This window comes from Lolium perenne, chromosome 3, assembly GCF_019359855.2.
Source record: "Lolium perenne isolate Kyuss_39 chromosome 3, Kyuss_2.0, whole genome shotgun sequence".
Classification (NCBI taxonomy): Eukaryota; Viridiplantae; Streptophyta; class Magnoliopsida; order Poales; family Poaceae; genus Lolium; species Lolium perenne.
In genome coordinates this window covers 250110454-250182542 of record NC_067246.2, presented here as the reverse complement: position 1 = coordinate 250182542, position 72089 = coordinate 250110454, and the positions used below count along the sequence as shown (strand labels likewise).

Genomic DNA, 72089 nt, shown 5'->3' with positions numbered 1-72089 from the left:
TAGATCTCTCTTACTTCAGACAAGACGGACATGCATAGCAACTCACATGAAATTCAACAATGAAAAGTTGATGGCGTCCCCAGTGAACATGGTTATCGCACAACAAGCAACTTAATAAGAGATAAAGTGCATAATTACATATTCAATACCACAATAGTTTTTAAGCTATTTGTCCCATGAGCTATATATTGCAAAGGTGAATGATGGAATTTTAAAGGTAGCACTCAAGCAATTTACTTTGGAATGGCGGAAAATACCATGTAGTAGGTAGGTATGGTGGACACAAATGGCATAGTGGTTGGCTCAAGTATTTGGATGCATGAGAAGAATTCCCTCTCGATACAAGGTTTAGGCTAGCAAGGCTTATTTGAAACAAACACAAGGATGAACCGGTGCAGCAAAACTCACATAAAAGACATATTGAAAACATTATAAGACTCTACACCGTCTTCCTTGTTGTTCAAACTCAAAACTAGAAATTATCTAGACCTTAGAGAAACCAAATATGCAAACCAAATTTTAGCATGCTCTATGTATTTCTTCATTAATGGGTGCAAAGCATATGATGCAAGAGCTTAATCATGAGCACAACAATTGCCAAGTATCACATTACCCAAGACATTAATAGCAATTACTACATGTATCATTTTCCAATTCCAACCATATAACAATTTAACGAAGGAGAAACTTCGCCATGAATACTATGAGTAGAAACCAAGGACATACTTGTCCATATGCTACAGCGGAGCGTGTCTCTCTCCCATAAAGTGAATGCTAGGATCCATTTTATTCAAACAAAACAAAAAACAAAAACAAACCGACGCTCCAAGAAAAAGCACATAAGATGTGATGGAATAAAAATATAGTTTCAGGGGAGGAACCTGATAATGTTGTCGATGAAGAAGGGGATGCCTTGGGCATCCCCAAGCTTAGACGCTTGAGTCTTCTTGATATATGCAGGGGTGAACCACCGGGTGCATCCCCAAGCTTAGAGCTTTCACTCTCCTTGATCATGTTGCATCATACTCCTCTCTTGATCCTTGAAAACTTCCTCCACACCAAACTCGAAACAACTCATTAGAGGGTTAGTGCACAATATAAATTGACATATTCAGAGGTGACACAATCATTCTTAACACTTCTGGACATTGCATAATGCTACTGGACATTAGTGGATCAAAGAAATTCATCCAACATAGCGAAAGAGGCAATGCGAAATAAAAGGCAGAATCTGTCAAAACAGAACAGTTCGTATTGACGAATTTTAAAATGGCACCAGACTTGCTCAAATGAAAATGCTCAAATTGAATTAAAGTTGCGTACATATCTGAGGATCATGCACGTAAATTGGCTTAATTTTCTGAGCTACCTACAGGGAGGTGGACTCAGATTCGTGACAGCAAAGAAATCTGGAACTGTGCAGTAATCCAAATCTAGTACTTACTTTTCTATCAACGGCTTAACTTGGCACAACAAAACACAAAACTAAGATAAGGAGAGGTTGCTACAGTAGTAAACAACTTCCAAGAGACAAAATAAAAACAAAGTACTGTAGGTAAAAACATGGGTTGTCTCCCATAAGCGCTTTTCTTTAACGCCTTTCAGCTAGGCGCAGAAAGTGTGTATCAAGTATTATCAAGAGACGAAGTGTCAACATCATAATTTGTTCTCATAATGGAATCAAAAGGTACCTTCATTCTCTTTCTAGGGAGGTGTTCTATACCTTTCTTGAGAGGAAATTGATATTTTATATTACCTTCCTTCATATCAATAACAGCACCAACAGTTCGAAGAAAATGTCTTCCCAATATAATGGGACAAGATGCATTGCATTCAATATCCAAGACAACAAAATCAACGGGAACAAGGTTATTGTTAACGGTAATGCGAACATTATCAACTTTACCCAAAGGTTTTTTGTAGAATGATCAGCAAGATTAACATCCAAATAACAATTTTTCAGCGGTGGCAAGTCAAGCATATTATAAATTTTCTTAGGCATAACAGAAATACTTGCACCAAGATCACATAAAGCATTACAATCAAAATCTTTAACCTTCATCTTAATGATGGGCTCCCAACCATCCTCTAGCTTTTTAGGAATAGAGGCTTCGCGCTCTAGTTTCTCTTCTCTAGCTTTTATAAGAGCATTTGTAATATGATGTGTAAAAGCCAAATTTATAGCACTAGCATTAGGACTTTTAGCAAGTTTTTGCAAGAACTTTATAACTTCAGAGATGTGGCAATCATCAAAATTCAAACCATTATAATCTAAAGCAATGGGATCATCATCCCCAATGTTGGAAAAAAATTCAGCAGCTTTATCAAAGGCAGTTTCAGCAGTTTTAAGCGCTTTCAGTGCGTTTTTCGCTTTGCATTAGAAGTGGAAACATTGCTAACACCAATTCTTTTATTAGTATGAGTAGGAGGTGCAGAAACATGTGTAGCATTAGCATTACTAGTGGTGGTAATAGTCCAAACTTTAGCTATATTTTTTTCTTTAGCTAGTTTTTCATTTTCTTCTCTATCCCACCTAGCACGCAGTTCAGCCATTAATCTTATATTCTCATTAATTCTAACTTGAATGGCATTTGCTGTAGTAACAATTTTATTATGATGATTCTCATTAGGCAAAACTTTTGATTTTAAAAGATCAACATCAGCAGCAAGACTATCGATTTTAGAAGCAAGTATATCAATTTTCCCAAGCTTTTCTTCAACAGATTTGTTAAAAGCAGTTTGTGTACTAATAAATTCTTTAAGCATGGCTTCAAGTCCAGGGGGTGAACTCCTATTATTGTTGTAAGAATTCCCATAAGAATTACCATAGCCGTTGCCATTATTATAAGGATATGGTCTATAGTTGTTACTAGAATTGTTCCGGTAAGCATTGTTGTTGAAATTATTATTTTTAATGAAGTTTACATCAACATGTTCTTCTTGTGCAACCAATGAAGCTAATGGAACATTATTAGGATCAATATTAGTCCGATCATTCACAAGCATAGACATAATAGCATCAATCTTACCACTCAAGGAAGAGGTTTCTTCGACAGAATTTACCTTCTTACCTTGTGGAGCTCTTTCTGTGTGCCATTCAGAGTAGTTGATCATCATATTATCAAGAAGCTTTGTTGCTTCACCAAGAGTGATGGACATAAAGGTACCTCCAGCAGCTGAATCCAATAAATTCCGTGAAGAAAAATTTAGTCCTGCATAGAAGGTTTGGATGATCATCCAAGTAGTCAGTCCATGGGTTGGGCAATTTTTAACCAAAGATTTCATTCTTTCCCAAGCTTGAGCAACATGTTCAGTATCTAATTGTTTAAAATTCATTATGCTACTCCTCAAAGATATAATTTTAGCAGGGGGATAATATCTACCAATAAAAGCATCCTTGCATTTAGTCCATGAATCAATACTATTCTTAGGCAGAGATAGCAACCAATCTTTAGCTCTTCCTCTTAATGAGAAAGGGAACAATTTTAGTTTAATAATATCACCATCTACATCTTTATATTTTTGCATTTCACATAATTCAACAAAATTATTAAGATGGGCAGCAGCATCATCAGAACTAACACCAGAAAATTGCTCTTGCATAACAAGATTCAGTAAAGCAGGTTTAATTTCAAAGAATTCTGCTGTAGTAGCAGGTGGAGCAATAGGTGTGCATAAGAAATCATTATTATTTGTGGTTGTGAAGTCACACAACTTAGTGTTTTCAGCGTTGGCCATTTTAGCAACAGTAAATAAAACAAACTAGATAAAGTAAATGCAAGTAAACTAATTTTTTTTGTGTGTTTTAGATATAGCAAACAAGATAGCAAATAAAGTAAAACTAGCAACTAATTTTTTTGTATTTTGATTTAGTGCAGCAAACAAAGTAGTAAATAAAACTAAGCAAGACAAAAACAAAGTAAAGAGATTGAGAAGTGGAGACTCCCCTTGCAGCGTGTCTTGATCTCCCCGGCAACGGCGCCAGAAATTTGCTTGATGCGTGTGGTTGGCACGTCCGTTGGGAACCCCAAGAGGAAGGTGTGATGCGCACAGCGGCAAGTTTCCCTCAGTAAGAAACCAAGGTTTAATCGGACCAGTAGGAGTCAAGAAGCACGTTGAAGGTTGATGGCGGCGGGATGTAGTGCGGCGCAACACCAGGGATTCTGGCGCCAACGTGGAACCTGCACAACACAACCAAAGTACTTTGCCCCAACGAAACAGTGAGGTTGTCAATCTCACCGGCTTGCTGTAACAAAGAGTTAACCGTATTGTGTGGAAGATGATTGTTTGCAGAAAACAGTAGAACAAGTATTGCAAGAGATTGTATTTCGAGTAAAGAGAATTGGACCTGGGTCCACAGTTCACTAGAGGTGTCTCTCCCATAAGACGAACAAAGATGTTGGGTGAACAAATTACAGCTTGGGCAATTGACAAATAAAGAGAGCATGACCATGCACATACATATCATGATGAGTATAGTGAGATTTAATTGGGCATTACGACAAAGTACATAGACCGTCATCCAACCGCATCTATGCCTAAAAAGTCCACCTTCAAAGTTATCATCCGAACCCTCCAGTATTAAGTTGCTAACAACAGACAATTGCATTAAGTATTGCGCGTAATGTAACTAGTGATTACATCCTTGAACATAGCACTAATGTTTTATCCCTAGTGGCAACAGCACATCCATAACCTTAGAGGTTCTTGTCACCCCTCCGCATTCACGGAGACATGAACCCACTATCGAGCATAAATACTCCCTCTTGGAGTTACTAGCATCAACTTGGCCAGTAGCATCTACTAATAACGGAGAGCATGCAAGATCATAAACAACACATAGATATAACTTTGATAATCAACATAACAAGTATTCTCTATTCATCGGATCCCAACAAACGCAACATATAGAATTACAGATAGATGATCTTGATCATGTTAGGCAGCTCACAAGATCCGACAATGATAGCACAATGGGGAGAAGACAACCATCTAGCTACTGCTATGGACCCATAGTCCAGGGGTAGACTACTCACACATCACACCGGAGGCGACCATGGTGGCGTAGAGTCCTCCGGGAGATGATTCCCCTCTCCGGCAGGGTGCCGGAGGCGATCTCCTGGATCCCCGAGATGGGATCGGCGGCGGCGTCTCCGGGAAGGTTTTCCGTATCGTGGCTCTCGGTGCGGGGGTTTCGTCACGGAGACTTTTTATAGGCGGAAGGGCAGGTCAAGAGGCGGCACGGGGCCCCACACTACAGGCCGGCGCGGCCAAGGGGGGGGGGGCCGCGCCGCCCTATGGTGTGGCCCCTCCGTGGCCCCTCTTCGTCTCTCCTTCGGACTTCTGGAAGCTTCGTGAGAAAATAGGCCCCTGGGCTTTGATTTCGTCCAATTCCGAGAATATTTCCTTACTAGGATTTCTGAAACCAAAAACAGCAGAAACAAAGAATCGGCACTTCGGCATCTTGTTAATAGGTTAGTTCCAGAAAATGCACGAATATGACATAAAGTGTGCATAAAACATGTAGATAACATCAATAATGTGGCATGGAACATAAGAAATTATCGATACGTCGAAGATGTATCAGGGAGCAGCAGCGGTGATGAAGATGGCGGTGGAGATGGCAGCGATGTCGATGGAGAAGCCTTCCGGGGGCACTTCCCCGTTCCGGTGGCGTGCCGGAACAGAGACTCCTGTCCCCCAGATCTTGGCCTCGCGATGGCGGCGGCTCTGGAAGGTTTCTGTGGTTTTCGTCGAACGTATCAGGGTTTTCGATCCAGGGGCTTTATATAGGCGAAGAGGCGGCGCAGGAGGGTCGAAGGGGCGACGACACCATAGGGCGGCGCGGCCAGGGCCTGGGCCGCGCCGGCCTATGGTCTGGGGGCCCAGTGCCCCCCTCTGGTCCTTCCCGGGTGTTCTGGATGCTTCCGGTGAAAATAGGAACTTGGGCGTTGATTTCGTCCGATTCCGAGAATATTTCGTTACTAGGATTTCTGAAACCAAAAACAGCAGAAAACAGGAACTGGCACTTCGGCATCTTGTTAATAGGTTAGTTCCAGAAAATGCACGAATATGACATAAAGTGTGCATAAAACATGTAGATAACATCAATAATGTGGCATGGAACATAAGAAATTATCGATACGTTGGAGACGTATCACCTACCAAACACACCTATAGTCAAGGAAAAAAATAGCGCGCTATAACAAAATAGCGTGGGTCTAAAAATACGCTATTAGCATGCTATAGCGTGCTATTAACGCGAATAGCGCGCTATAGCGCCGAAATAGCGTAGCGTCGGCTCTCCAGATATGCTATAGCGTGCTTTAGCGTTGGAATAGCGCGCTATTTTTTCCATGCCTATAGTGTCACATGTAGGATGGCTACCGTGTCGCGGAATAGCTAGCTAAGAGCATTGATACGTCCAAAACGTATCTACTTTCCCGAACACTTTTGCTATTGTTTTGCCTCTAATTTGTGTATTTTGGATACAACTAACACGGACTAACGCTGTTTTCAGCAGAACTGTTCTGGTGTCTCGTTTTTGTGCAGAAATCCAACTTTCAGGAAAATCCTCGGAATTTATGCAGAAGGTCCTATTTTCCCAGAATATTGGCGGAGCCAGAAGGGCAAGCCAGGTGGAGGACCGAGGGCCCCACACCATAGGCCGGCGCGGCCCAGGAGGGGCCCGCGCGGCCCTATGGTGTGGCGGCCTCGGTTGGCCTCCGACGCCCTCCTTCGGACTACTTATTGCCTTCGACCTAAAAACGCACGGAGAGAAGTCGAAGTCGCCAGAAAGCCTCCAGAACGCCGCCACATCGCGAAACTCCGTCTCGGGAGCCAGAAGTCTCCGTTCTGGCACTCCGCCGGGACGGGGAATTGGAGGAGATCATCGCCATCACAACCACCGACGCCTCTCCATCAACCAGCCATGTTTCCCCCATCCATGTGTGAGTAATTCCCCCGCTGTAGGCCGAAGGGGATGGTAGGGATTGGATGAGATTGGTCATGTAATAGCATAAGATTGTTAGGGCATAGTGCCTAGTGTCCGTAATTGGTACTTTGATGATATTGTTGCAACTTGTTATGCTTAATGCTTGTCACTAGGGCCCGAGTGCCATGATCTCAGATCTGAACATGTTATTGTTTCATCATGATATTCATTGTTTATGGTCTTACCTGCAAGTTGTATACACATGTCGCTGTCCGGAACCAACGGCCCCGAAGTGACAGAAATCGGGACAACCGGAGGGGATGGTAGTGATGTGAGGATCACATGTGTTCATGGAGTGTTAATGCTTTGCTCCGGTACTCTATTAAAAGGAGTACCTTAATATCCAGTAGATTCCCTTGAGGCCCGGCTGCCACCGGCTGGTAGGACAAAAGATGTTGTGCAAGTTTCTCATTGCGAGCACGTACGACTATAATTGGAACACATGCCTATTGATTGCTTTGTACTTGGACACCGTTTTATTATTATCTGCAAATGCCCTGCTATGATTGTTACATGAGTTTCTCTCATCCATGCAACGCCCGTTATCCGTCCCCGTGCCTACAGTATTTTAATCCTGCTGTTTACTATAATCACTACTGCTGTCTCTGTTACTCTGCTGCTACTGCTATAAAACTGTTACTACTGATAAACTCTTGCAAGCAAGTCTGTTTCCAGGTGCAGCTGAATTGGCAACTCCGCTGTTAAGGCTTCCAAGTGTTCTTTGTCTCCCCTTGTGTCGAATCAATAAATTGGGTTATACTACCCGCGAAGACTGCTGCGATCCCCTATACTTGTGGGTCATCAAGCATCTCCAGTCGCGTCCCCCAAACCCCGCGCCGGATTGAGCGTTTGGGGGACGTGTTTTGTTCGTGCCGCCTTTGGGGGACGTCGCTCCCCAGCCGCGTCCCCCAAACGCCGCCCCCAAATGAATATTGGTGCACGAAAATAAAGGTTTTCATTCAATTTTGATTATATATTGCAAAGTTTGAATGAAAATGGCTAGATTTCATCTAAACCTAGACTACTGACCGCCCGGCGGTGCGTTCGACGGCCCCGCCCCGTCGTCGCCTCCCCTACGCCGCAGCTCCTCCTGCGCGCGCCTCCTCTCCTTGCGTTCGGCGGTGGCCAGACGGTGCCGCTCCCGCCGTGCGTCCTCTTCCGCCCTCCCCTGCTGGGCCGCCTGGAGGGAGAGCTCGACGGCGCGACGAATCTGCGCCCATTCGCGGGCACGGGCGTCGTCCTGGAGCTTCTTCTCCGACTCGAAGGACTCGACGAGCGCGCGTTGCTGATCGGCCGTCTCGTCCGGGTGCGGCCCGTCGTCGTCGGACCACTCGAACTCGTCGTCGTCGTCGTCCTCCACCTCGGTCTCCTCCGCCTCGGCCTCCTCCTCCTCCATTGGCGCCTCCTCCTCCACATCTGTTGGCGCCTCCATCATCGCCGCCGCCAACACGGCGTCCTCCGCCGCCAACTGGTCCGCCCGCCTCCCCCATAACGCCCTCAGCGCCGCCTCCCGCTGATGACGCTCCTCCGCCGACTCCCTCCGCTGGCGCTCGATCGACTCCCGCCGTTCACGGTACAGCGCCTCCCGCTCACCGCGCTGGCGCTGGCGCTCGTCAGCCCACCGCTGCTCCATCTCCGCCCGGTACCGGCACCGTCGCGCCTCCTGTCTCGTCGAGGCGTCAGACGCCGCAACGGTGGTGTCCTGCTGCTCCTGCCACGCTGCTGCCGCCGCGGCCTCACCAGCAGCGGGGCCATGGGCGCCGAACGCCGCCAGATCCGCCGCTGCGCCGCCTCCCGCTGGCGGCGGGCTCGTCACTTGCATTGCCTCCCGCCGCTGCTGACGGTGTGCGCGCCACCGCTCTTCCCGGGCGGCGACGTCGATGCCGAACTGCGAGTCCGGGAGTGGAGGAGACAGCGGTGGAGGGGACTGGCCAGCGCCTGGGCGGTTCGCCATTGCCACTGGTGGTGGAGGAGACGGCGGTGGAGCGACGAGGGCTGTGTTTGTTGCCGGCGGGGTGTGGTGGCTACCGTTGAGCCGGGAGACCTTTTATAGACGCCGGCGTCGGGAAGAAAGCGCGGGAACAGGCGAGAAGAGGCGGGAAGATCGCGCGGGAATGGGCGGTGGCGTGCGAACGTCGGCGACGCGTGGAGGCTGCGCAGCACTGACGAGACGTCTCGCCTGCCCCTCCGTCGCCATTAAGGCAAAGATGCACTGCGCGCGAATAACTTCCGTCGCGAGGTAGGCGACGGTTAGGTTAAAATTAACTGTGCCGCTGACGGGTCGGTCCCGCCACTCGCCGCCTCGCTTTTCGTTGTGTCCGGCGTGCCCGGTGCGTCCCCTGTGGGACGGGGACGGGCTCGGGGCGCCGGACACCGTATGGGGGCGCGCCGGACAAAAATGGACTTTGGGGACGCGGCTGAAACGGTTTTTTTGTCCGGCGCGCCCAAATTCCTTTGGGGGACGCGGCTGGAGATGCTCTAAACAATGCCTACCTCCGTCTCGAAAAGTCCACCGTCTCTTAATCGAAAAGAGCACGGCATTTAGCGATCGAGGAAGGGCCGTCGGAATGGCTCGCGCGTCTCAACAACGAGGAGCTCGCGCAATACATCAGCAACGACGCGGACGACGACAACACAGCCTACCTTCAGGACGGCGCTCTCTCGCGGTAGTTTTCACGACGGCGCCGTTCTCTCCCTGGAGATTTGTGACGGCCCCGTTCTAACGCTGGAGCTTCGAGCCGTGTGGTTCACTCGCTGGAGCTTCGCGACGGCAGCGTGGAATACCTCATGGAATCCATATGTGGTAAGCGTGGGACACGTAGGATGAAGATACAGCATAGGATAATGTCAAAAGCTTTTGCTTCCAATCCAACCGTCTCTCCACGCGGACGGCAATGCGCTCGAGACGATGGGCGATCGGTAGATGACAACAGAAGTAGCCAGCGCTAGCTCCTAGCTGCGTGCGCAGGTGAATTCCTCGTGACGCGACTACGAACTGTTCCTGTTCGGCTCATGCATGGGCTAGCGCGTAGCCTGGATCCAGTCGTCTGACAGGACGGTGACCGGCGAGGTGGGGGCCGAGCAGCATGTCGACCGAGCATCGATCAGACGATCACCATCAGCCTCGCGTGGGTTGGTGTTCATCGTCTGCTGCTCCCGCTGGCTACTGTCGCGAGGCCGTTGGGCGACAGTAGCAGACATGTATGGGCCCGTGATCCGTGGAAGACCAGGACCGCAATGATGCTCGTCCCCGTTTTCGGTTCCTGGGATTACACATTACCATGCTCCAATGCAACGTTACGCTTTGCAGCACCGGGTGCTATCAGTTCAGCTGCGATCCTGCCAAATGGATGAACCGCACGGGCGAACGAGTGATGATGGCTGCTGCTTTAGCGAGGGAGAGTGTTGTGATGGGTGCGTTGAGGGAGGATCATTGTGCGCTTGATTTTGATCAGGGGAAGCCTGAGTGCAGCCTGGTAGGCTGGTAGTAATGATGAACCATGATACGCTGCCTACTCATGGATATGCTTCATGTGAAAGTCATGAAGGCATCCGGGCGGACCAAGTCATTGCAGGCAGCTAGCTGGATATAAGTGTTGGGCCCCTTACTTCATGTACATTCACGTAGATAGGCCCGCTCAAACTTACCTCGAGTTGGATTCAAAGTGGGCCGAAAAGCTTAGCCACTACAGACGGACTCAGGCCATCTCTAGCCCATTCCCATTCTAGAGCAGTATATGGGCTCTTTTCCTTCAACTCCCAAATTTGCTGCTCTAAAAATTAGTGGTTTCTAGCGGATTCTTTATACTTGACTCCTTCCACAAATTTTAAAAATAAAATTATGAAAATTTGATTCAAACTAATCCATCAAACCTGATTAAAACTACTAGCATAAACTAAATTTACATATCACTAACCCTAATCTAAACTAAAATTCCTTTGTCTCTAGGGAATGACCAACTCATCTAGCACATTATCCACTGACTCATTGGTGTCGGAGCCGAGCTCGATGACCGATGCATCGGATGAGCCTGCTTCCCAAGCTTGTAGATCTCATATTGTTGAGAGCCCCCCTCGACCATTTCGGATACCGGAAGCGAAGCTCCATTATGTACTCCTCATCGAAACGCTCCGCTCGAAGCCCTCACGGACCTCCCTCTAATCCCGCAAATCACATGTAGAGGCAACTTAAGGGTCGAAATAGGCAAAATATTGCATGTAAGAGCTTCCCAAGGGGAAGTTCAGCCGCACCGACGAGCCATGGAGGTGCACCAACTCGATGGCATACAAAAATGTCGTCTGCGCCGCAGGCGAGTGAAAGGTGTCGATCCAAATCCACTTGTGGGTTACGTGGTCGGTGATCTCCGCCAACCATGCCCCCCACGCCCGCTGCTGTAGCCGTGGTACTTCCTCTCTGTGGTGGTGTTATGTCGGGGAACCAGGAGGAGGATGCGCTGCCGGCTCGGGGGCTGAGGACTATTGCGCGCAGCGTGGCGATCTGCTCACTGGGTCAGTGGAAGGCACATACGATGGGAGGATCCAACCATCTAGGTTTCGGGGGGGGGGGGTAGTGGAGTGGATTTGGGGAGAGCGGTGGTGGTGGAAAGTTTTAAGCAGCCGGGAAGCCGATGACTAAAATCTTTGCTCCTCTAACGCCTTCGTGGATGGCTAGGAGCGGTTTATCATCCTAAAACAAAATTTTAACTCCTCTAACAACTTTTAAAGGATCGGTGATGACGCGTGAAGAACGCGTCTGTTGGTAACCCCAAGAGGAAGGTGTGATGCGTACAGCAGCAAGTTTTCCCTCAGTAAGAAACCAAGGTTATCGAACCAGTAGGAGATGAGGCCACGTGAAGGTTGTTGGTGAAGGAGTGTAGTTCGGCCCAACACCAGGGATTCCGGCGCCAACGTGGAACCTGCACAATACAATCACAATACTTTGCCCCAACTTAACAGTGAGGTTGTCAATCTCACCGGCTTGCTGTAAACAAAGGATTAAACGTATGGTGTGGAGAATGATGTTTGTTTGCAAAGAACAACAGAGAACAATGATTGCAGTAGGTTGTATTTCAGATGTAAAAGAATGGATCGAGGTCCACAGTTCACTAGTGGTGTCTCTCAAATAAGATAAATAGCATGTTGGGTGAACAAATTACAGTTGGGCAATTGACAAATAGAGAGGGCATAACAATACACATACATATCATGATGACTACTATGAGATTTACTTAGGGCATTACGACAAAGAACATAGACCGCTATCCAGCATGCATTTATGCCTAAAAAGTCCACCTTCGGGTTAGCATCCGCACCCCTTCCAGTATTTAGTTGCAAACAACAGACAATTGCATTAAGTACTGTGCGTAATGTAAACAATACAAATATCCTTAGACAAAGCATTGATGTTTTATCCCTAGTGGCAACAACACATCCACAACCTTAGAACTTTCTATCACTGTCCCAGATTCAATGGAGGCATGAACCCACTATCGAGCATAAATACTCCCTCTTGGAGTCACAAGTATCAACTTGGCCAGAGCCTCTACTAGCAACGAGAGCATGCAAGAACATAAATAACACATCTATGATAGATCAATAATCAACTTGACATAGTATTCCATATTCATCGGATCCCAACAAACGCAACATGTAGCATTACAAATAGATGATCTTGATCATGATAGGCAGCTCACAAGATCTAAACATGATAGCACAAGAGGAGAAGACAACCATCTAGCTACTGCTATGGACCCATAGTCCAAGGATGAACTACTCACGCATCAGTCCGGAGGCGAGCATGGTGATGTAGAGCCCTCCGGTGATGATTCCCCTCTCCGGCAGGGTGCCGGAGGCAATCTTCAGAACCCCCCGAGGTAGGGTTGACGGCGGTGGTGTCTCTGGAACTTTTCTCATATCGTGGCTCTCGGTACTAGGGTTTTCGCGATGGAAGGAATAAATAGGCGAAGGGCAGAGTCGGGGGGCGCCCGAGGAGCCCACCCCATATGGCGGCGCGGCCAGGGGTGGAGCCGCGCCCCCTATGGTGTGGCCGCCTCGCGTCCCCTCTTCGTCTCCTCTTCGGTGTTCTGGAAGGCTCCGTGGAAAATAAGACCGTGGGCTTTTGTTTCGTCCAATTCCGAGAATATTTCCTGTGTAGGATTTCTGAAACCAAAAACAGCAGAAAACAGGAACTGGCGCTTCGGCATCTTGTTAATAGGTTAGTACCGGAAAATGCATCAAATGATGTAAAGTGTATATAAAACATGTGAGTATTGTCATAAAACTAGCATGGAACATAAGAAATTATAGATACGTTTGAGACGTATCAATCGGCTAGTTGCGATTTAGCTTCCTAAGAGCATCTCTAGCAGACATCCCAAACCCCAAACTCCAAATACACGTATCCAGGCCACCCAAACGCGATTTGCAAGCTGAAAAATCATGGCGTAGCCCAGACGCGCCAAACGTGGCCCGCGTAACAGCAAACAAAAACCGAAAACACTAGGATTATGAAAATCATCCGATAATTTTCAAATCTAGCAACATAAATCATGCAAACGAATTGTTCAAAGTACTCAATCATACATGAAACACGATACCGAAAGAGCATCAAACATCACATCATCAAGGAGGAGCATGATCAACCATCACCGTCGGTTGTCGGTGCATCCACACGTCCGCCACCATTTCCGTAGCATCATCACCTCGGGCACCACTCATGGTAGCCATGGCAGCGGGTGTAGCTTCCCTCCTTCACGTCAAGATCTCCATCTTCACATGATTCCACCATCAAGATGGAACTCATCCATCTCAGCCGATTTCATCATCATAGTTGCATTATCTGCCGCGATGAGCTCCGCCATGGACCGATTCTCCTCGGCATGTGCTCTCCTCTCCTCGACGTCGGCCTTGCGCTTTGCATCCTCCTGGAGCATGCTCCATTTTGCTTCTTTCTCTTTGTTATTCTTCTCCATCATCTCCTTCTTTGCCTCCAAAGTCTTCATGATAGGGCAAAGGTGGCCGATCTTTCGATGAGACGAGGATAAGTCGATTAGTTGGTGGAGTTCGTGCTTGACGATCCAACTACACGTGCAAAGCTCGCACGTCAATGCAATCGCTAGGACAATCTCCAGGAGTTACTGATCTTGCAGATGCACGATCAGCCTGACCAGCGAGGGTCTTAATTCCTACCTGAAATCGAGAACAAGTAAGAACTAATAATGCAATCAGAATATTGCGGATATAGATGAAACCTTTATTCAATAAGGTGAGATTCTGAATAGTCGATCTTGTTCTAGACGTTGGCTTCAAAAGAAGTATGCGAGAGTTGCAGCAATGACTAATTTTTAATCTAATCAAAATCCGAGCCTAAATGTGACGACTATGGGGGTATTTAAAGGAGGTAAGATGGGGTTTTGGCCAGCCATATGTATGATGGCTGAACCAAACCCTAGAAGGCCTTTCCTCCTTCAATACGGACTCTAAAAAATGGCTGACTCAATTCCTGCGAAAATGACACGGGCCTTGCCCAAAACTAAAGGTGACGCAACACCATATTATGCTATGGATGAAATTATGAAGTGTAATCTTGTATATTCCGTCCAAGTCTTCAATCATCATTATGGTGGCTTCAAAGTTCTGAAATCTCCACTTGGGACATCCTCTTCAATCCTCACATGTTTGCTGTCATCTCCTCCATGTGTGATCATGCTCCAATGCTTGTCCTTCTCATCCATGATAAGTCCATCATTCCTAAGAGTAACAAACACATCTGATTTAGGCATCATCATATTCTCATGTATGTGATGAATAGTTCCAAGAAACGAAAGTACCTGATAGTTAACTTGTTTGGCACGAGCTCGAGTGATTGGTCCTTGTATTTGTGTGGCTGTAGGTACATCGGTTCTATCAACAGATGGGATGTCCACGCAAGGTCATATTCTTCACCAAAGTAAGGCTTCAAATCTGCAATATTAAATGTAGGACTAACTGGACCCAATTCTGCAGGAAGCTCAAGTTTATATGCATTATCATTTATTTTCTCTAACACCTTAAAAGGACCAGCTGCGCGTGTGATTAACTTAGATTTGCGTAATTAGGGAAAACGATCTTTGCGCAAATGCAACCGAACAAGATCACCAACATCAAACACAACATGCTTTCTTCCTCTATCCCCAGCAATTTTGTATTTAACATTCATGCATTCTATGTTATCTTTAGTAGTCTCATGCAATTTTAATATCAATTCAACACGTTCTATAGCATCCAAATTATTTTGCACCGAACATGGTAAAGGCAACAAATCAATAGGTGCACGTGGAACAAAACCATACACAATCTCAAAAGGGCACATCTTAGTGGTAGAATGCAGCGAACGATTGTAAGCAAATTCAATATTAGGTAAACATTCTTCCCACAATTTTAAGTTCTTCTTCAAAACAACCCGCATCATAGTAGACAATGTTCTATTTACTACTTCAGTTTGTCCATCAGTTTGGGATAACATGTAGTACTAAACAGCAATTTAGTCCCCAACTTAGCCCATAAACATCTCCAAACGTACAATAGTATTTGGCACACCATGTAAACGAATAATTTCACGAAAGAACAAATCAGCAACATGTGTAGCATCATCAATCTTGTGACATGGAATGAAGTGTGCCATCTTAGAAAACCGATCCACAACAACAAAAATACTATCCCTCCCCTTCTATGTACGAGGCAATCCCAAAACGAAATCCATAGAAATATCCTCCCAAGGTACACCAGGAACAGGAAGAGGCATATATAAACCATGTGGATTAAGTCGAGACTTAGCTTTTTGACATGTAGTGCAGCGTGCCACAAATCTCTCAACATCTCGACGCATACGTGGCCAAAAGAAGTGTGTAGCAAGTACATCCACCGTCTTCTTCACACCAAATCAATCCTCCTCCATGCGCCTCCTGCAACAACAAAAGACGAACATAACTATCTGGGATGCAGAGCTTGTTAGCACGGAACACAAATCCATCATTGAGGACGAATTTGTTCCATGTTCTATCATCTCTACAATTCAGCAACACATCTTTAAAATCAACATCATGCAAGTATTGTTCCTTTATAGTTTCTAATCTAAAAATCTTGAAGTCAAGTTACATGGCCAAAAGAAGTGTGTAGCAAGTACATCCTCCGTCTTCTTCACACCAAATCAATCCTCCTCCATGCGCCTCCTGCAACAACAAAGTACGAACATAACTATCTGGGATGCAGAGCTTGTTAGCACGGAACACAAATCCATCATTGAGGACGAATTTGTTCCAGGTTCTATCATCTCTACAATTCAGCAACACATCTTTAAAATCAACATCATGCAAGTATTGTTCCTTTATAGTTTCTAATCCAAAAATCTTGAAGTCAAGTTGAGATAGCATAGTATAACGGCGCGACAAAGCATCAACAATAACATTATATTTACCCTTTTTGTGTTTTATAACATAAGGAAAAGACTCAATAAATTCAACCCACTTTGCATGGCGGCAATTCAACTTAGCTTGACTACGAATATGCTTCAAAGGTTCATGATCAGAATGTATAACAAAATCTTTAGGCCATAAATAATGTTGTCAAGTTTCTAATGTGCGAACCAGCGCATATAATTCTTTATCACAAGTAGAATAGTTCAGACTAGGCCCACTCAGTTTCTCACTAAAATATGCAACAGGTTTGCCCTCTTGTAATAACACACCTCCCAAACCAATACAACTAGCATCACATTCAAGCTCAAAAGTCTTATTGAAATCAGGAAGTTGGAGTAATGGAGCATGTGTTAACTTATCTTTCAGTATCATGAAGGCTTCTTGTTGTGCATCACCCCACACAAAGGGCACATCCTTCTTTGTAAGCTTATTCAGCGGCGCAGCAATGGATCCAAAAATCTTTCACAAAGTGCCTATAGAAACCAGTGAGGCCAAGAAAACTCCTCAATTGTGTGACCGTCTTTGGCTGCGGCCAACTCTCAATTGCCTCAATCTTGGTTGGGTCAACTTCAATACCCTGCGCAGTAACAACATAGCCAAGAAACGCAACTCGATTGGTGCAAAAGGTGCACTTCTCAAGATTACCATACAAACGTGCATCACCTAAAGCATTGAAAGTAGCACATAAATGATCCAAATGCTCCTCCAAAGATTTGCTATAAATCAGAATATCATCAAAGTAGACGACCACAAAACGTCCAATAAAAGCACGTAAAACTTCGTTCATCAGTATCATGAAAGTACTAGGTGCATTAGTTAAACCAAAAGGCATTACTAACCACTCATATAAATCGAACTTAGTTTTAAACACTGTTTTCCATTCATCTCCTAATTGCATACGAATCTGGTGGTAACCACTACGCAAATCAACTTTAGAGAACATAATAGAACCACTCAATTCATCAAGCATATAATCTAAACAAGTTATAGGATGACGGTATCGAATGGTAATATTATTAATAGCTCTACAATCTGTACACATGCGTGAAGAACCATCTTTCTTAGGTACCAAGATAATAGGAACAACACATGGGCTAAGAACCTGAATTTGTCGCTGAATCTCTTTGGTCTCTTCAGGATTGGTACGATATGGCGCACGGTTGGGCAGCGAAGCTCCTGGAATCAAGTCAATCTGGTGTTCTATCCCACGAATAGGCGGTAATCCAGGTGGAACATCTTGTGGGAACACATCAATGAATTCCTGCAAAAGGTTAGCAACCGCAGGTGGCAAAGAAGGAGGCATATCCTCAAATGAAAACAGAACCTCTTCGCAAATAATAGCATAGCATTGAGTAGTGTTCACATCAAGTTCAGCAATATCAGATTTGCTAGCAAGCAAACAAGGATTTTTCAAACGAATTTCAGTAGCATGGTTCGAATCAGATTTTATATTAGTCTTATGTGGCACAAAATCTGCAGCAACAATCTGATTTTCACTCTTATGTTTCTCCTCGTTTTTTACTCTACTAGCTCTAGCAAGATCATCTTTTAATATTTCTTCAGGATTCATAGGTTTGAGACCAATTTTCTTTCCATCATGCATAAGAGAATAGTGATTAGTTTTACCATTATGAACAGATTTTTCTATCAAATTGCCAAGGTCTACCAAGTAACAAAGAACAAGCTTGCATTGGTACAACATCACAATCAACAAAATCAGAATATGTACCAATAGTAAAATGCACACGTGTAGTTCTTGTTACCTTGAGTTTCCGAGAACTCTCAAACCACTGAATGTAATATGGATGTGTGCGCTGTCTTGTAGAGAGAGAAAGCTTCTCCACCATGTCAACGCTAGCCAGATTATTACAGCTTCCTCCAACAATGATGATCCGTATAGCTCGCTCTTTTACAACACCTCTTGTTTGAAACATATTGTGGCGTTGATCATGCTCAGGTTTGCTCAATTGCACGCTCAACACACGATGTGCAACTAAGCTCTTGTACTGATCAGCAGTGTCACCTTCCATTACCTCCATCTCTCTCTCAGAATCAGAATTGGCGCCATCACGTGCAGCAATAAGGGCCAATGTATCTTCATCAAAGTCACTTGCAGAATCATATTCTCCGTCTTCACGACCAACATCACACGCTTTTTCTGCATTCTCTTTCTATGTGACCAAATCCCAAGCATTTGCGACATTGAATGTCACGCGTCTTCCCTGTGGAGGCCATGGAAGATGAACTCCAAGGAGGACCAGCAGATGGTGGTGGAGTAGCAGCAGGTGGTGCTCGTGATTCAGGTGCGGTGTACTTGGAGGTAGTAGGTGCTGGTGCAGCCCCACGAGATGGTGGCGCTGACTGTCACGGAGACCACGACGATGTACGACCTGCAGAAATATTAGCTCTTCTCCATGGTGGTTGACGATCCTGCACTTCACGTTCAGCTTTGCAAGCAAGATGAAACAAGCGAGTAATAGTGTTGTACTACTTGTAATCTAAAATATGTTGAATCTCTTTATTCAAACCACAAAATAAATGTGCAAGCATAGCCTCATTATCCTCTACAATACCACATCGAATCATGCTAGTTTGCAATTCTTGATAATAGTCTTCTACAGAATTTTTTCCTTGTTCTAAACGAGACAATTTCTTAAGCAAATCACGGTGATCATGTGGAGGAACAAAACGAGTACGCATAGCAAGTTTTAAACCAACCCAAGTAGTAGGAGTATTAGCATGATGTACTCTACAATGTTCAGACCACCAAATAGAAGCAAAATCTGTGAACTCACAAGTAGCAACATTAAGACGCAAATGATCAGGATAGCGTAAACATGCAAAGCGTTGCTCTACTTCCAATTCCCAAGTAAGATATGCATAAGGATTGTATCTATCCTCAAATGGCGGAATATTCAATTTAAGTTTTGCAACATGATCATCATCCAGTACCGGTCGTTGCGGTTCAATTGTCATGGACGAGCAGGTGCAGGTTGTTCGACCTCCTCTCCGTCCAACATGTTCTCATCAACCAACTCATCGTCTCCTCCATAATCATCGTATCCTTCATCAGAAGGAACGTTAGGTGCGGTTATTGCAGTAGGAGCGGTACCCGCAGGAACCTCCGCACGAGGAACGCGGCGTGCGCGACGTCGCACGTTGTCGTGAGGTTGCGGTAACCGAGTCAATATCTCCTGGAACTTGGTGTCAAGCTTGGCGTTGAAGGCTTCCTCGAGGCCATCGATCTTGTCCAGGGCGTTGATACGTCCCAAACGTATCTATAATTTTTGATGCTCCATGCTTGTTTTGTTACAATTCTTATATGTTTTATGTGCACTTTTCCACACTTTTTAGCATTTTCTGGGACTAACCTGTTAACGCAGTGCTGCAGTGCCAGTTCCTGTTTTCAGCTGTTTTTGTGTTTCAGAAAAGTTGTACATGAAAGTTTCTCGGAATTGGACGAAACAAAAGCCCAGAGTCTTATTTTTAGGGACGAAGATGGAGCCAGAAGGACACGCGCATGAGAGCTGCCACGTGGCAGTACATAGGGCATGCGTGGCCCCACCCTTGGCCGCGCCTGGCCCTTGTACTGGCGCCTCGTCGCCTCGTTTGCTCCGCCCTTCTGCCTATTTATTCCTCGTATCGGGAAAACCCCAGGGATGAGATCCTCCATCCACAAAAAGTTCTGACGCCACCGTCAACCAAAACCCTAGTTCGGGAGGGTTTTGCAGTCCATTCCGGCACCCTGCCGGAGAGGGAAATCACCGCCGTAGGCCTCTACATCGCCATGTCTTCATCCAAGGTGATGCGTGAGTAGTCCTCCACGGGACCATGGGTCCATATCAGTAGCTAGATGGTTGTCCTCTCCTTGTTGTGCTTCATGTATAGATCTTGTGAGATGCCTAACATGATCAAGATCATTTATTTGTAATTGCTACGTGTTGGTTTGATGTGGATCTGATTTATAGAGAGATTGCTTTGGTTGAGATTATGTATTATGTTATTATAATCTTGCATGCTCTCCGTTTCTAGTAGATGCTCTGGCCAAGTAGATGCTAGCGACTCCAAGAGGGAGTATTTATGCTCGATAGTGGGTTCATGCCTCTATTTAACCATGGGAAGTGACCTTGTTCTCTACGGTTGTAGATGTGCTATTGCTACTAGGGAGAAAACAGCGGTGTTCTATTCAAGGGTAGTTTCATCGTTTACTTTACACACATTGCTTAAAGCGATAGTCTGTTGCTTGAAACTTAATACTGGAGGGCGTCGTGGATGCAATCCTGAAGGTGGATTATTAGTCATAGATGCAGTTGGATTACGGTCTATGTACATTGTTCTAACAAGGTGATTTTTTTTATACCTTCTCTAAATGACCTCAAATTTCATACAGATGATCTTCTATACATAGATAGATAGGTTGTTTCGTTTTTACATTTTTTGAACTTTTTATTTTCCTTCATAATACCCAATTGATTTTTAGGTCAAAACATCGAAAAACAACATCATGTATGGCATCCCGACGGTGACCTCAAAAATCATACAGACGATCTTCTATACAAAGATAGGTAGATTGTTTCGTTTTTACATTTTTTGAACTTTTATTTCCCTTTATAATACCCATATGATTTTCAGGTCAAAACCTCGAAAGTTAACATAAGTAGATGGTGAACCCTCCCAAACTTCAGATACAGAGATAGATAGATTGTTGGGCCCTAGATTGTTTCGTTTATCATTTTTAACTTGAATAGTAATGGCTACAAGAAATCGGTGATTGTTTATCATTTTTTGCGTGAAAAGTAATGGCTACAACAAATCGGTGATGGTTTATCATTTTTTGCGTGAAATTAATGGCTACAACAAATCGGTGATGGTTTATCATTTTTTGCGTGAAAAGTAATGGGTACAACAAATCGGTGATGGTTTATCATTTTTTGCGTGAAAATTAATGGCTACAACAAATCGGTGATGGTGATGGTTTATCATTTTTTTGCGTGAAAAGTAATGGCTACAAGAAATCGGTGATGGTTTATCATTTTTGCGTGAAAAGTAATAGCTACAACAAATCGGTGATGGTTTATCATTTTTTGCGTGGAAATTAATGGCTACAACAAATCAGTGATGGTTTATCATTTTTTTGCGTGAAAAGTAATGGCTACAACAAATCGGTGATGGTTTATCATTTTTTGTGTGAAAAGTAATGCCTAAAAGAATTTATAATTTTTAGCGCGTGAAAAATAATACAGAAAACCGCCCTTTAGCATACTTAGAGGGTGGAAGCTAACCGCCGACAGAGAGAGAGAGGGTGGTGGCCCCGATCAGAGAGAGAGGGGTCATCCTGCCTGCTAGATCATACAATCAATGGTCGGCGGGCACGATCCGCGTGACATGGGCTAGACCAATCAGGGCAATGTTGCACGTCTGTGAGAATTTGTGAAGGGAGAGTGCAAAACTGAGTAGTATCAAGAAACCAAGGGCACCTGAGTAGTAAACAGACTAAGGGATTCAAATATGAGATTTAAAAAATGGAAAATGCGTGTTTTGTACAATGAAACCCATCTTGGCCTACCTCAAACTATTTGCAATACAAATATACATGAGTGTGAGAATTGTGGCTTCATTTAGACAAAGTATGTTTCGGGGAAAGCTGTTTTGGGAAGGGCTTATTGTGGAAAACCATGCACCTTCATAGCTACTAGGTGATTTGAGAAGTGGCAATTTATGGTAAAACTTGATTTATCTATGATTGTTATGGTTCCCAACGTGGCAGATCGCGTAAGAAGACTCCATGAGTAAGTGCCACTCTTTTTCGAAATTTTTTGCACATTAAATGACTCATTTAACTAGTTAATCCCATTTGTTGACTCTCTGTTGACCAGCCACTTGAGGGTAAAACTGAGTATATTGCACTAGCCAGTATTAGCACTCACTACAAGAAAAGTTCTGATAGACAACGTCTCAAAATCGTCCGCTAAGGGGTATTTTTCGTTGCCTATGGGCCTAACCCGACGATATGGGTTCTGTTGTCGAAACTGCGTCAGGCAAAGTCCTACGACGATTTTTTTGGTCCGTCGCGCTTGGGCGCCCTTCCGCCACGGAAAATCGGACCGTTGCCCAAGTGTTTCCGGGAGCCCGTTGACTGCTGACGTCATGCAAACTGACACATGGCAGACGCCGTTAATCGCGATTAACGGCGTTAACCGGCTGAAACCCCGTGGTAGATGGTAGGCCCACACGAGGCCTGCCACGTCTTAAGCGGGCCGGCCCATTAAGTTTGCGGGCCGGCCAGCTGACTTAGTTTGACCGGTCAACTATATAGCTGGGCTGGTCCATTAGTTACGTGGGCCGGGCCTAACCTCTAAGGTTGACTGGTCAAAACTTTAATGGGCCGGCCCACTAAGCATGTGGGCCGGGCCGAATGCACTCGTTTGACCGGTCAACAGGCAAATGTGCCGGCCCACAAGACAGGTGGGACTCACTTGCCTATTATCGGGCTGGCCCATTTAACAAGTGGGGTCCACCATAAAGCAAGCGGGCCGGCCCAAGAAGTTATTGGGCCGGCCCAATTAGCCTGTGGGTCCCACTTTCCTGCAACCGGGCCGGCCCATTTAGTACGTGGGGTCCACAATAGATCAAATGGGCTGGCCCAACAAGCCAGTGGTCCGGGCCAAAAGCACACGTGGGTCCCACTTTCCAGTTAAAGGGCCGGCCCATTTAGTATGTGGGGTCCACCATACAGCAAGTGGGCCGGCCCAACAAGATAGTGGGCCGGGCCAAAAACACAGGTGGGTCCCACTTTCCAGTTAAAGGGCCGGCCCATTTAGTATGTGGGGTCCACCATATAGCAAGTGGGCTGGCCCACCAAGATAGTGGGCCGGGCCAAAAACACAGGTGGGTCCCACTTTCTTGTTAATGGGCCGGCCCATTTAGTAAGTGGGGTCCACCATATACCAAGTGGGCCGGCCCAACAAGATAGTGGGCCAGGCCAAAAACACAGGTGGGACCCACTTTCCTGTTAAAGGGCCGGCCCATTTAGTATGTGGGGTCCACCATATAGCAAGTGGGCCGGCCCAACAAGATAGTGGGCCGGGCCAAAAACACAGGTGGGTCCCACTTTCCTCTTAAAGGGCCGGCCCATTTAGTGTGCGGGGTCCACCACAAAAGCAATTGGGCTGGCCCAACACGCTAGTGGGCCGACCCAATAAGCTTGCGGGGCCCACTTTTCTGTTACCGGGCCGGCCCAGTAGTGTGTGGGGTCCACCTTAAAGCAAGTGGGCCAGCCCAATTAGAGGGTGGGGTCCACAATAAATCAAGTGGGCTGGCCCAATAAGTAAGTGGGCCAGCCCATTTAGTTGCTGCTTATATGCCGGCATAATAGGCGCTTTAGGATTTTGCGGGCCGGCACATTTGTGATTTCGCTTAATTGGGCCGTTTAAGGGATGGGAATTTGTGATTTAGATACTGAGAATATTTACGAGGCAAATGATTTCTGTCGGATAGCCTCACTTACCACAAGCACCATAGAAAAAATGCGCGAAAGAACTATAAAAACTAACTAAATATTACATCAGCTGCAAGGCTTTGAAAAAATATTACAGAACCCAGAGAAATTGAATGGTAATTAAACCTAGCAATACAATGAAGCGATTCGACAATCTTTTAAGTTGTCCATGCACCACCTATATCTGAAACAAAGACATTACAAGTTAAGACAGCAACAATGGAAAGGCAAAGACACTACAATATTGTTTGCCAAAGAATTTGGAACTCATCATTTCGTCGTTATAAGAAGATCATTGTAATGCGCACAATAAGCAAACAAAGAGTGCATGCCGCATACTGATGACCCACAAGTATAGGGGGTGTATCGTAGTATTTTCGATAAGTAAGAATGTCGATCCCAACGAGGAGCAGAAGGTGTTGACAAGCAGTTTCGATGAAGGATTCCCTGTAAATGCTCACAGACAAGTATTCAGGGGGTTTTGATGTAACAGTTGAATAAAGTACGAGTAAGTAAAGTGCGAGAGTAACAATTGCAGCGAGTGGCCCAATCCTTTTTAGCGCAAAGGACAAGCCGGGTTGTTTACTTATAATGACCAAACGTTCTCGAGGACACACGGGGTTTTAGTCTAGTGCTTTCGCTACATACGGCTAAATAATCTTCATTGTTATGATAAGTGTTGTGTGGGTGAACCTATGCTAATGTACCGCCCTTCCTAGGACTAATACATACTTGTGATTATACCCCTTGCAAGCATCCGCAACTACAAGAAAGTAATTAAGAATAAATCTAACCACATCCTTAAACTCTGAGATCCTGCTATCCCTCCTGCATCGATATACCAACGGGGGTTTAGGTTTCTGTCACTCCGGCAACCCCGCAATTGGCAAACGAGTACAAGATGCATTCCCCTAGGCCCATAAACGGTGAAGTGTCGTGTAGTCGACGTTCACACGACACCACTAGAAGAATAACACCACAACTTAAATATCATAGCATTGAATATTACTCAACCATAGTTCACTACTAACAGTTAGACTTCACCCATGTCCTCAAGAACTAAATGAACTACTCACAAGACATCATATGGAACATGATCAGAGGTGATATGATGATGAATAACAATCTGAACATAAACTTGGTTCAATGGTTTCACTCAATAGCATCAACAACAAGTAGAAATCGAAACCGGGAGAGTTTCCCCTATCAAACAATCAAGATCAAACCCAAATTGCTACGGCGGTGACGAGGTGCTGCGGTGGAGATGGCGGTGATGATGGTGAAGATGATGGTGATGGTGATGGAGATGATGTCCAGCTCGATGGCGGTGACGATGGCGTCGATTTCCCCCTCCGGGAGGGAATTTCCCCGGCGGATTCCTGCCCGCCGGAGAGCTCTTTTCTCTCTGGTGTTCTCTGCCCCGCAGAGGCGGCTGTAACTCTTCGTGAGGTACCCTCTGTGGCTTAGGTTTTCGGGACGAAGGGTTTCGCGAAGAAAAGGAGGCGAAAGGGGCTGTGGGGCCCCCACACCACATGGTGGCGCGGCCAAGCCATGGGCCGCACCGGCCTGTGGTCTGGCCCCACCTTGGGCCTTCTCAGCTCCTCCTTCTGGCTTCCTTCGTCATCTTGAAAAATAGGATTTTTGGTATAATTTCCTTCCACAGTTGATCTTCCGAAATATTGCGTTCTGACGGTGCCTTTTCCAGCAGAATCCTGGCTCCGGTGCTTGATCCTCCAATAATGATGAAACATGCAAAATAGATGAAATAACATAAGTATTGTGTCCCAATATGAAATATATCAATGAATAACAGCAAATTATGATATAAAATAGTGATGCAAATTGGACGTATCAACTCCCCCCAAGCTTAGACTTCGCTTGTCCCCAAGCGAAACTGAACTCAGTAAACAGGACCACATGTTTATGGAGTGAAGAGTCGATAAATAAAATACGGACAAGAAGCATCATATTCATTCACACAAGACATTATAGTAAACAACTTCCTCATATAACTCAACTTGAAACAAGTATAAGGTAATCACAAATAAAGGTGCATAAGAAATCATAGTTGGTGATGGCAAACTTCGTTCTTGGTCAAAGAACAATTAACAGGTTATACTTATCTATCGAGCAATGCTCTCATATTAAAGTTTATATTGCACAACTTGCATACTCAATCATAATAGTCTCCTCATAATCATTGATAACTTGCAAAGCTATATTCATTCAGATAAAACTTGTACTAAACAAGGAAAAGTAAAAGACATGACGAAGTAAATCACAATATAATGGTTTGATCACAACTACTCAAATGCTTGCTTGAGATGGAGGGAAATAGGTTTACTGACCCAACATAAAGTAAAAGACAGGCCCTTCGCAGAGGGAAGCAGGGATTAAATCATGTGCTAGAGATTTTTTCAGTTTTGAACTCATATAAAGAGAATAAAAGTAACATTTTGAGAGGTGTTTGTTGTTGTCAACGACTGGTAGCGGGTACTCTAACCCCCTTGCCAGACAACCTTCAAAGATCGGCTCCCATATTATTTTCATTTTATGTGGCACTCCTTCCAACCTTTCTTTCACAAACCATGGCTAACCGAATCCTCGGGTGCCTGCCAACAATCTCATACCATGAAGGAGTGCCTTTTTATTTTAGTTTTATTATGATGATGACACTCCCCCCAACCTTTGCTTACACAAGCCATGGCTAACCGAATCCTTCGGGTGTCGTCCATCAATCACATACCATGGAGGAGTGTCTATTTAGTTTAATTAATTTGGGACTGGGAATCCCATTGCCAGCTCTTTTTGCAAAATTATTGAATAAGCGGATGAAGCCACTACTCCATTGGTGAAAGTTGCCCAACAAGATTGAAAGATAAAACACCACATACTTCCTCATGAGCTATAAAACATTGACACAAATAAGAGATACTAAGTTTTGAATTGTTTAAAGGTAGCACACGAAGTATTTACTTGGAATGGCAGAAAATACCATATAGTAGGTAGGTATGGTGGACACAAATGACATAGGTTTGGGCTAAGGTTTGGATGCACGAGAAGTATTCCCTCTCAGTACAGGTTTTTGGCTAGCAAGGTTAATTAGCAAGCATAAGAGTTGAAGGAAACAAACAAATATACATGTGATAGAAACAATCATGCATCTTCCTTGTAAGCACAAACAATTTTAACTTCAGAATAATAAGCTATGAGCTAACAAGAAAGAAAGACAATGAAACAACTACATGTATTTCTCTTTTCTACTAAAACCTCAAAGTGTTGTTGCTATTGACCAATGCTAAGTTTGCCAAAACCAAATAGATTTATTCAATGCTCCCAAAGTGATACCAATACTAATGACAAGATAAATCATATAATAGAGATTGCAAACTAAAATAAGATGTGCAATATGTAAATGATAAGACTTCTCATTAATATTCCATAACGATAACTCACACCAAGGGATACATAGACAACCAACTAAAGGAGAGATACTTCCAAACTGCAACCCATCTTATATGATAACTTCCCTAATCATGATATGACACTACTTGACAGTAAAAAGTAAAAGGTAGTGATAATGTGATACCGCGGCACTCCCCCAAGCTTGGAACAAACCAAGGGGATGCCAATACCGATGATGAATTACTCCTTCGGCGATGGTGGTGATGAATTCCTGACAAGCTTCTCAATAAGCTCCTGAAGCTCATCAATCTTGTATGAGAGATTGCGAATCATCTCCGAATTGTGCTCGACGCGGTTAAGAAGTCTGTCCGACGGCGAGTCCCAACTCTTGGAGTTATTTCCCCACTCTTCACCCTCAGGCTTCCTCCCTCCTGCAGTGTTAGAGCGATCTATATCCCAATTGCTAGGCAATGCTGCCTTGGGAGTCCCTTCAATTTGATTATTGAAAATTAGATTGTGGAAGGGATGGTGAATGCCTGATAAAGATGTTTTCGGAGCTAGGTAATGACGTGGAACCGCTCCTCCAGTGCGAATTCTTGCGCTCTTGTTTGCACTAAAAGGGTTGTCCACCACCTTGATGCTTGCGATGGTAGCACGCGGGTGTGCGCGCGAATCTTCCTCCACCTCTTCTTCATCCTCTTCCTTGACGTCCTTGTCCTCCTCTTTCCACCCAAGATCTCGATTATCTTCATCCGGAAACTCCTTGACCTTGTTCTTGGAGACCATGGTGCTTCTAAACCGAAAACAGATCCTGGCAGAAACAGCTCGAAACAAAACATGTCGAGAAAATGATATACGGACCTCCAGGGGTCCGGGGAATTATATAGCAAAAAATTTCACGACAAAAGGAAAGTACCAGATCGAACCAGAGTCGGAAAGGGGCGACGAGGAGGCCAGACCATAGGGCGGCGCGGGCCCAGGCCAGGCCGCGCCGGCATATGGTGGCACGCCCTCGTGCGTCTTTTCCACTCCGTTTCGATCTCGTAATTTTTCATATTTTCCAAAAACAGCAAAAATATTGTTCGGAAAGTAAATTGCGAACTTTTCATTACCAGTACTGTTACCTATTCAAAGTCGAGTTCTGGCGGACTGTCAATTTGTCCTTTGATGAAAGCCTCCGGTGTTTCCACTTGAATAATATCAACATCAACATTATAAGAATCACCTGAGATATAATGCTTGAGTCTTTGTCCATTCACCACTTGCGTGGCATTGCCTTGGAGAGAGCTAATTTTAATTGCTCCTGAACGATACACCTCCTCGACAACATACGGTCCTTCCCATTTTGAGAGTAATTTCCCTGCAAAGAATCTGAGACGAGACCGATACAATAGGACTTTATCCCCAATATTAAATTCTCTTTTGATAATCCTCCTGTCATGCCATTTTTTAACTTTCTCTTTAAAGAGTTTAGCATTTTCATAAGCTTCACTTCTCCATTCATCTAGAGAACTTAATTGCAAGTTTGCAACAACCTCTGATCACCGGCAAGTTTAGGATCTTTATTTAATTCTCTAACAGCCCGATAAGCTTTGTGCTCTAGTTCTAAAGGTAAATGACAAGCTTTCCCATAAACCATTTTATAAGGTGACATTCCCATGGGATTTTTATAAGCAGTTCTATAAGCCCATAGTGCATCCTTCAATTTACCAGCCCAATTCTTTCTAGTTTTATTAACAGTCTTTTGCAAGATTGATTTAATCTCTCTATTTGATAATTCTACTTGCCCACTAGTTTGAGGATGATAAGCGGAAGCAATTCTATGATTAATACCATACCTAGCAAGAGTTTTTCTAAAACCTCCATGAATAAAATGAGAACCTCCATCAGTCATAATATATCTAGGCACTCCAAACCTAGGAAAAATAATGTCTAAAAGCATTCTTAAAGAGGTCTCACCATCAACACTTTTTGTAGGTATGGCTTCCACCCATTTAGTAACATAATCAACAGCAACAAGTATATGAGTGTTACCTTCTGAAGACGGAAAAGGTCCCATGAAGTCAAATCCCCAACAATCAAATGGTTCAATAACAAGAGTATAATTCATAGGCATTTCATTACGTCTGGAGATATTACCAACCCTTTGGCATTCATCACAAGATAAAATAAACTTTCTCGCATCCTTGAAGAGAGTTGGCCAATAAAAACCTGATTGTAGAACCTTTTGCGCGGTTCTTTCTCCGGCGTGATGTCCTCCATAAGCACTACCATGACATTTACTCAATATCTCTTGTTGTTCATATTCGGGAACACATCTTCGCATAATACCATCCACTCCTTCTTTATATAAGTGTGGGTCATCCCAAAAATAATGCCTCAAGTCATAAAAGAATTTCCTCCTTTGCTGAGCTGAAAAGGTTGGAGGCAAGTACTTGGAAACAATAAAGTTAGCATAATCAGCATACCAAGGACTGTCTCGCGAGCTCACCTTTATTACAGCCAATTGTTCATTTGGAAAACTATCATTAACAGAACAGGATCATAAGCAATATTTTCCAATCTAGACAAATTATCAAAGCAACAGGATTATCAAGACCTTTCCTATCTACAATATGTAAATCAAATTCTTGCAAAAGAAGTACCCATCTAATAAGCCTTGGCTTAGCATCTTTCTTTGTCATAAGGTATCTAATTGCAGCATGATCAGTATGAATCGTAACTTTTGAATCAACAATATAAGATCTAAATTTATCACAAGCAAAGACTACAGCTAATAATTTTTTTTCAGTTGTAGCATAATTTCTTTGAGCAGCATCAAGAGTTTTACTAGCATAATGAATAACATTCAGTTTTTTATCTACTCGCTGTCCAAGAACAGCGCCACAAGAAAATCGCTAGCATCACACATAATTTCAAAAGGCAAATTCCAATCAGGAGGTTCAACTACAGGAGCAGTTGTTAAGGCTTTCTTTAGAGTTTCAAAAGCTTCCTTGCAATCATCATCAAAAACAAAAGGTACGTCTTTTTGAAGAAGATTAGTAAGAGGCTTTGAAATCTTGGAGAAATCTTTAATAAATCTCCTATAAAACCCAGCATGACTAAGAACACTACGAATACCTTTAACATCCCTCGGATAGGGCATCTTCTCAATTGCTTCAACTTTAGCTCTATCAACTTCAATACCTCTCTCAGAAATTTTATGTCCCAATACAATTCCTTCATTAACCATAAAGTGGCATTTCTCCCAATTAAGAACAAGGTTAGTTTCTTCACATCTCTGCAAAACTTTATCAAGGTTTCGCAAGCAACTATCAAAATAATTCCCATAGACGGAAAAATCATCCATGAATACTTCCACAATACTCTCACAAAAGCCATGAAAAATAGCAGACATGCATCTTTGAAAAGTAGCAGGAGCATTACATAAACCAAAAGGCATACGCCTATAAGCATAAGTTCCATAGGGACAAGTAAAAGTGGTTTTCTCTTGATCTTTAGTTTTAACAGCAATTTGTGAAAACCCAGAATAACCATCAAGAAAGCAAAAATGAGTATTTTTAGACAATCTTTCTAGCATTTGATCATTAAATGGTAAAGGGTAATGATCTTTCTTAGTAACTTTATTAACTTTTCGAAAATCAATGCACATTCTATACCCTACAACTACTCTTTGAGGGATGAGCTCATCATTATCATTAGGCACAACAGTCATTCCTCCTTTCTTGGGAACGCAATGCACAGGACTAACCCATCTACTATCAGCAATAGGATATATAATACCAGCTTCAAGAAGTTTTAATACCTCATTCCTTACCACCTCCTTCATCTTCGGAATTAGACGACGCTGATGTTCAACAACAGGCTTTGCATCATCTTCCATATTAATAGCATGTTGGCAAATAGAAGGAGAAATCCCCTTCAAATCATCAAGAGTGTAGCCAATAGCGCCTCGATGTTTCTTCAATATTTCCAATAGCCTTTCTTCTTCAAACTCTGTAAGTTAGAACTAATAATAACAGGATATATTTTCTTATCATCAATATGAGCATATTTAAGATTATCAGGTAAAGGCTTTAAATCAAAAACAAGATCTTCCTTTGGCGGCGGTGTTGTACCCAAATCTTCCACCGGTAAATCATGCTTGAGAATAGGTTGGCGAAGAAAAATTTCCTCAAGCTCATCTCTTTCTTTCCTAAAAACTTCACTCTCGCTATTCTCGAAATGTTGCTGCAAAGGATTATTAGGAACAAGAACAATAGATGCACACTGCTCCATTTTAAAATCATCACTAGGCAAATCAGCTTTATAAGGAGTTTTGGTAAATTTAGAGAAGTTAAACTCATAAGATTCACCAGCAAATTTAGTCAAAATTTTCTCTTTCTTGCAATCTATAATAGCTCCACAAGTATTTAGAAAAGGTCTACCAAAAATGATAGGACAATAATCACTAGCAGCAGAACCAAGTACCAAAAAGTCAGCAGGATATTTAATCTTACCACATAGAACTTCTACATCTCGAACAATACCAATTGGAGAAATAGTTTCTCTATTAGCCAGCTGAATAACCACATCAATATCTTCAAGTTCACAAGAATCAATTTCGTGCATAATCTCCGTGTAAAGCTCATAAGGAATAGCACTAACACTTGCACCAATATCACATAATCCATAATAGCAATGATCACCAATTCTAACAGATAGCATAGGAACACTAACTTGTTTGGGTTTATTAGGATGTGAAACAATATTAGAAGCATCTTCACAGAAAATAATATGACCATCCTCCACATTTTCAGTCACAAGATCTTTAACTATTGCAACAGCAGGTTCAACTTTTATTTGTTCTTCAGATTCTACAGGTTTCTTTTCACTTTTATGAACCGCACTATTTATAACAGAGTACTCCTTCATTTTAGCAGGGAAAGGAGTTTTTTCAATATAAGCTTCAGGAATAACATGATCAGCAGTTTCAACTACAACGCATTTATTAATAGATAAATCAATTTTATCTTTATACGGTTCATGATACTTATCAAAATTCTTCTTAGGCAATTCATAATGAGAGGCAAAAGCTTTATAAAGATTTGCAGCAACTTGAGAATCAAGACCATATGTAGCACTCATGTTACGAAATTTATCAGTATCCATAAAAGCTTCAATGCATTTATAATCATAAATTATACCTGATTCTCTATCCTTGTCGTTCTCCCAACCTTCAGTATTTTCTTGGATCCGATCAAGAAGGTCCCTTTTAAACTCTTCTTTGTTGCGTGTAAATGATCCAGAACAAGAAGTATCCAGCAAGGTCTTGTCTTGAAAAGAAAGTCTTGCATAGAAATTATCAATAATAACATTACCAGGAAGCTCATGAATGGGGCATTTGAGCATTAAAGACTTCAATCTCCCCCAAGCTTGGGCAATACTTTCTCCATCATGAGGCCAGAAAATATATATGCGGTTACGATCTTTGTGAATTTCACTTGGAGGATAAAACTTAGAATAAAACCAGGGCACAATATCATTCCATTCAAGAGAATCCCCATTATCCAGTAATTTATACCAATGCGCCGCCTTACCAGACAGCGATATAGAGAATAGTTTCTTCCTCACTTCATCCATAGCAATACCTGCACACTTGAATAAACCGCATAATTCATGCAAGAACAATAAATGATCTCCAGGGTGGACAGTTCCATCCCCTTCATAGCGGTTATCCATAACACGTTCAATAATTTTCATAGGTATTTTATATGGTATCACTTCCTCACCTGGTGCCTCATCCACTACCGTTGCAGTAGTAGTAGATTTCCCAAATAGAAATTGAAGAGAAGATCTCTCCATAATGACTTATAGCAGCAGGCAAAAATAAAATCAGCACAAATAGTAAAGGTTTTCCTTACCAATTCCACTTACCAATAGCGCTTCACTCCCCGGCAACGGCGCCAGAAAATAGTCTTGATGACCCACAAGTATAGGGGGTGTATCGTAGTATTTTCGATAAGTAAGAATGTCGATCCCAACGAGGAGCAGAAGGTGTTGACAAGCAGTTTCGATGAAGGATTCCCTGTAAATGCTCACAGACAAGTATTCAGGGGTTTTTGATGTAACAGTTGAATAAAGTACGAGTAAGTAAAGTGCGAGAGTAACAATTGCAGCGAGTGGCCCAATCCTTTTTAGCGCAAAGGACAAGCCGGGTTGTTTACTTATAATGACCAAACGTTCTCGAGGACACACGGGGTTTTAGTCTAGTGCTTTCGCTACATACGGCTAAATAATCTTCATTGTTATGATAAGTGTTGTGTGGGTGAACCTATGCTAATGTACCGCCCTTCCTAGGACTAATACATACTTGTGATTATACCCCTTGCAAGCATCCGCAACTACAAGAAAGTAATTAAGAATAAATCTAACCACATCCTTAAACTCTGAGATCTTGCTATCCCTCCTGCGTCGATATACCAACGGGGGTTTAGGTTTCTGTCACTCCGGCAACCCCGCAATTGGCAAACGAGTACAAGATGCATTCCCCTAGGCCCATAAATGGTGAAGTGTCGTGTAGTCGACGTTCACACGACACCACTAGAAGAATAACACCACAACTTAAATATCATAGCATTGAATATTACTCAACCATAGTTCACTACTAACAGTTAGACTTCACCCATGTCCTCAAGAACTAAACGAACTACTCACAAGACATCATATGGAACATGATCAGAGGTGATATGATGATGAATAACAATCTGAACATAAACTTGGTTCAATAGTTTCACTCAATAGCATCAACAACAAGTAGAAATCGAAACCGGGAGAGTTTCCCCTATCAAACAATCAAGATCAAACCCAAATTGCTACGGCGGTGACGAGGTGCTGCGGTGGAGATGGCGGTGATGATGGTGAAGATGATGGTGATGGCGATGGAGATGATGTCCAGCTCGATGGCGGTGACGATGGCGTCGATTTCCCCCTCCGGGAGGGAATTTCCCCGGCGGATTCCTGCCCGCTGGAGAGCTCTTTTCTCTCTGGTGTTCTCCGCCCCGCAGAGGCGGCTGTAACTCTTCGTGAGGTACCCTATGTGGCTTAGGTTTTCGGGACAAAAGGTTTCGCGAAGAAAAGGAGGCGAAAGGGGCTGTGGGGCCCCCACACCACATGGTGGCGCGGCCAGGCCATGGGCCGCGCCGGCCTGTGGTCTGGCCCCACCTTGGGCCTTCTCAGCTCCTCCTTCTGGCTTCCTTCATCATCTTGAAAAATAGGATTTTTGGTATAATTTCCTTCCACAGTTGATCTTCCGAAATATTGCGTTCTGACGGTGCCTTTTCCAGCAGAATCCTGGCTCCGGTGCTTGATCCTCCAATAATGATGAAACATGCAAAATAGATGAAATAACATAAGTATTGTGTCCCAATATGAAATATATCATTGAATAACATTATGATATAAAATAGTGATGCAAATTGGACGTATCACATACCAACAGCCAATATAACAGAGCACGTTAAAATGAAACAGCAGACTTACTACTGTCGAGTCCCATGCAAACCAACATGTTCAGGGAGTACAAAATTGGCATGAACAAGATAGTAGCAAGCTATAAATTTTGTAACAACTGACTGAGCAAGATGAAGTTATGATGGCTACATCTACAGAGCAGGGAATGTAAACCAAAAATAGAAGTTACGATGGCAAAAGCTAAAGATGAGGGAATGTGAACCAACATGTGCCAAGTGCAATTACTTCAAATTGGCCGTGAACTAAATAATACTCCTGAACTTATAGTGAAGGGGATGCAAATCAAGATGTTTCGGGATATAAACTTGTAATGAGCAACACATAGAGGATAGTTAATGCTGGAGCTTAGGATGGACCAGATACAGAATATAGTGGGATCACATGTGAACTTGTATAAGAGGGAATGCAAACCAATATGTTTAGCATTCATATGTGAGCGTCATGCCAAGTCAGAGAAACAAGTCAATAATGCAGCTTCTGAAGAACAAGATGGCACACAAAATTATTATCTAGTAGTATGACAAGTTTATTTGTACTACAGGCTAGATAGCAGAGTGATAGCATGCCAAACTAAGTCCTTACTTTGTTAGCTTACAATGAACTAGATACAAAACAATGGCATCACCTGTAGTATAGGGAATGCAAGCCAACATGTTAATGGAGTAAAAAATTGGTACAAACAACATAGTAGCAGGCCATAATTTTTGTAACAACGACTGAGCAAGATAAAGTTATGATGGCTAGATCTACAGAGCAGGGAATGTAAACCAAATATAGAAGTTGCGATGCTAAAAGCTATAGAGCAGGGAATGCGAACCAACATGTGCAATTACTTAAAATTGGCCGTGAACTAAATAATAGCAGGATGTTACTATAATAGCTAGGAATAAAACAGATAGGAGTTATAATGGCATCACTCATAAACTTGTAGATAAGGGAAACAAATCAATTTGTTTCGGGATACAAAGTTGTAATGAGCAACACATATAGGCAGTTACTTTGTTAGCTTACGACGAAGTAGATAGAAATAACAATGGCATCACCTGTAGTACAGGGAATGCAAACCAACATGTTCAGGGAGAACAATATTGGCATGAACAAAATAGTAGCAGCCTATAATTTTTTTAACAACGACTGAGCAAGATAGAAGTTATGATGGCTACATCTACAGAGCAGGGAATGCATACCAAAATGTTCAATCGCTTAAAGTTAGCAATGAACTAGAAAATAGAAAGGTGTTACGGTCATATCTAGGGATTAACTAAAAGAGCTTCAGACAAACAAGCATCTGAACCCAGAACATGGCGCTAAAACAAGGGACTTACATTAGGAGAAGCACTCTGTGGGAGTCACAGCAGATCTTCCTGGGGTTGATAGATCTGGTGATGAAGTACGCTACATGTGCTACTTGGGGTTGGAGAGACGGCCATTACACTTCATGGTTACTCATCTCATCTTCAAAAACGTAACGGCGCGTCGTTAGCACAAAAAGGTTCCCCCAAGATTAAACAAGAACTTGCAGGCAAGCAATAGAAAAGTGACAGAAGAAGAGTTTAGATCATGCACGGCGCCGGTGAAGCAGATCCGGTTCATGCACAGCGGTGTCGGTGAGCAAGATCCGATGCGGTGGACGACGGATCCGGTGAAGCGGCTCCGGTGGGGTGGACGATACCGCAGCTGAAGCGACTGCGGTAGACTGCTGGATGAGCATATGGTTTCGAGGTTCGGCGGGGATGATCCGGTCCGGTTGATGACGGCGTCGATGAAGCGGCTCCGGCAGGCAGCCGGATGACGAGGATCGCGAGGCCTCGGGTAGGCCAGGGAAGTCCGGCGGGGATGTTCCGGTGCGGTGGTCGTGGAGGTGGGAGAGAGGGACTTGGGAAGTTTCGGTGGGTGGTCTGAGGGAAATGAATTTTTTTTGGGAGGGTTTCCGGGCTAGGGAGGCGGTGATCCAAAAAATGACGGGCATACCCCCCACCAACCGACTTTGCTGCCATCTCCACAGGGGTAGAATGGGAATTTGGAAGCGTGTGAAATTTTTGTATTTTGTGGGCGGGAAGTTTTGCCGCTATGAGACGAAGTCTTGTGGATTGCGCTCCCATAGTCCAACCATGGGAGAGCTTCTTCTTCAGCGCATCTCCACATATCTATGATCACCGTATGGATTCCAAGCTTCAAGGAAATGTTATCTTCGAGTTGGCTCATCTTGAACTTGCACTTCATTTCTTCATTCTCTATCATGTCGATGTCTTGACGTTAAAATTGAGGCATCACTTCATGTTCATCTTCAAGACATACTTGACACTTGATATTCTTCATCAATTTCTTCTTATTGAAACCTTGAAGCCAACATATGGTTCAAGCATTGCCTATGGACAACTCCTACAAATATAATTCAATGGAAATATTAGTCCATAGGGATTGCCATTAATTACCAAAACCACACATGGGGGCTCCATCCACTTTCACCACTGCTGGCTAGCATTTGGCTATGTAATTTGCAGGGATATAAAATGCGTAGCCAATGTTATGCCGAAACGTTGATTCATTTCCGTTTCGGAAAATTTTTGGCACTCCTATGGCCAAAAATTAGCAAAGGTCATGCCGAACTTTTTCCATAAGAACATTTCTGTTTTTACTATCTAAATGCATTTTTGTAGTGTGGCCATGTTGACCGGTAACCACAACGAAGAGGCCAGCCCTTCTCAGCCAAAAAGTGTGGAAGAAGAAGCTAGAGAGAATAATACAGCCCGTTGGGATTTTTATAAGGAGCCTGTACGCGTCGAGAACATGATGGATACAATTGATTGCACTGAGGAGAATGACGAGGATGGCAACGATGAGGAGATGGGCAATGAGGAGAGGGGCGATGAGGAGATGGGGGATGAGGGTGGCAATGTTGGCGTCGAGACCACCGATGGCGGAAAACGCACATAAGGTAGCCAAGTTGTGAGGGCTCGGAAGGATAGGAGCCGAAACACGATTGTCACTGAAAGGGAAAAATTTACTGAAGTGAGCGCCAGTGGAAAGCCTATAGTGCCTATAAAACTTGGGCAGGGTACGGCAACCAAGTGGGATGCATTCTTCGAGAAGTCGTCCCAATCCACGAGATCGACTTAAGGCACCCTAGAAAATGACATTTTCTCATCATTCTCATTAGTAAGCTGCACAGACGATACAAGTTCCCGCCAAAATACGATAATGAAGATCTCAAAGAGAATTCCATAAACAGCTACACCATCACAAAGATGATCACAGCCTTGGCCAGCTGGAGAACTAGGGTTAAAAAATGATTGCTGATGGTGTCACTTCTGAGGAGATCCATAGGAAGGATCGAGTCAACGAAGATGACCTTAGGATTTTCCGGGGAAGGGTTGAACTAGCTTCAGATAAGAGTAACTCGGGAATGTGGATTCGGTCGAAAAACGTAGGTAAGCACCATCTCAGAAGTGGTGGTTACTTCACAACAGAGCCCAAATGGGACAAGGAAGACGCTGAGCTTTGGAAAAACTATCAAGAGAATCCCTACTCGAAATACCCTTCCAAGCAGGCTAGGAACTTTATCAGGGCTCGATACATGCTGGACAAGAAAACCAAAAAACTCAGAATGGATGAAAAGGTGAAGAAGTTTGAGAAATTTTTGAACGAATTTCAAGAAACCACCCCTGCTGAGAGCTCCTCCAATGGGTCGACAAAGACCTTGCGGGACAATTGTTTTAACATGGCGATGAACAAGGTCAAGGGCGTATCGGAGTCTAAGAAGCCGTCGGGTGGCCGTGTGGTCGGCCATGGTAAGGACAACTAGGCTGAACATTATCAAGAGAACGCGGCCATGCGAAAGGAGAGAATGAGGGAAACGTCGTGTTTGCAACATGCGACTTTGCCGCATATAGTACAAGACGAAGTGGAAAAGTTCATTGGCCAACTCTATCCTCACATCGTCGAATCGATAGGGACTTGAATTGATGTATGTTAAATAGGGCCGCCTCCAGCAATGCCCAGTTTTACCGGCAGCAACTCTACCCAGGACGTGGCGGCAACGACAAATGCTTCGTGGACGACACCACACGCCAACATCACGGCGCCACAGGGTTTACCCGGTTAGCCAATTTTCAGGTTTTAGATTTTGCAATTTTTTTTGTTGTTATTTACTTATTCAAGATTATTATTACATCATTAATTTTTTTATTAAAAGAATTTTTTATAATTTAAACAATAAAGAAGTGTAACATCATGACCAATAGGAACGTGCGCACAGAGCACTTGGAACCAGGGCGGAAGGAACTAACACTAGTAGAAAAACGGCCAAAGGATTTGATCTTTAGTACCGATTTTCTTACGAATTGGTACTAAAGGTTGCGAACAGGTACTAAAGGTTGCATTAGTACCGGTTTCGCTGCCAGGGCGACGACAACCTTTAGTACCGGTTCGTTGGGATCTTTATTACCGGTTCGTGATACGAACCGGTACTAAAGTGTATCGCGTCAAAATTGAGATGGAGGTGGGGCCAACGGTACACCTTTAGTACCGGTTCGTATAACGAATCGGTACTAAAGGGTCTCTAGCCTTTTTTTGCTCCCCACACACCCTCCCCCCGTGGGTCGCCTATTTTTTCTTTGTAAAATACAAAAGAAAATGATTAAAAATTCAAAAAATAAAATCCTTCGAGATTCTTGTATGTTGTGCAACCTACTATTCAGTGAAATTAAGAAATTCAAATTTTGACTTTTGTTGCCAAAAAAGTTTGAAAAATGGTCAAACGGCTTTTCTGGTTGCATACGATATCAGGAAAAAACATATAATATATCAAAGCGACAAATGCTGCGTGGACGACACCACATGCCAACATCACGGTATACCCGGTTAGCCAATTTTTAGATTCTCAAAATTCCAAATGGAAATATGAAAGCAGGAACATTTTAGTTTTCGCCAGAAATTCAAGATTTTATATATTTTTATTTTTTAAATTTAAATTAATAATTCCTTCCTGCATAAAGATTACTATTACTTAACCATAAAGGTTAGTAAATTTTTAGGTTTACAAAATTTCAGGTTTTAGATTTTGCAAAAACAAATTAAAATTTAAAATATATTTAAAAAGTAAAAAAAATTAAAATTTATTGTTTATTTATTTATTCAATATTATTTTTACATCTTTACTTTTGTTTATTAAAATAATCATGTGGAATTCAAACAATAAAGAAGTGTGATATCGTGACCAACATGTTAATAGGATTGATATGATACTACTATCAATAACATGCACGCGAAGCACTTGGAAGTGAGATGGAAAGGAACTCGAAAGTTAAACATGCTAGTGCTGGAGTAGTGAGAGGATGGCGACCGAGCGGGCAGTTTGACCACGGGTAAGTAATTTGACTAGAGATAAGTGTAGTTAGAGACTAAACTTGTCAAATAACTAAAATATTAGAAATTCGAAAAAAAAGAATAGACAAAAAGAGGGAGTGGAAAATAATTCGAAAAAATAGATAAAAAGAGGGAGCGAAAAAATAGATAAAGAAATTTGATATAAAAGAAATGGCACCGGTACCCTTTAGTACCGGTTTGTGTTACGAAACGGTATCAAAGATCTTCAGCCCCGCGGGCTCCTTCGTGCCCACGTGGAGGCACCTTTAGTACCGGTTCGTAAGGAACCGGTACCAAAGGAGGGGAGGCTTTAGGGCATCTCCAACCGGGCGACCCAAACGGACGCGCTGAGCCGTCCGTTTTGGGCCGTTTGGGTGGCCGATCGGACGCGCGGACGGAGCCCCGCGTCCGCGCGTCCATTTGGGTCGCGCCCTGCACCCAACGCGGCAGATTTGGGTCGCGGCGCCGTATAGTACGTTTTTCTTGTAAACTCACTATAAAAACACAAAATAAATTATAGAAAATATATAAAATAGTTCAAATGCTCAAAATTTATTACACATTACATTGTCCACGTAATCAAGGATAAAGTATTATTCAAATAAAATGAAAAAACGATACAAATGCTCTAGGCTTCCGGATTTCCTTCATCATTGTTGTTTGCACCATTGTTGCCTACATGCTGTCAGACGTGCTCGATCAAATCAGCCTGCAGCTGGTTGTGTACAGCTAGATCTCGAATTTCATGGTGTGCATGATGATGCCGGACCACCTTATCTCGAATTACATTGTCCAGTCATTATCATAGAGTGAATCATCCCGCTCTACCTCAACAATCATGTTATGCATGATTACACAAGCGGTCATCACCTCCCACAGAGTTTGCACATCCCAGGCTCTGGAAGGGTGTCTGACGATAGCCCAACGTGCTTGGAGGATGCCAAACGCCCGCTCGACATCTTTCCGGGCTGCCTCTTGCTCTTTGGCAAACCTTGCCTCCTGCTCTGAGTTGGGTTTTCGGATTGTCTTCACGAGTGTAGCCCAAGGTGGATAGATACCATCAGCAAGGTAGTACCCCTTGGTGTAGTGGTGGCCATTGATCTCAAAATACACATCAGGGGACTGACCGTACGCTAGCCTATCAAACAGCGGAGAGCCCTGCAGCACATTGATGTCATTGTGCGAGCCAACCATTCCGAAGAATGAGTGCCAAATCCATGTATCCTGTGAAGCAACAGCTTCAAGAATGACTGTGCACCCCTCAGAATGACCGCTGTATGCCCCTGTCAACCAAAGGGGCAGTTCTTTCACTCCGAGTGCATGCAGTCTATACTGCCAAGCATCCCAGGAAACCCCCTGGAAGCGTTGATTGACAACAAACGAGTTGTGTCCTCTGCATTAGGTTGCCGGAGGTATTGTTCTCCGAACGAACCGATCACTCCTCTACAGAACCTGTACATCGCTTCCAAGCCGGTAGACTCACTCATGCGCGTGTACTCATCTACGAAATCACCGGGAACGCCATATGCGAGCATCCTAATCGATGTCGTGCATTTCTGGTACGAAGAGAGGCCTACCTTGCCAATTGCATCCACTTTCGCGTTGAAGTAGTCGTCGTAGAGCTTGACGCCATCCATTATCCGGCGGAACAACGGTCTGGACATCCGAAAACGACGGCGAAACATGGCCGGCGTGAACAATGCCTTGGCTTGGAAGTAGTCGGTGAAGAGCTGGTCGTGGCCGCGTTCTCTTTTGCGGTCCAAGGCGGCCGCGCGCCCCGGCAAGGACCCCCGGTGCACGGGGATCTGCGAGACAATGTGCTCGTGGATGATCAGCGCAGCATCCATGAAAAATTCGTCGTCGGAGTCCTCGTCTGACGACGTGTCGATGAAGTTCTTGAAGAAGTAGTCGTCGTCGCTGTCCACCATGATCTACAGATGAAAAGGGACAAATTTTAGTATGCCCATTTCATCGAACACCTCGCAGGCGGAGGCCATCCAATGTGCCCGTAGGGACCTGCAGGCCATGGCCGTCTAGGCCGACTTGCGGTCTGCAAACACGGTGCACGAGAGCTCACCTCCGGCGGCAATGGCGCAGCTGCGAACGGCGGGACGTCTCGCGACGGTGGGAGGACAACAGTGACGGCGACAACGTCCTCCGACTCTGCTACGACGCGGCGAAAGCAGCGCGGGGCCGCGACCTATGCTTCCGCCCCGCTTGCCGGCGTCTCGACGACGGTGGCCGGCGTTGACGCCGCTCCCAAATCGCCGGCCCTTGGCTGGCGGCGGAGCGGCGGGAGATGTGTGCGAGGGGTTTGTGTTTTGGGAGACAGGCGGGCCAGGGGCGGACAAGGGGAGGACGCGAGCGACCAGCATTCGGCGTCCGCGGCCACGCAAACTCGTCCCAGATTTGGGCCGGGTTTGGGTCGTCCCGGACGCCGCGGCCATCCGTTTTAGGGATGGGTCCGCGCGCTGGGCCGCGTTTTTGTCCGGTTGGACCCATCCGGACGCGCGGGCGCGGTTTGGGTCGCCCGGTTGGAGATGCCCTTAGTCCCGAATCTTTAGTACCGGTTCCAAAACCGGTACTAAGGCCTCTGGAACCGGTACTAAGGGGTTTTTTTTCTACTAGTGTAAGAAGTTAAGCATGCAAGTGATATCGGAGGAGTCTGAGGATGGGTGACCTTTAATCCCGATTCGCACCACAACCAAAACTAAAGGGAGGCCTTTAGTCCCGGTTGCAAAATCGAGACTAAAGATCCGTTTTTTACTAGTGAAGCCGTCAAAACCATCACTTAAAACGATTTTTCTCTCTAGATAGCTAGCTGTACGAGGTATCTTCTCAATGCATGGCAAGCAACCAGTGTAACAAAACAATGTGCGAAACCTCCAGTAGGCATCTCCTGGTCTAGACTACTAGCATGCATGGCCGCTATACGCACATGGAGTCAAAACAACGTATTCTCGGATGCTGCTGAACTCATCTCGTTCTGAAATTTGTTGGAGGGTGAAGCGATGGGATGACATGCACGTCTTCCCATGGTTTCGAAGCACTCTCTGAGACAGTGAGACTTCTTGTTGGAGGCAATGAGATGGCATGCATGCACGTTGTCACATTGACCTGAAGCTGCTGCATGGAGCACGAGCAGGATACTTCGCGATTGCAGTAGCGTTTACTGTACGTTTATTATTGTGATAAACCAGCTCCCGCGCTGTACTCCTTATCGTGATAGCATAATTATCTGGAGAACATGGGTGTCATTACTAACAAGGGCAGCACGCTGTACTCTGTCGTTTTAAAATACTCATATTCTTTTGATCATTAGTGGCATGGACACGGATCTCGCACAGTACACCTGGGCTATAAATACCACCCTAAAACACCTAAGAAAATCATCCCAAGCAACTAAACCCTGTTGAGCCATCAAATCAATCCACGCGATTACTGCATAGCTCGCTCGCTTGTTCCACCAATCGATCAGTGCAATGGCGCCCTCCAAGCTGGTCCTCTTCCTCGTTGTGAACCTGGCTCTCCTCGCCTCCGCCGCGCATGCCTGCGCTCCATACTGCCCCACCCCAAGCCCACCGCCACCGACGTTAACTTGCTCGGTTAACACTCTGAAGCTGAAAGTGTGTGCCAACGTGTTGAACCTGCTCAAGCTCAACCTCCCCGTGCCGGAGAATGAGGAGTGCTGCCCGCTGCTGTCCGGGCTCGCCAACCTTGATGCCTCCGTTTGTCTCTGCACTGCCATCAAGGCCGAGATCCTCGGCATCAAACTCAATGTACTTGCCGACTTCACCCTCCTCCTAAACCAGTGCCGCAAGACCTGCCCCGACAACTACACCTGCTCCATCTGATACATCGTCCATCAGAAAAGCATTAAACCTCGTCATCCCTCTACATGCAAATCACTCTCGTAACTTTCATGTCTTACCAATCTACCTACATATGTCTTCTTATTTGTTCCAGTACGACTGAGATGTTCATCCATCATTGTATCTCATTGTGAGATGTGGAAGTGATTCGCATAGTTGTAAAATCATGTACACATTTTGTATATTGTACGTACACGAAGAAGTTCGTTCATGTTGTCTTAAGTGTTATCTGAAAATGTGATATACCTTCTTTTTTGTACATGGGATCACGGGCAGATCTTAATCAAATCCATTTGTTTTCGCATATACCGACTGCCTCTTCTTCTTTCTTACATCTTTTTCTTTCACCAGTATTTTGTATAAGATACAGTATGGTGGCCCACGTGCATGATTTTTATTTATTAAAGGGTAATCCTTCACCCATATTGATTCACACAGCCGTATATATTAGTTGTGATGTTTCGATTAAAACTAGAAGCAAGCACGGCTACAACGCCAGAGGGACAAAGTGGAGGCAGCTGCTGTGATCCGACCACCGGCCGGTGCTTGATGGATTTAGGCAGTGCGATGGGAGGAGCCTGGTCATGTTGTGGTCATAGATGATAGAGTGACAGAGAGCGAGGGAGACTCAGATTGAAGTATGAGGATATGTTTGTGTCGCAAGCGGCCACTCCAAATGTCAGGCGTTGGAGTAGCAGGAAGCTAGCATATATTTTTTTAGTTTAATCCTCGTAGTGAACGAATATGCGCCACACCATTGCTGAGTTAATACACTTTGGTGTTAAATCCTATTTTCTAAGATTTACTTTTTTTTTAAAACTTAAGAACCTAAATTAGCGTCAAGAAATGTGGGTGCACTTACTAGACAACCAATCATGGTTCCATGTTAGTTGATATTCCGAGCAACCGTCGTCTCCAATTGATTGAACCCATACCCAGAAATCATGCGTCCCCACGAGGTGCAAAAATGAGCATATACGGATCAAAAATATTATTGAAAACAATTGAGAAATTAATCTTGTCAACAGCAACAATATTTCGACAGGTTCATCAGACCAACCATAAAGCAACACTCTCACCCAATCTCGAACATATTATTCATAGTGCTAATTCGAGGTGGTAAATTATGTGTGTCATAACATTTGTTCAATTTATCAAAGTGTATATTCCAACCTCGTGATGCTTAATTTTCTCTGTAAATAGAACACTAGATTTTGCATACTTTTTTTTGGCATTTTTTAGATTAAAAATATCTTAGACTGCATCATATATCATTAAATTTAGAAATGGTGTTTTGACATATATCGACCATATCCCTAAATCTGAATATGCATCTATGTATTATATAGTAAAAGCAATATATGGAAATCTTATAGAGCCAGCAAGTTGATCCATATCATTTAAATTAATTTTGACAGTAAGATCTAAAATATATGGCTGAGATTTATAAAAAAAAATAGTAGTTACATACCATGTTAGACACACTATGTTAAGAAGATCATGTCAGTACTCTTTTAATTAATAAGATAATAATAATGGGTTAAACATGTACTTTTACACCGTTAATAGTTATGTATTCATTTAAGAGTTATATATATTTTCGGTACCACAACTTGTATTAGATGTGCACTTTAGAACCACATCTTAAAAAACGTGAACCCACGGTACCACTACATGTATTGAGCGAGCAAATAGGTACCAAATCATCCTAGAGCTGACATGTGGGGTTGTAAATATTCCTTCAGTGTTGTGGTGGTTATGCCGCCCCTTTCATTCACACTTGTAAGAGCATGACGGCCATCTGCTCATGCACGTCGTATGGACACCAGCTAGTCGAGCAAGCTAGACACACATGGTCAGCTAGTCGAGCAAGCTAGACACACATGGCCGGCATGCTTGTAGGGCGCGATTGGTAGGTTGCACTACCTGGAAACAAGCCCTAGGGTGCAGAAAGTGGGCGGATTGGCTGGTTGATCTCCTCATGTGTAGTGGCTGGACCGTGCGTCAAAGCAGCTTTGGGCCAGCCCCGGTGTGTACACCCGAATCGGTCGTTTCCCTAGATGAAGGCCGACTCGCTGCAATCGAGCGCTCGCTATATGCAACCTTGAATGTGGTCTTGCTCCCCCAATCCTCCTTAATCTTCATCAGCTCTACTCACATTTAATCAACATAACAATACTTCAAATAAAAATAAGTTGTACATAAAAATATGTGCGTCGACGAGGCCATTCCATTCTGACTATCGATTTCAAGACTTCTTTGTTGTAAATCTCCAATTTCGTGTTCTTGTTTGAAGCTTTTTTTACCGAATTTCATAATGTTTATCGCACACATTTTGTCGTTTAAAATTTCATTTGATGAATAGCTTCACCTTGCCGTTTCGCACACTTCCCATGTTGTAAATTTTTCGTTTCAACGGTCGTAGACAAATATATATGCAACTCGCTAGTATAATGTGACTTGTGTAGATGTGTGCGGTGGTGGCATGGTGGTATTTCTTCGCGCCATGTGCGCGGCTTCGTAGATGGAACATGGTGCTAGTTGTGGTTGTCATAGGTGTCTTACATATAGGCATCATAATCTCCTTGGCCACCGTTAGCGACAGCGATATGGCAGTCTTTCCACGCGCGGACGTGGTGTTCGCTGTGGTAGTGAGTAGTGTCTTGCACGTAATCAGAGTACCCTGCTTCAAGAGCTATATAAGGTGGTGGAGCTGCTCGTGGTTGTGTCCATCTTCGTGGTGATCCACTTGCTGCACCAACGGCACTCGCTGGCCCTCCCATCATGCTTGGTGGTCTGCATGCTCTCCCTTCCGACCTGCACTGCGTACTCAGCGCCGACCTTCTCAAACCTTCAGCATTTTTTCAAAACCAAGTTTGGCACCAACGATGAAGTGTCGCGGGCGCAGCGAAAGGCGGCAAAAATGCCGTCACAGCTCACAGCGAGTTCCACTCCGTTGAGTTCCGTGCGCTGATGGCAAGCATGCTGATGGAGCTCGTGTATCGGTGGCTACTTCTAGTGCTGACCACCGTTACTTGGTTTCAAGTGTGGTGGTGCGAGGTAAGCTCACCACGTGAACAAGTGGCGAGACTCAACCTGAGTAGAGAGGCAACCAAACAAATAGGCCATAGGATCCCTAGAAATGAACCCAACTCCCATGCGAGCGACCAAATGAAAGGCACAATAAGTTTTTTGGTCGCACACTGCAGTCATGCCTCCCTAGCGCCTTCCCCCGGTAGTCCAAACACTACAGGAATCCGGCAATATGCCGACGGCCTACGGCCCTCGGCGTAGGACAGACTTGCCCTCGGCGTACGATACGCCGACGGGGACCCTCGGCGTAGCTCCTCGGGGAAGGTGGGCCTCGGCGGAGGCCACGTGGCCCTCGGCGTAGCGCCGCCCGTCGGCGTAGACGGAGAGGGCCGACGGCAGGCCCCACCCGTCGGCGTACGGGCCGTCGGCGCAGCTCGCTAACAGGCACCGTCAAGGTGACGGCCGTTACGGCTACGCCGAGGGGCGCACCGTCGGCATACGTCCACACGTGGCAGGACCTGGGCGTCCCTGGGCGACGGTACACCGAGGGCCTCCCCGTCGGGGTACCTCCACACGTGGCGCGGCCTGGGCGTCCCTGGGCGACGGTACGCCGAGGGCCTCCCCGTCGGGGTACCTCCACACGTGGCGCGGCCTGGGCGTCCCTGGGCGACGGTACGCCGAGGGCCTCCCCGTCGGGGTACCTCCACACGTGGCGCGGCCTGGGCGTCCCTGGGCGGCGGACGCTACGCCGAGGGCCTCACCGTCGGGGTAGGGGCGACCATTTGGTCCATTTCTGGACGCGTGGCGCGCCCTGGTGGAACCTGGGAGCTACCCCGAGGGTATACCCGTCGGCGTAGAGGGTGCAATTTGGTTCATTTTTTTCGTTTTTTGCTGTTTCGCGCGTTTTCCAGATTTGACAGGATACACAAGCACATATAATTCACATGAAATTCATAGGCATGAAGTGCAAATACATATAACATCAAGTGCATACATAGTGTCATAGTACCATAGGTTGCATACATAGTGTCATAGTGACATGGGATGCATACATAGTGCCATAGTGTGCATACATGCATGGTGCCATAGTGTGCATAAGATACATGGGACTACTAGAGGAGCTCGTCGCCGCTAGACACCGGCCCGGGCCGATTCCTTCCGGTAGAAGCTGCGGAAGAACCACCGGGAGAAGGACCGGGAGAAGTACCGGGAGAAGTACCGGGAGAAGTACCGGGTGTAGCACCGGGAGAAGGACCACCATGATGAACCGGTGTCATGTCCCTCCCACCACCCTGGTTTCCGGAACATCCCGTTCCCTACACACATGTTCCCGAGATGTTAGCAATTTGCGAGGCAAAGGAAAGCCGTAGTATTCGGTTTGGCGAAGAACTTACCGTTGTTCTCCCATAGTACTCCGCAGCGAAATTTTCCTTCGATGGCATGTTTGGCGCCGGCCCCGGAAAGGGAGGCATCGGCCCTAAATCCGCTGTCTGTCCAGTTTGATTGGCCACAAACGACGCCTGCAAGATAGTTTACATGTCAGTCTTTGCAGAAATGAAGCATCAAACTAGGGGAAAGTGGGACTTGTCATCATTTGCGAAAACAAAGGTTGGAACTTACATGTATATATGCCATGTACTCCATGAACTGCTGCTGGTGCTGGTTGAAGGCCACCTGATATTCTTGATGAGCGGCCACGTAGGCCGCCTCGAAGTCAGGCTACAATTTCACAAATTCATGTCTCGTTAGCACTTAGCAATGTATGAACGAAAGTAGGAAAGAGGATGGAAATGAGGGAAACTTACGTCGTATGCGGGTTGTTGCCGAGCCCGGCGACGAGGCGGGAGAGGGGGGCTGTCCTTGGTGAGTCCCGCCTTGAGAAGCGTGAAGGTCGTGGTGAGGGTATGCTTGACGGCCTTGTTCAGCATGGCGAGACGGCCATGCGGCAACCCTCCGGACGACAGGACCAACGACTCCTCGTCGACCTCCGCGCTCATGGGGTCATCCACCTCCGGGTGACGATGCCTCACCATCTCGCAGTAGTTCTCGACGTCCTCGGCGTAGGTGCCGAAGTACTCAGGGAGCGAGGGCTGAGGCTGCGAGAGATCGGGCTTCTTAAGCCGCATCTTGTTGTATATCTCGAGGTCAGACATCTCCTCCTCGGGTCCTAACGCGGCCCTCTGCATCGCGAAAGGAAATGTTGTGAGTACCAACTTTGAACCTGAAGGAAAATAAAATGTATACATACCGTCTTCCCCTTGTAGCGCTCGTAGCTGAGGTTTCCCCCACAGTGTGTGCCACCGTCGCCTCGGTTCTCCGCGTTCCGCCTCGCCACGGCTGCAAAGTCCTCGTCCATCTTGAGCCACCTCGTCCTAACCATCTCCTCCCATGCCTCGGCATGCGGCTCGCCCAATCGGGATAACCTGAAAATGCAATACTCAACTCAATCTAATGCAATCGCAACTTAGTAGCAATGTAGAATCTCATTGACATTTTACTCACCGACATGTAGTCCTCCACCGTCATCTCGTACTCGGCCTTAGCATTCTTACCGACAATGTCCGGCTTATGGACCCTCTCGCCTCTCTCTGCCCAGAAGTGACCCGCGGACGTGATCCTTTGGTTGTACCACACCTGCGGTGTCAACCTCTCACAAGTCGCCCGCAAAGTCTTGTTCGCGGCCGCCTCCTCAACCTCGGGCGCCACACGATAAAAACACTTCAATCATGCAAAAAACAATTGTGAGATTCATGAGTTAGAACATTGGGGTCATCAAATATGAACGAAGCTCGAGAAAATATGTCTTACCCAAAACTTTCTCATCACGGCCTCGGCAGCCGTCGGGAAGCCTACGCCGGGGGCACTCTCGTAGTCCGTCCAAGTAGTGGCTAGCTTCTTCTCGCCACCGTGACAGTGCCGAGGGGATAGTACTTGCCCGGCCAGAACTTCCTAAGCAAAGCTCCAATCATGCTGCTAGGCAGGCGCCCCTTGACCCCCGGAGGAAATATCCAATTGCTGCACATGAAAATCAAACATTAGCACATGAAAATCAAACATTAGTACATGAAAATCAAACATTAGTACATGAAAATCGAAATTGCCAAATTAGTACACTTACTCAGTGCCAGCAGGAATTATAAGGGTCTTCGCCTCATGGGTCTTAGGCTCCTTCCTCTCGTCGGGGACTCTCGCTTCCCCACGAATCTTCAGTGCCTTCGGCCGCCCATCCTCCTCCGGAGTCTCAAACCCGCGGCTAGAGTCCTCCTCGGCTCTAGACTCCGTCTCCGCCTCCTCTCTAGACGTCCCCTCCAAAAAGAACCCGGAAGCAACGTCGCCTGAAGCCGAGGGTGGTGGCTCAAAGTCCGGTCCTCCCCAGCCACCTCCACCTCCACCTCCACCTCCTCCCAAGCCACCTCCAGCTCCACCACCTCGTCCCCGTCCTCGTCCTCGTCCTCGTCCTCCTCCTCCTACCGCAAAGTCCTCGTAACGCGGATTGCGACGCGGTTCCCTCTCACTCCTTCTAACATTGTTCTTGCGTTGTTGCATCTTCTTAAGCAAGCTCGACGAGTCCTTCTTGCCGCCGCTCATATTGTTCAATCACCTGCATTGAGAAAGAGAAAACAATTAAGAAGCATGTTGAAAAATATATAAATAGTAAGCATAAAGACACTAAACAATTAAGAAGCATGTTCAAAAATATATAAATAGTAAGCATAAAGATACTAAACAATAAAGAAGCATGTTGAAAAAAAAAATACTAAGCATAAAGATACTAAACAAATAAGAAGCATGTTGAAATATAAACACATAAAAGACCCTCACCAGCCGTCATCAATCTCATCGTCAATCTCATTTTGTTTCTCCTTGCCACTATCACTATCACTATCTTTTGAGTAGTAAGTTGGATTTTGATAGACGGGTGGAGGCTCATCATCGCTATCATCTTCCACTTGTAACTTCTCGAGCATATCTATGTCCTTTAGATCCACCACCGACTCACCACGAGTTTCGCATCGTTCTGAGGTCCTCTTCAAGAACACATTCTAACTCAAAGTGCCCGAAGTCCTCTTCCTCTTGATAGAAAATTCCCTCGTATGTTACAGGGTCAATGTTGTTGTAATCGTCCTCGGAGGGAATCGGTAGGTTACCATGTGGCGATACCTGGAACACGACTTCCCAGCCGTTGAGGGCCGCTTTCTGGCATGGGTACGGCAAATAATAAACTTGCTTGGCTTGGTGAGCAACAATATAGACATCGGCTCCGGTATAGGTGGTGGAAGGCTTAACTTCAACTAACCCAATGGACTTGGTAATTCTCTGTCCACCTCTTGGGTCGAACCAATGACACTTGAACACAACGAGATTGAGTTGTTTGTTTGTACGATTGAAGGTCAGCTCGTATACATTCTCTAACCTCCCGTAGTAATCAAAGGTATCAGATCCTTTAGTGAAGACACCAGTATTTATCGTTTTTGGATTCGCCCGGCCCTTCTGGTGTGTCTCTGTATGGAATCGAAACCCATTCACGTCATACTTCTCATACTTCATGACGTCACGGTTACAACCTTGGGAAACACATCTCAACTCATCTGTCATCTCAATGTTTGCATCAGCTCCCTACAATCACGGTTCAAATTTGTTGTGTGCATTAGTTACGTGGAATAACAGGGACAAGTCACATATTGGTAGGTAAGAGGGACAGCTTAGACATTACTTTTTTCATGAACCAAGACACAAAGTTTATTTTTACTTCGGGAGCACCCTCTTTCAGTAGAGTCTCCAACTCCGCGCCCGTGGGATCGCGCGGAAGCCACCACTGTTCATCCGTGAATTCGCTGAAAGGATACAATAAGCATTAGACCGAGTTGAGTGTAGGTGATCGAAACTAGATACAATAAGCATTACACCATGTTACCTAATGAAATCGTGACCGCCATCGTCGTCGTCCCCCACCACTTCCTTCATGTTCATAAGCACATAGAGCATTATGCAATCCTTCTCTTCCCTCTCCAATCTATATTTTTGTCCTTTACCAGCCTTGCCACCGGGACAATGGAATAGTTGAAGCTTGGGGTCATTCATGGGCACGTCGACATTGTAACGAGAGACCGGGTTATGCAGAGTGGGAACTTCATCAGGATAGTACGTTGTTGCAGCATCTGCCATCTCCCGAAGGCACGTTGCCTCAGCTATGCATGCTTCAATCTTGGCTTTGTTTCCAGTTATCTTCCGAATATACTTGAACTCTCTCTCAATACAAAACTGCCACCGAAACTGCACTGGGCCACCCAATAGTGCCTCGTTTGCGAGGTGCACAATGAGATGTGCCATCGGAGTAAAGAAGCCTGGCGGAAAGATCATCTCCAAATTGCATAACAACTCCGGCACTTGAACTTGCAGCTTCTCAATAACCTTAGGACATATCTGCTTAGCACAGAGCGTGCGGAAGAAATGGCTCAACTCCGCGAGCACTCGCCATATTTTCTCGGGGAGATACCCTCGAAGCATCACCGGCATCAGCCGCTCAATCCATATATGATAGTCGTGACTCTTGAGCCCGGTGACTTTTCCCGTCGAAAGATTGACTCCCTTGCTCATATTCGAACAATAACCATCAGGGAACATCACAACGTATTTTAGCCACTTGAATGCCTCCTTCTTTTGGATGGAATCAAGGCAGAAGTCGGCGTGCGGCTTGAACCAATTCTTTCGACGGCCAGTAGGACGTTGCATGTGTAATTTCTTCCTATCACAGAGCTTCTCAACATCGACTCTAGCCTTGACATTATCCTTTGACTTCCCGGGAATGTTTAGGCACGTGTGAAATAAGGACTCCGCGACATTCTTTACGGTGTGCATCACATCGATGTTATGGGGAAGTTCGAGGTCCTTGTAATACTCGAGCTTCGTTAAGGCTGCCTCGTGAGTCCAGTTGTGCGTTACACCATATCCCTCAAATTGATGGCCAGCTTCCGATGCCGCTGGCACGAGAGCACGTAGCTCGGCATCAACAGCTATACCATCGAACTTTGGCACCTCTGTTACTTCATGCACAACTTTGCCTTTCTTGAAGTTCTTTTGGTCTTCTCTGAACGGATGCCTCCGTTTGAGGTACTGCCGATTCGTGTCAAACGCAACATACTTGCGACCCTTATTTAGCCAAAGGAACTCAAGTCGATGCTTGCACACTGGGCATGGCCATTTACCAGCTGTACACCATCCGCATGTTAGGGCGTACCCGGGCATGTCATGCATGGTATACTGCAACCAAACTTTCATGCAGAAGTTTGTCTTTGATGCTCGGTCGTACGTCAACGTCCCGTGGTACCAAGAGTGGTTCAAATCTTCCACAATCGGCTGCATGTAGACACTCAAGTTCTTCCCCGGGTAATGGGGCCCTGGAATGATCAGCGACAGAAACATGGTCTTCCTCGTCATTAGGACTCCGGGAGGGAGATTGAGCGGAATTACAAACACGGGCCAACAACTGTAATTGGCATTCGACATACCATATGGATTGAAGCCATCCGTAGCTATCGCAATTCGACATTCCGAGCATCCGCTGCCATATGGGGGTATTTTCTATCAAAGTTCTTCCATGCATTGCCATCGAGATGGATGTCCCATCTTCGTCCGCCCTGATTGTCCTTTATTCGAGTCCCCATCTTGTGCCACGTCATCTGTTTGGCGGTCTCCTCAGTCAAGTAAAGCCGCTGGATTCTTTTTATGAATGGGAGATACCGAAGAATCGACTTTGCGATCTTTGACTGCCTCACCTGACCATCCTTTCCCGTTACCTCTTCATACCTAGAGGCCTTACAAATGGGACAGTACTTGTCCTCCGCAAACTGTTTCCAGAAGAGAACACAGCCATTTTCACAACAGTCTATCCTTTGATAATCCATGTTGAGCGCCGACATGAGTTGCCTCATCTCGTGCAGGCTTTTAGGCAGACAATGCCCTTTGGGCAACATGTTACCAGTTGTTTTCAGACTTGCTTCGAAGCCGTCACGGGTGGTGTTGTACCGGGTCTTGTCGGCTAGACATTGGGAGATGGCATCGAGCTGAGAAATCTCGGCGCCATCGTACAGAGGCGTCTTAGCAGCGGCTATCATATCATAGAAGGCCTTCGCGGCCGGCTCTGGTTCCTCCGGTTCTCGGAGGTTCCTCCGGTTCTCGCGGTTCCTCCCGTGAAGGTGGCGACTCGGCATGTGGGCATCGACAAGATCATCTAGAAAGTCTCTAACCCCATCGTACTCATTGCCATTGAGCCGCTGCCGCATCACCTCACCTCTGTCACGTTCGTGCTCATCAAAGTCGATCTGCGTGACGTAACGAGGCATATACCCATATTGCAGAAGGTGTTTAAACATGTCATCCTTTCCACGACGGTGATGCTTCAAGCAACGATTGCACGGGCAAAGTGGCTGAACCTTCTGTTTTGTACCACGCGCCAACTCCTTCACTAAATGCCAAGTCTTCCTTATCCACTCATCTGTTTTATTAGTCGCACTAACACGGCCGGTGTACATCCATCCATTATCAGCCATCCTCTGCTCTATTGGAAGCCAAACAACAAGCATAGCATTTATATCAAATAGGAAAATGCATCATATTTTAATTTTTTTAACAAAGTAACGAATGCATCAACCTACATCTCTACTAGGTGGGCTCCTAGCAGCCGCCGGCTGCGTAGATTGAGTACGTTCTCCATGCTCTACCCCGGTCCGAGGCCAAATTTCGGCGGCACCTCCTCGCTGCTCTCCCGATACACGTCTCGCCAAAAAGACAAGAGGATGTGCATCCGGAGAACAACGGTGAGGCGCTGCCGAAATCCTGACTCGGACCGGAGCAGAGCATGGAGAACGTACCCAACTACGGATCCGCCGACTGTCCCGTAAATGCCGCAAGCGTTACGGTTGAAAATATGCCGACCACTAATGCATATTTATCCGCGTAACGCTTGAGGACGGGAAGTGACACCTAGGTTACGCAACTTGACTTGGAAAATGAATCTAGTGACATAAATAAAATGCGGAGAAGAAGTTCGAAATTTTGCTCACCCTCAGCTGTAGAGGAAGTAGTGGAACAACCGGCGAGAAGCGCGTCAAGATCCGGGATCGTCACGCCGGGGTGCTCACGACGAGGCGGTCACGGCATGGCCTATTACAAATTCACATTATTAGACATATTTCTACTACACAATCTACGGATCCGATGGAGGCTAACAAATTAACTAAGCAAAAAAATCCTAACTAACTAACTAACAGCTAACAAATTTGTATTTCTAACTAACTAACTAACAAATTTTTATTTCTAACTAACTAACTAACTAACTAACAAATCTTAACTAACTAACTAACTAATCCTAACTACCTAACTAACTAAAAATCCTAACACTAACGTACACATACCTGCGGGAGGAGATGGCCGGGGCGCTGCGGGAGGAGATGGCCGGGCGGCGCGGGAGGAGAGGGCCGAGCGGCGCGCTGGCCTGCGGGAGGAGGGGCCGGGGGGAGGGCGGCGGCGGCGGCGGCGGCGGGCGGCGGCGGCTCGGGAGGCGGCTCAGGAGGGGCGGGCGGCGGCTGTGGGAGGGGCGGGCGACGGGCGGCGGCACAGGAGGGGCGGGCGGCGGCACAGGAGGGGCGGGCGGCGGCCTGGGGAGGGGCGGGCGGCGGCACAGAGGGGCGGGCGGCGGCTCGGCGAGGGGTGGGGACGGCGGGGGCCGGCGGGTGGCGGCGGCGCGGGAGGAGCGGCGGGTGGCGGCGGCGCGGGTGAGAGCAGGGGCGCGGTGGCTGAGAGCAAAGGGGCGCGGGTCGGGCTCGGGATGGGGAGCTCCGCGTGCGTGCGTTAAGTTAGGGTTAGGGGTCTATGCCGAGGGCCGGAGATACGCCGACGGTGGCCCTCGGCATAGCCCAAATTTTTTTTTTTTTCATTTCATTTATTTTTCTGAATATAATCTTTACTATTAAATGGCGATGCGACCGTGGTACGTCTCATACATCGGTAAAAAAATTGTGTCGCGGCGATCGCAAAAGTAAACCGTAAAGAAAAACGCACGCGGACGTCGGTTATATTAAGTGTCCGAGCGATGTACGGAGTATTCGCTCGCGGGCCAGGAGATGCGAAAGAAAACGACCGGACTACAATTTCAGCTTGGCCTGCTAACCTGACTATTTTACTTAGCCTGCTAATCAGTTAAAGGTTATACACATTAAATATTTGTAGATCGATAAGTCAGACGCGCATGGGGCTATGCCGAGGACCAGATCTACCCCTTTGAACGGCATCCGATGACAGCTGACCCATGGTACCGTCTTTTGCAGTGGTTACTAGGACACATAAAATGACGCCACGCGGCTCCGCTCGATTTTTTGGCTCCGTTTGCTTTGCCAACTGCGCAAAACGGGCCGCCGGGACATGCGGTATGGCCGCACCGAGCGCGCGTGCACCCGTCTGGCAACGCGCGAAACGGAAGACATTTAGCACATAAAATGACACGTCCTAGACCTAAAAACATTTTTCCCTCCATTTATTGAGCGAAGGAAAGTGTCGCCCCAGTTCAAATCCGGACAGTTTCCAGCGGATTCGGCGGGGCACCGCAGGAAGCGGGTGGGATTCCCAGATGGCTTCCGCGCGCATATGGCATGTGATAGGTGGTGCGTAGGAGGTATCCTACCGCCGCGCGGAGGTCCCGCGCGATACTGAAGTGCGCGCCATGTAGCTGCTTCACAAAAAAAAGCCCTTCCGGCACCCCGAAAATGGAAAAACCATCGCCCGTGGTTCGGATTGGAAATCCGCGACCGGGGCCTTGCTTCCCATCCTAAGGCCCACGCACGTGCCAAATATGGCCTCGTTCCGACAAACTATGTGGTGAAACGGGCCGTTTCCTACTCATTTCCCCTAAAAGCCATAGAACTCCGGCCGAGATAGCCCCTTCGTGAAGGGTTCTCCAAGATAATTGCCGTATCCCAGTTCCGTCTTTTGCGGTGGTTACTAGGACACATAAAATGACGCCACGCGGCTCCGCTCGATTTTTGGCTCCGTTTGCTTTGCCAACTGCGCAAAACGGGGCCGCCGGACATGCGGTATGGCCGCACCGAGCGCGCGCGTGCACCCGTCAGCAACGCGCGAAACGGAAAACATTTAGCACATAAAATGACGCGTCCTAGACCTAAAAACATTTTTCCCTCCATTTATTGAGCGAAGGAAAGTGTCGCCCCAGTTCAAATCCGGACGGTTCCGGCGGATTCGGCGAGCACCGCAGAAGCGGGTGGGATTCCCAGATGGCTTCCGCGCGCATATGGCATGTGATAGGTGGTGCGTAGGAGGTATCCTACCGCCGCGCGGAGGTCCCGCGCGATACTGAAATGCGCGCCATGTAGCTGCTTCACAAAAAAAAGCCCTTCCGGCACCCCGAAAATGGAAAAACCGTCGCCCGTGGTTCGGATTGGAAATCCGCGACCGGGGCCTTGCTTCCCATCCTAAGGCCCACGCACGTGCCAAATATGGCCTCGTTCCGACAAACTATGTGGTGAAACGGGCCGTTTCCTACTCATTTCCCCTAAAAGCCATAGAACTCCGGACGAGATAGCCCTGTTCGTGAAGGGTTCTCCAAGATAATTGCCGTATCCAGTTCCGTCTTTTGCGGTGGTTACTAGGACACATAAAATAACGCCACGCGGCTCCGCTCGATTTTTGGCTCCGTTTGCTTTGCCAATCGCGCAAAACGGGGCCGCCGGGACATGCGGTATGGCCGCACGGCGCGCGCGTGCACCCGTCTGGCAACGCGCGAAACGGAAAACATTTAGCACATAAAATGACGCGTCCTAGACCTAAAACCATTTTTCCCTCCATTTATTGAGCGAAGGAAAGTGTCGCCCAGCTCAAATCCGGACGGTTTCCGGCGGATTCGGCGGGGCACCGCAGAAGCGGGTGGGATTCCCGGATGGCTTCCGCGCGCATATGGCATGTGATAGGTGGTGCGTAGGAGGTATCCCACCGCCGCGCGGAGGTCCCGCGCGATCATGCTGTGCTAACAATGTAGCTGCTACACCCAATAAAGCCCTTCCGGCACCCCGAAAATGGAAAAACCGTCGCCCGTGGTTCGGATTGGAAATCCGCGACCGGGGCCTTGCTTCCCATCCTAAGGCCCACGCACGTGCCAAATATGGCCTCGTTCCGACAAACTATGTGGTGAAACGGGCCGTTTCCTACTCATTTCCCCTAAAAGCCATAGAACTCCGGACGAGATAGCCCTGTTCGTGAAGGGTTCTCCAAGATAATTGCCGTATCCCAATTCCGTCTGTTGAGGTGGGTACTAGGTCACAGAAAATGACGCCACGCCGCTCCGCTCGATTTTTGGCTCCGTTTGCTTTGCCAATCGCAAAACGGGGCCGCCGGACATGCGGTATGGCCGTACCGGGCGCGCGTGCACCCGTCCGCCAACGCGCGAAACGGAAAACATTTAGCACATAAAATGACGCGTCCTAGACCTAAAAACATTTTTCCCTCCATTTATTGAGAGAACGAAAGTGTCGCCCAGTTCAAATCCGGACGGTTTCAATGGATTCGGCGGGGCACCGCAGAAGCGGGTGGGATTCCCAGATGGCTTCCGCGCGCATATGGCATGAGATAGGTGGTGCGTAGGAGGTATCCTACCGCCGCGGAGGTCCCGCGCGATACTGAAATGCGCGCCATGTAGCTGCTTCACAAAAAAAGCCCTTCCGGCACCCCGAAAATGGAAAAACCGTCGCCCGTGGTTCGGATTGGAAATCCGCGACCGGGGCCTTGCTTCCCATCCTAAGGCCCACGCACGTGCCAAATATGGCCTCGTTCCGACAAACTATGTGGTGAAACGGGCCGTTTCCTACTCATTTCCCCTAAAAGCCATAGAACTCCGGACGAGATAGCCCTGTTCGTGAAGGGTTCTCCAAGATAATTGCCGTATCCCAGTTCCGTCTTTTGCAGTGGTTACTAGGACACATAAAATGACGCCACGCGGCTCCGCTCGATTTTTGGCTCCGTTTGCTTTGCCAAGCTGCGCAAAACGGGCCGCCGGGACATGCGGTATGGCCGTACCAGGCGCGCGCGTGCACCCGTCCGCCAACGCGCGAAACGGAAAACATTTAGCACATAAAATGACGCGTCCTAGACCTAAAAACATTTTTCCCTCCATTTATTGAGCGAAGGAAAGTGTCGCCCCAGTTCAAATCCGGACAGTTTCCAGCGGATTCGGCGGGGCACCGCAGGAAGCGGGTGGGATTCCCAGATGGCTTCCGCGCGCATATGGCATGTGATAGGTGGTACGTAGGAGGTATCCTACCGCCGCGCGGATGTCCCGCGCGATACTGAAGTGCGCGCCATGTAGCTGCTTCACAAAAAAAAGCCCTTCCGGCACCCCGAAAATGGAAAAACCGTCGCCCGTGGTTCGGATTGGAAATCCGCGACCGGGGCCTTGCTTCCCATCCTAAGGCCCACGCACGTGCCAAATATGGCCTCGTTCCAACAAACTATGTGGTGAAACGGGCCGTTTCCTACTCATTTCCCCTAAAAGCCATAGAACTCCGGACGAGATAGCCCTGTTCGTGAAGGGTTCTCCAAGATAATTGCCGTATCCCAGTTCCGTCTTTTGCAGTGGTTACTAGGACACATAAAATTACGCCACGCGGCTCCGCTCGATTTTTTGGCTCCGTTTGCTTTGCCAACTGCGCAAAACGGGGCCGCCGGGACATGCGGTATGGCCATACCGGGCGCGCGCGTGCACCCGTCCGCCAACGCGCGAAACGGAAAACATTTAGCACATAAAATGATGCGTCCTAGACCTAAAAACATTTTTCCCTCCATTTATTGAGCGAAGGAAAGTGTCGCCCCAGTTCAAATCCGGACAGTTTCCAGCGGATTCGGCGGGGCACCGCAGGAAGCGGGTGGGATTCCCAGATGGCTTCCGCGCGCATATGGCATGTGATAGGTGGTGCGTAGGAGGTATCCTACCGCCGCGCGGAGGTCCCGCGCGATACTGAAATGCGCACCATGTAGCTGCTTCACAAAAAAAAGCCCTTCCGGCACCCCGAAAATGGAAAAACCGTCGCCCGTGGTTCGGATTGGAAATCCGCGACCGGGGCCTTGCTTCCCATCCTAAGGCCCACGCACGTGCCAAATATGGCCTCGTTCCGACAAACTATGTGGTGAAACGGGCCGTTTCCTACTCATTTCCCCTAAAAGCCATAGAACTCCGGACGAGATAGCCCTGTTCGTGAAGGGTTCTCCAAGATAATTGCCGTATCCCAGTTCCGTCTTTTGCAGTGGTTACTAGGACACATAAAATGACGCCACGCGGCTCCGCTCGATTTTTTGGCTCCGTTTGCTTTGCCAATCGCGCAAAACGGGGCCGCCGGGACATGCGGTATGGCCGCACGGGCGCGCGCGTGCACCCATCCGCCAACGCACGAAACGGAAAACATTTAGCACATAAAATGACGCGTCCTAGACCTAAAAAATTTTTCCCTCCATTTATTGAGCGAAGGAAAGTGTCGCCCGGTTCAAATCCGGACGGTTTCCGGCGGATTCGGCGAGGCACCGCAGAAGCGGGTGGGATTCCAACATGGCTTCCGCGCGCATATGGCATGTGATAGGTGGTGCGTAGGAGGTATCCTACCGCCGCGCGGAGGTCCCGCGCGATACTGAAGTGCGCACCATGTAGCTGCTTCACAAAAAAAGCCCTTCCGGCACCCCGAAAATGGAAAAACCGTCGCCCGTGGTTCGGATTGGAAATCCGCGACCGGAGCCTTGCTTCCCATCCTAAGGCCCACGCACGTGCCAAATATGGCCTCGTTCCGACAAACTATGTGGTGAAACGGGCCTTTTCTACTCATTTCCCCTAAAAGCCATAGAACTCCGGACGAGATAGCCCTGTTCGTGAAGGGTTCTCCAAGATAATTGCCGTATCCCAGTTCCGTCTTTTGCAGTGGTTACTAGGACACATAAAATGACGCCACGCGGCTCCGCTCGATTTTTTTGGCTCCGTTTGCTTTGCCAACTGCGCAAAACGGGCCGCCGGGACATGCGGTATGGCCGTACCGGGCGCGCGCGTGCACCCGTCCGCCAACGCGCGAAACGGAAAACATTTAGCACATAAAATGACGCGTCCTAGACCTAAAAACATTTTTCCCTCCATTTATTGAGCGAAGGAAAGTGTCGCCCCAGTTCAAATCCGGACAGTTTCCAGCGGATTCGGCGGGGCACCGCAGGAAGCGGGTGGGATTCCCAGATGGCTTCCGCGCGCATATGGCATGTGATAGGTGGTGCGTAGGAGGTATCCTACCGCCGCGCGGAGGTCCCGCGCGATACTGAAATACGCACCATGTAGCTGCTTCACAAAAAAAGCCCTTCCGGCACCCCGAAAATGGAAAAACCGTCGCCCGTGGTTCGGATTGGAAATCCGCGACCGGGGCCTTGCTTCCCATCCTAAGGCCCACGCACGTGCCAAATATGGCCTCGTTCCGACAAACTATGTGGTGAAACGGGCCGTTTCCTACTCATTTCCCCTAAAAGCCATAGAACTCCGGACGAGATAGCCCTGTTCGTGAAGGGTTCTCCAAGATAATTGCCGTATCCTAGTTCCGTCTTTTGCAGTGGTTACTAGGACACATAAAATGACGCCACGCGGCTCCGCTCGATTTTTTGGCTCCGTTTGCTTTGCCAACTGCGCAAAACGGGGCCACCGGGACATGCGGTATGGCCGTACCGGGCGCGCGCGTGCACCCGTCCGCCAACGCGCGAAACGGAAAACATTTAGCACATAAACTGACGCGTCACACTTGTACATATATGTTAGGGGCAGATGCAAGTTTTCCAACAATTCTGACGCTCCGGTGATCTGTATCTTGGGAAACCCTAGGGCGGGGACCCCGTAGATCTACCCCTATAGCTTTCTCCGTGCGAGAGTTTACCAATGTAATTTTTTACTTGTTTTGGTTTATTTAGGACATATGTACATGGAAACCATAGGTTGGGCATACTTTACCATAAAATAGGCTCCATTTTAGCCGTGGCGAGAGTTTCCACATACAGATCCTGGATTTTACCAAGTGTTAGCCCATGTATGCGGAAATCGTCAACAACGGGTACATCCAAGGTTAGCCAAACCTTACATCACACTTGTACACATATGTTATGGGCATATGCAAGTTTTCCAGCGATTCCGACGATCCGATAGTCTGTATCTTGGGAAACCCTAGGGCGGGGACCCCGCAGATCTACCCCTATAGCTTTTTCCGTGCGAGGGTTTACCAATGGATTTTTTTATTTTCTTTGCTTTGTTTAGGACATATGCACATGGAAACCATAGGTTTGGAATAAAATAGGCCACAGATGAGCCGTAGCAGGAGTTTCCACATACAAATCCTGGATTTTACCAAGTGTCGGCCCATGTATGCGGAAATCATCAACGCGGGGTACATGCAAGGTTAGACAAACCTTACATCACACTTGTACACATATGTTAGGGACAAATGCAAGTTTTCAAGCGATTCCGACGCTCCGGTGATCTGTATCTTGGGAAACCCTAGGGCGGGGACCCTGCAGATCTACCCCTATAGCTTTCTCCGTGCGACGGTTTACCAATGGATTTTTTTATTTGCTTTGCTTTGTTTAGGACATATGCACATGGAAACCATAGGTTTGGAATGAAATAGGCCCCTGATGAGCCGTAGCAGGAGTTTCCACATACAAATCCTGGATTTTACCAAGTGTCGGCCCATGTATGCGGAAATCGTCAACGCGGGGTACATGCAAGGTTAGACAAACCTTACATCATACTTGTACACATATGTTAGGGACAAATGCAAGTTTTCAAGCGATTCCGACGCTCCGGTGATCTGTATCTTGGGAAACCCTAGGCCGGGGACCTTGCAGATCTACCCCTATAGCTTTTTTCGTGCGAGGGTTCACCAATGGATTTTTTAATTTCTTTGCTTTGTTTAGGACATATGCACATGGAAACCATAGGTTTGGAATGAAATAGGCCCCGGATGAGCCGTAGCAGGAGTTTCGTTTGATTCGGACGCTCCGGTGGTTTGTATCTAGGGAAACCCTAGGGGGCGGGGACCCCGCAAATCTACCCCTAGGGTTAGGGTTAGGGTTAGAGTTAGGGTTAGCAATGGACTTTTTTCCTTTGTTTTAGGTCATGTGGTGGCAAGTATGGATCCATGCTATCTAAGGTTTTCCTCCGGTTCACCCCACCGGTGAGTTCTGCCCTATACGTCCAGGACATGCCTAAGTGCCGTCAGCGCATGTGCGTGTAGCCGAAAGACCCCGGGGGTACAACATTAGACAAACAACACCACACCATGCTGGTGGTGGTGTTTTGTTGGAGAAGAACACATGGGTATATATAGGGAGGCGAGGGGCTGAAACGGCGAGAAAAGCTGGCGAGAGAAAATGGCGGGAAAAATTGGCGGGAAAGATTGGGCGGGAGAAATGGGCGGGAAAAAGGAAAAAAAAGATGGATGCTAAGCCGACGGTGCCCCTCGGCATAGGCTAGACAGCTGACGTCATTTTGGCGGGAGGGGCGGGAGAAATTGGCTTCAGCTACGCCGACGGTGGCCCTCGGCATAGGCTTCACGCCGTCAAGGTCCAGTTAGGGCATGGCCGCGGGGCGATGGGACGGGGTCGCACCCTCAACCTATGCCGAGGGCCGCCGATACGCCGAGGGCCACCCTCGGCATAGCCTGTCATGTGCCGAGGGTGGCTATACGCCGAGGGGCGCTTCGAGCAGCTGGGCTGACCGGGCAGTACGCCGACGGCCCCGACATTTGGCCGTCGGCGTACGCCACGGCCGTCGGCGCAGCGCGCCATTCCTGTAGTGAAAATGGGTTGCGACCTACCAATCCAACACGTCGTGTACAAAAAAACCGTAAGTGTTACACTACTTTTCAAAAGGATTTTTGCTGAGATGGCACAAACGTGTGGGTGGGAGGCCAAAAGCACCATTTTCTAATTATTTCTCGCGCTTGATTGTCCACACAGACCAGGTGAAGCTGGTTGGAATCATACTTGGGAGGACATCAGTACATAGATAAAAATAAAATTACAAAATGTGGTTTTCAAGATGAAGAAAACTACCGGTGTAGTTCAATTAGTATTTCTCCCATAACAAGTTTGGAGCTTTCGGTTGACTCATAGGCCAACACTATCAATCTAGGTGCCTCGATAACATAGATTTTTGTATGGTCCGCTAGAGAAACTATGATCAATCTCGTGCATCCTGAATGACCAGCTCCTGGAGAATCATAAGGGCTCTAGGATCCTCGAAGCCAAACACATCAATCATACGGATACTCGGCGAGACAATGTAGATCGTTATCAACCTGTGGATCCCCTGAAGTTGAAGGCCCTCGAGCGCAATATAGTCAACAACCAGGCTTTCGTTGGCTGCTTCCGAGATGGGGATGTTGTAGAGCTCATGCTGATTTAGTCCAAGTACAAGTAGGGGATCTAAATGAAATTCCAGGAAATAGCAGGACCAAAGGCGAGCGATGCGCAACTTGGGCGCGAAGCGGAGTGTGGACCACAGCAGGGAGCTCGGTTTCCACCATAGAATATGAGGTCCTCGAGGCCATTTCGGGCGCCTGATCGGAACCACATGTCGAGGCTGGTGTCGAGCTTGGATTTGGTACACAAGCCATAGATGTGTACACTTTTGGCGGGTCTAGGGTGCGCCATGAGGATCTTAAAAACTACGGCGGCCTGTTTGCGTTCCTGTTGGAAGAGGTTGCACTCGACGGTGAGGTTGAGGGGCGATGATATCCAGAGGGAGCCTTGCTCCGGTGCTCCCCCCTAAACGGGAAGTTAAAGGGTAATAGTTGGTTTTTTTTTGTCTTGGGTCTACCGAAATCTAATATTTAGCCCATGTATATCTGTCTGTATTGATACGGTATGTGTACCTCGCGTAAGAAAAAAAAGAGGTCACGTTGATCAGTTAACGATCTCATTCGTCTAAGTAGAGCCCCACGTCGTACAAAAACGAGGTACAACACAACATGGACCATACGGGCATGTACAAGGTTGTATGGATGGTGGACCTACACTGAAATTACGATCGTGTCCCCGCTTATGTATAGGAATTGGAAGATTTCCACCGTTGTTGTGTTTAACGCACCCAAAAAAAAAATTCAGGGGAGGAGCACCGGAGCAGAAGTGATCCAGAGGTGGTGCCACCTCTAGGAGAGGACGGTTGTCTGTGTTGAGTAACATATTGTATAGACATAGGTCCCCGTGTTTTCTCAGGGTTGTACCTGTAATTGTACATGTGTCCGCCTATATATATATGAGCAGCCGGCCCTATTGGTGCTGTGCAATCTCCAATACCCTTCTCTACATGGTATCAGAGACCCTTCGGGTCCTGACCTAGCCGCCGCCCCTCTTCCTCCCTAGGGCGCCGCCGGCCCTCCCCACTCCCAACCCTAGCCGCCGCCCTTCTCATCTAGGGCGCCGCCGGCCCTCCCCACCACCACCGCTTCCGCCATCCACCCTAGCCGCCGCCCCCTCCTCTCTAGGGCGCCGCCGGCCCTCCCCACTCCCAACCCTAGCCGCCGCCCTTCTCATCTAGGGCGCCTGACAAGGGATTAACTTGTCAATGCCTATGGATTGTAGGCTAGGGTTTAGTTAGAAGTAGAGGGCAAGTAGATCTCGAAGGTTTCAGCCGAAAAGTACTCGACGACTATGAAAACTAGGGTTTGCAGACAATGATTCGATTGATTCTTTGTCCCTCGACTCCCCCTTATCTATGAGGTGAAGCCGAGGGATTCGTGCTATACAAGTTTACAGAGTCCGGGACGGTTTCTAACTCATCCCGCCAGATTACAAACAACACTTCCTATTACAACTCTATCTTTCCTTAGTAAATCTTGGGCTCCCGAATCTTCTTATTCTTCGGGTATTGGGCTTCCAGTAAACCCCGGGTACCATCTTCGGCAGGCCCATTTGGGATGCCTATGTCAGTAGCCCCCGAGATTTTGCTTGAATCGTAGAGTCAGGGAAAATCTCCATTGTTTATTTTTACTCGAAAGCTTTAACCTTTTATATTTCTTCACATAAAATTCTATATTGTACAGGGATACTGGTAATTGGGGCTAGTTCATCTGACGGATCAGGTACTAGTTAACTGCTCTAGTGGCAATCCGCAAAAACCTACTTCAAAATCACGTCCCCGGACATGATCTCGGGATACTGGTGTAAACGTCGACAGGTGCCGCTTAAGGTCTTACCATTCTGTCGAGTCCCAGTCAAATTTATCGGGTACCTAACGCGTCCGTTAGGATTTTTCTTCGTATCTGTTGATACGGATAAAAGTAGCAGAGCGCAGTCTTTGGCGATGCCACGCCCAGCAGAACGGATCTGGGGTCTTACCTTCGCAAATTTGCGGCATTCAGAAATTGATCGCAACTTCGGCGTTCTGAGAATATATTGTCGAGTGCTTTTCCGGCTGTTGGAATGGCACATTTTATCGAGTCATATATGACTTATATTGTTCTCCCGATGGGAGTATATGTAGAGTTAATTATAACTCGAAATATACTCTCTTGTTTTTCTATTTTTGTTAATTTCATCGGGCACGCGAACAGCGTTCCCGATGGGAGTAGTTTCTCGAGGCTACAACCAAGAACTTGTGCTTGGTTGTAGGCTCAACATTTTAGTCCACCTTGTCGCTATATTTTCATTACTTCCCAATATGATCTCTTTCTTCTTCTCTCTTTTTTTATCTCTCGGGTGCGCGAACAGCGTTCTCGATGGGAGTAGCCCCCGAGGCTACAGCCAAGGACTTGTGCTTGGTTGTAGGCTCCCGCAATTTCTATATTTGTCATACTCGAAAATTTACTTTTTTCTGAAGTAGCCCCCGAGCATTTGGGCAAAAACTTGTATTTGATCAAAGGCTCCCGAAGTATTGAATAATTCTTTCTGTCGCCACTTTTCTTTTATTTTTCTTGTCGACATACTTCCCTTAATCAAATTTACTTCATCCTTCTCGAATAGTCGTGAGTTCTCTGCCCTGTGGGTCCATTGCTTCGACCATGTTGACACGTCGTGCAAGTAGTGGACACACGTCCTCCGCTTTTCCTGGCGCACGTACGGTAACGCCTATTTCAGTAAAAATACTCTTTTGCCCTTGTGTCTAGAAGATCCATCCTCACCACACGATTTCTTCATCCAACGGCACACTGCTTCACCCGAATCTTATATAAACCCTTCTTCAACCTTCGTTCATCCCCTCGCTTGCGCCGCTCATCTGTTCCTTTTCGCAAAACTTCCCCTGCGCCCAACTCTCTCCAATCTTCCGTACGCACATACATTGCTCTGCCCACTGCCGTTGATGCCACCGCGCACGCGTCTGACTCGCCACAGCACGCCGGAATCCAAGATGGCCGCCGAGGATTTTGAGTGGGAGAGATCCAAAATCTCCAATCAAGACATCAACACGCTGAAGAGGCTCGGCCTCATGACGAAGGAGGACGCCATCCGCTTTCCTAGCGAAGAAAGCTACCCCAAGCCTCCAATGGAGTATCGGGTTAGTTTTGTTGATCACCTGATCCGCGGCCTTTCAACCCCAATCCACGATTTCCTCCGCGGCCTTCTTTTTGTTTATGGGATTCAACTGCACCAGTTGACTCCCAATTCCATCCTTCACATTTCTATTTTTATCACACTTTGCGAATGCTTCCTCGGAATCACTCCCAATTGGGCTCGGTGGAAGCGCATTTTCTCGCCTCCGCCGTAATGGCTCCCACAACGTCACTTATAACATAGGTGGCGTTGTTATCTGTGTTCGGACTGATGTCGATTATTTCGACGTCAAGTTTCCTGATTCTGTCCAAGGATGGCGCAAAAAGTGGCTCTACATCCACGAAGAAAGCGCCAATTCTGTGGAGCACAACATAGTTCCTTTTGACGGAAGTGCCAGGATTCAGCGTCGCCGTTCCTGGGATGCCGAAGCTTCTGAAGAAGAGAAAAAGGCGACAGAGGCGCTCATGGCTCGTATCCGCCATCTTCAAAACACTCGAGGCAAAGAGCTATCTGGTGTTCAAATTACTGCCTACTTCCTTAGGATTAGAGTGCAGCCTCTTCAGGCTCGCAAAAATCCCCTTTGGACGTATTCTGGTGAAAATGACGCCAACAGAATCTCCAGTGATCTTTCTGTAAAGGATTTGGAAAAATTGGTTCGAAGAATTTCTCGATTAGGCAAGAAGGATCCTATTCCCTCCTCCTGTCGAGTGGAACCATACAGTGCTTCCAATCCTCTTCCCGAGGTATTTTGTCTTCTCGAAGTTTTATCTTGTTTTGAACTGTTCCTCGTATCTTATTTGCAGTGGTATCTCACTTATTCTCTTTTGTCACTATTTCTTTGTAGAATCATCCTACTATGGCTTCCCTTCCTCCTCTTCCTGAGGATGGAGAGGTCGAAGAAAGAGCCGTTGTTGATGATGTCAACCAGGAGACCCCCTCTTTTGTGAATGAACCCGCAGATTCTCGAAAATCTGCGGGATCTCATCGAGAAGGATGCTGCCTCTGAAGATACAACATCAGCGCAATCTCCTCCTCCTGCTGTTTCTCCGAAGAGCAAAAGGAAAAGGAGCAATGCCGAAGATTCCGGGACCTCGAAACCCGAAGAAATTACTCCTTTACCTCGAAAAGCAGCTTATGATCCATACATCGAGAGTATCATCAGCTCGTAGGTTCCTTGCTCTTTTCCTTTTCTATTTGAAGAATTTTATTTTGCCTTGCTTTTTATGCTGCCACTATTTTGTCAAATTGATTATGAAGAAACACCAACTTTAGATGTGGCTGCTCGAACGAGCACGTCACATACTTTAGTTATTTCAGAAAAACCAGTTGAAGGGGAGGAATCGTCGCCTCCTCAACAAAATGTTGATACATCTACTCCTCCTTCGAGCCCCCGTGCCCCTTCACCAAAAAGGGCACGGGTTGAAAAGATTGTTGATCCTGCCCCTCAGTTGGGCAGTTCGTCGACTCTGCTCTTAGATGATGTAAGTTTGTCGGCATCTATATTTTCCTTATTTTGTTTTTTCACACCTTTTCTCTTTTTCATGCCGACGTTTCTTTTGATGTACTTACCTTTGAACAGCCAATGATCAAAGAGCTTCTTCGGATCGGGTCCCAATTTGTTGGGTACCGTGAATATGCCGCCAGAGCCGAAGGTAACGACTTTTATACTTGCTATTTTTCTTTGACTTTCTATTCCTGTTGCTTGTCGCTATTTTTTGATCTTTCTTTTCTTTCTTTTTCATATCTCGTGAGAAAAACTTTCGAGAGGCCAACGAACGTGTCGACGCACTTGCTCAAAAACTCGAGCAAAGTGAGGCGGCTCGCAAGAAAGCTGAACTTGCTGCTAGCAAAGCCAAGGCCGAGGTTGATGAAGCCAAGGTGAAAGCTGCTAGTGTCGAGGAGCTGCAGAGAAGGCTCAAAGATGCCGAATCTGCCTTAGATGAGCAGTAAAACTGCACAACCGTGCGTGAACAAGAGATCATCAAGCGTCACGAAGTCGCAAAGTCGACGTACGCTGAGTAATATCATCAACCCCTTCTATTGTACTTCCTGTTTCTTGGTTTTTGACTAATGGTTTGTCTCGTGTGGCAGCCCAAACAAACCAAGATTTTGATCTGGAGAATCCCGTCAATGACCCTCTCCTTGATGCACTTTCTCTTCACGGAGTTACATGGGCGCGAAATTCGTGAAGGCGTGGCCAATGCCAGTGCAAGTTTGTCGGCGTTGTTCCCCTACTTCTTCCCGAAGAAAGAGGAACCTTCGACTTTCCTTGCCCTTGCCAAGCTTTTCAATTCGTCGGAAGACCTGGGATTGAAGATGCGTCAGAGAATATGAAGGTTCTTTGTCGAGAGTACCGTTGCCCTGGTTGCTGACAGCCAACAGACGCTTGATTGGATGAAGGTTGGCGACACCAGCCAGGATAGAGCATTCGAGATGGAGGTCGGCTGATCAAGGCAGCCAAGCCCAACACTAAGAAGATCTTGGCGTATCCTGGGATCAAGCCAGCTTCGACTCCTAGCTCCTCGAGGCCGGAGGTCTAGTTGCATGCCTCCTTGTTTCTTTTTCTGTTTCTTTTGCTTTTGTTGCCAAAGTAGTTGTTTTGGCGACACTCATTTCTTTAGCTCTACTGTAGTGCCCTTGTAATGATTCCAAGAAATTAATGAAAAACTCTATCTGTCATTTGATGTTGTCTTGTCTAAATTTCAGTTGATATTTGATAACTATACTCCAACTTCCGCTCCTTCCAATGTATCGCCTTCTTCTCGTGCGAGGAGAGCTTTTGCTGATATCGCACCGTCGACGATACCTTGTCGCAAGAACTGGATGAACTTCGGGCAAGCAACTTCGGTATGCGAAGAAGCAAACACTTGTGATGATGGAGCAATCTCGTAAGTCATCCGAAGCCGAAAAAATTGCTCTTCAACAAGCTCACGAAGCCGTGGCTGCTAAGGAAATTGCTGCTTCCGAGGCTGAAAAGGCAACTACTCGAGAAAATTTCATGCTCGAATTAATGAATGAAGCCAAGGCAGATATGTCGGGTATGCCTGCTTTCGTCATTGATATTTTTTATCTTCATGCTATTGTTTCTTAGAGGTTTCCACTTCTTTGTTTTGATAGGTGCCTTTGTTGATGCTGCTGCCGAGGAAGAGAGGGTAAATGCTAGGACAACCCTCCTTGTTAATCTTTCCCTGGACCATGGTTCGTTGTTTTGGGCTACCCCAGAGAGGACCCGCCAAATTGTCGATTTCAAGATCGCGCCTCTCAAACTCGCGATTTCCTTGACTTCTGTACCAAGACCTTGTCCATGGTTTACAACTCCATGTTTCCTCGGAACGTCCAACCAAAAACTCTTCCTGAATTGATGGAAAGGTTCAAGGATGCTCGCAGTATCCATGATTTTGTCAAAGCTCAACTAGTAGCTGGCGCCGTATTTGCTCTTATCATGCTCCAAATCTGCCACTCGAAGCTTGACCTTACCCAGGTTGTCGAGAAGGTTCACCAAAAAGTAAAACGTCGGAGAGTTGGTGTTGACAGGATTAACACGAAGGTTACGCCTATAGCCGAAGAAATGATTGAAGACCTACTTCGGATGGATGCCGACTTTTTTGCCGATGGCCATTATGCCGATTTTCTTGGTGCTGCTCTGAGGAAAACAGGGTTACTCTTGATGACATATTGAATCAAGACTAGTTAGTTTCTTCTTGTAGATATTTTTCTTTGTAATCCATGACTATATTGTAAAGCAATCATTATATTTCTCTGTTTGTTTAGCCCCGAGTGTTTCGGTGACTCTTTACTATATTTGTATATTTGCGAGGTTTTGAACCAAGGCATTTATATATTTAAGGCGAATATGAGCCCCCAAGCTTTTTATTGAGTACTATTTTGTATTTTTGTTGACTCACGAGGTATTTGAATACCAAGGCAAGTTTTTCCTTTTGTCGATGAACTATATTGAAATTCGTGAGCGAAGACTTTGGTCATGTCGATAAAGAAGAAAAGTTATATTGTCACTATCTTTATTATATTGCAGCACCGCGAGCCCGCCTCATTAAAAACCTTCTCCGGCCCCACTCGGTGCCCCGAAAAAGGAAAAGAGTGCGTCTGAAAACTCGCGGGCGTTTCAGGACATTGAAGCTTTACAAAGACTATATTTTGACTCTAGGCGTAAAACGCCTAAGTTGCGCCACGTTCCAGGGGTTTGGCTCCTCCACCCCTGTCTTCTTGTCCTTTATTCTGTATGCTCCTCCTCCAATTACTTCCGTGACAATGTAAGGGCCAAGCCATGGTGACTCGAGTTTTTCATGACTTTTTTGCGTGAGCCGAAGAACTAGGTCTCCCACCTCGAAAAGATCTTGGCCGCAAACGTCGATCGTGGTAATTCTTCAAGT

The 72089-nt window shown here is 46.4% G+C and overlaps 1 protein-coding gene and 2 long non-coding RNA genes across 3 annotated transcripts; 2 read left to right on the top strand and 1 right to left on the bottom strand.

The window, feature by feature from the left end:
• The first annotated feature begins 43638 nt into the window (after positions 1-43638).
• LOC127344689 (cortical cell-delineating protein-like) lies at positions 43639-44314 on the top strand. Its single transcript, XM_051371022.2, has one exon. The coding sequence runs from the start codon at positions 43714-43716 to the stop codon at positions 44083-44085; it is 372 nt and encodes a 123-aa protein (XP_051226982.1). The 5' UTR covers positions 43639-43713; the 3' UTR covers positions 44086-44314.
• A 3879-nt stretch (positions 44315-48193) lies between these two features.
• On the bottom strand, positions 48194-49003 carry LOC127344691 (uncharacterized). The gene is made up of 4 exons (XR_011754232.1): positions 48942-49003; positions 48757-48855; positions 48531-48656; positions 48194-48452 (listed from the first exon to the last, which is right to left on the bottom strand). It is a non-coding gene; the product is annotated as an uncharacterized lncRNA (long non-coding RNA).
• A 19953-nt stretch (positions 49004-68956) lies between these two features.
• LOC139837641 (uncharacterized) lies at positions 68957-69350 on the top strand. Its single transcript, XR_011754231.1, has 2 exons — positions 68957-69179; positions 69278-69350. It is a non-coding gene; the product is annotated as an uncharacterized lncRNA (long non-coding RNA).
• Positions 69351-72089: the final 2739 nt, after the last annotated feature.

Bases quoted from the DNA above. Each gene is read 5' to 3' on its own strand.
- LOC127344689 (XM_051371022.2), top strand. From the start codon at position 43,714: ATGGCGCCCTCCAAGCTGGTCCTCTTCCTCGTTGTGAACCTGGCTCTC.